The 58,909-nt window shown below is 34.8% G+C and overlaps 1 protein-coding gene and 2 long non-coding RNA genes across 3 annotated transcripts; all 3 read left to right on the forward strand.

The window, feature by feature from the left end:
• The first annotated feature begins 19,144 nt into the window (after nt 1–19,144).
• Nucleotides 19,145–22,883, forward strand: LOC113695810 (uncharacterized). Its single transcript, XR_003449628.2, has 2 exons — nt 19,145–19,490; nt 22,368–22,883. It is a non-coding gene; the product is annotated as an uncharacterized lncRNA (long non-coding RNA).
• Nucleotides 22,884–32,271: 9,388 nt separating this feature from the next.
• Nucleotides 32,272–32,901, forward strand: LOC140009904 (uncharacterized). The gene has a single exon (XM_072056243.1). It carries the CDS (start codon nt 32,272–32,274, stop codon nt 32,899–32,901), a length of 630 nt encoding a protein of 209 aa, XP_071912344.1.
• A 1,514-nt stretch (nt 32,902–34,415) lies between these two features.
• On the forward strand, nt 34,416–39,350 carry LOC140009654 (uncharacterized). Its single transcript, XR_011817132.1, has 2 exons — nt 34,416–35,062; nt 35,864–39,350. It is a non-coding gene; the product is annotated as an uncharacterized lncRNA (long non-coding RNA).
• Nucleotides 39,351–58,909: the final 19,559 nt, after the last annotated feature.

Here is a 58,909-nt window from a genome sequence, read left to right on the forward strand (position 1 = left end):
GAAAGTTACTTTAAAAAGTGAACCGTTGCACTGTCGGACGGCCGAACAAAGTCGTGCGTCCGACAGCTTCGTCCGAACAGGTGTTTTCTGGAAAAATAGCTGAAAAACATTATCGGACGTCCGTTCATCTTCTTTCGGACGTCCGAAGGCTTTGAAAAATTTTAAGATGATTTTTCGATTATCCCTAATTTTGATCTTAGATGAATGAACTGATCTAATGGCAAAGCTTTTGTAAAAATATCAGCAAATTGATCTTTAGAACAAACATAATTTACACATACTTCACCTTTTTGAACAAGATCGCGAATAAAGTGGTGCTTTATATCTATATGCTTTGTCCTAGAATGTTGAATTGGATTTTTGGTCAAATTTATAGCACTAGTATTATCACAGAATATAGGCATGCAGTCATATGACAATCCAAAATCATTCAAGATATGCTTCATCCATAAAAGTTGAGCACAACATGCACTAGCGGCAATATATTCCGCTTCGGTTGTAGACAAAGAGATTGCATTTTGTTTCTTGCTAAACCAAGAGACTAAGCAATTACCAAGAAAGTGACAAGTTCCACTAGTACTCTTTCTTTCCACACGACAACCTCCAAAATCAGCATCCGAATATCCATATAGTGCAAACTCACTAGATCTATCATACCAAAGACCATAGTCTAATGTACCTTTCAAATACCTAAAAATCATTTTAACAGCATTTAAATGTGATTCTTTTGGACAAGATTGAAATCTAGCACACAAGCAAACAGCAAACATAATATCGGGTCTACTTGCGGTTAAATAAAGTAAGCTTCCAATCATACCTCTATAGTGCTTTTCATTCACATGTTTACCTTCTTCATCTTTGTCAAGTTTTGTTGAAGTGCACATTGGAGTTCCAACTTGTTTTGAGTCCTCCATGTCAAATCTTTTCAGCAATTCCTTAGTGTATTTTGCTTGATTTATGAAAATGCCCTCTATGGCTTGATGTATTTGAAGTCCAAGGAAGAAATTTAATTCTCCCATCATACTCATTTCAAATTCACTTTGCATAATGGTGAAAAAATCCTTGCATAGATACTCATTAGTAGCACCAAAAATAATATCATCTACATATATTTGCACGATAAGGAGTTCATTTAGCACTTGCTTAGTAAACAGTGTGGTGTCCACAACTCCTCTTTTGAAATTATTTTCAATCAAGAAACCACTCAATCTTTCATACCAAGCTCTTGGAGCTTGTTTTAGCCCATACAATCTTTTGAGAGTTTAAACACTTGATTTGGAAATTTTGAATTTTCAAAATCGGGGGTTGATCCACATATACTTCTTGATCAATAAAACCGTTTAAGAAGGCACTTTTAACATCCATTTGAAACAGTTTAAAACCTTTGAAGCAAGCAAAAGCAAGAAGCATTCTAATTGATTCTAATCTAGCTACGGGAGCAAATGTTTCATCAAAATCAATACCTTCTTCTTGAGCATACCCTTTTGCAACTAATCTGGCTTTATTTCTTACAACTACACCTTTATCATCCAGTTTATTTCTAAATACCCACTTAGTGCCAATGATAGGGTGATTTTGAGGTCTATCAACTAGTGTCCAAACCTCATTTCTTTCAAATTGATTGAGTTCCTCTTGCATTGCCAAAATCTAGTTTTCATCCTTTAAGGCATCATTGATATTTTTAGGTTCAAAAAGAGAAACTAAAGCAAAATTGTCTATCAATTTCTTAGATGAGGAACGAGTGTTTACCTTCTCGGAGGGATCACCAATTATAAGTTCTTTTGGATGATTTTGGCTAAATTTCCAAGCCTTGGGAAGATCTTTGAATGAATCATCATTTTTGTCCTCATCTTCCCTTTCTTGATCTTCATGAGCTTCATTCTCCATTTCCTTTGCTTCCGGTTTAGAGTTTCCTCCATCTCCAATTTTTAGCTTTTCCATTCCTTCACGAACACCTACATCATCATCCTCACACGAACTTTTGGAATTATCATGATTAGTTTCATCAAATGTTATGTGTATGGCTTCTTCTATCACAAGAGTCCTTCTATTAAAAACTTTATATCCTCTTTTGTTCTCACAATATCCCAAAAATATTCCTTCATCAGATTTTTTCTCAAACTTACCAAGATGTTCCTTTAAATTTAAAATAAAACATTTACAACCAAAGACTTTGAAATATCCAACCGTAGGTTTCTTATTAAAAATCATTTCATAAGATGTTTTATTCAAAATGGGTCTCAAAAGGATTCTATTCATCACATAACATGCAGTGTTTACCGCTTCAGCCCAAAGGTATTTTGGCAAACTACATCCACTTAACATAGTTCTAGCAGCCTCTTGTAGTGTCCTATTTTTCCTTTCTACAACACCATTTTGTTGTGGAGTTCTTGCAATTGAAAACTTATGTGTTATGTCATTATGATCATAAAATTCTGGAAAATCACAGTACTTGAATTCCGTTCCGTTATCACTTCTAATCCTAACAATTTTTAAACCAAGCAGATTTTGCACTTTAGCAAACAATGAAGTGAAATTCTTGAAGGCATCATCCTTCTGAGTAAGAAATATCACCCAAGTATATCTAGAATAATCATCCACAATCACAAAGCAGTATTTCTTACCTCCCAAGCTAGTGATTTGAGTAGGACCAAATAAGTCAAGATGCAAGAGTTCTAAAGGTTTAGAAGTTGATACACACTTTTTTGGTTTAAAAGAAACTTTTGTTTGCTTTCCAAATTGACATGCATCACAAATTTTATCCTTTTCAAAACTGATTTTTGGCAAGCCTCTAACCAGCTCCTTTTTCGAAATTTCCTTTAGTAAATCCATGTTAAAATGACAAAGTCTCCTATGCCACAACCAAGGATCTTCATTTGAAGCTTTAAGACATTTGAAGCTAGATGAATCAATTTTATCAAGAACCACAATATATATGTCGTTAAACCTCTTACCTTTGAACACAACATTATATTTGGAATCAAGCACAATGCTTTCATGCTTTTTAAACAACACATTCAAATCTTTATCACACAATTAACTAACACTAAGCAAGTTATAACATAAGTTATCAACCAAGAGCACATTATGAACAAAAGTTTCACCATCCTTACCAACATCACCTATTCCAATTGTCTTAGCTTTCAAATCATCACCAAATGTCACCTTTCCACTTGATTTTGATTTTAGCTTTATGAACAAGGAAGGATCACCGGTCATATGCCTTGAACAGCCACTGTCAATGAACCATTTTGACTTGTTTGAGCCTTTTCCCTGAAAAGAGAGAGTGTTTGGTACCCTTTAACTTTTGGGTCCTCAAAAGTTAGCATTGTGCCTAACTACCCACATGCATTTCCCTCCTTTGTTCAGATTTCTTTTAACATAACAATCTCCTTTCAAATGCCCTCTTTGACAACAAAAACTACACAAAATAGAAGAGTCTCTAGCATGTAATGGTTTGACATATCTCAATCCACTTCTTCTATATGTTGTGAAACCATGTGCATTTTTGTTGTGTGCTAATGTTCTTTGATGAGCAGTAAGAAAGGTAGATGACATGTTCTTTTTGAGAAAATCTTGCTTTCTTGCTTTCAACGTCTCATCCAAGTTGTCCATTCTTTTCTTCAAATCACCATGTCTTTCCTTCAGCATTTCACAAATACTTGTCTTTCTATCAAGCTCATTTTGAACATCAAATCCGGCTCTTACAAGACATTCATTGTCAGTCTTTAGTTGTTTATTTTGTTAAAGAAGACTTGCATTTTCATGAATGAGAAAAGCAATTTTCTGTTTTAGCTGCTTGTTTTTATCATAAGATTCCTTCAAGGCATTATGCAATTTTTCAACAAAGGATTCAAGATCATCATCTTCTTCATCATCACTTTCAGATTGAGAGTGTATGGAAGTTACCTCATTATCTCCAATAGCCATGAAGGCCATTTGAGCTGATTCTTCCTCTTCTTCAACTTCCCTTTCGGAGTTGCATTCATTCCAAGTAATTTGGAAGTTGTTGAATCTTGGCTTTCGATCAGCTTTCCCATCTTTCATTTTCTTCATGGGGCATTCGTTTGTATAGTGTCCAGGCTGTCCACATTCATAGCATTTGTCCACTTGCTTCTTGTTGAATTCTTGTTTTCCTTTGTTCCTTGCATTTGATGAATAATTCTGAAATTGATTGCTAGGTCCTCCCCTTCTAAACTTTCTTTTATTCAAGATTCTCTTGAAGCCTCTTGTGATGAGAGCAAGATCATTATCATCACCATCCGAGTCTTCATCATCCAAGTGAGCTGGATCATCTTCACCTTGAGTAGTCTTTAGAGCAATGTTTCTCTTTGCTCTAGCATCCTCTTCCTCCTGCACTTTAGATTTCAATTTCAACTCATAAGAGGTTAGTGAGTTAATGAGAGATTCAATAGGCACAGAATTTAAATCCTTAGCCTCCTCTATTGCAGTCACTTTATTTTTCCATTCTTTGCCCAATGCATTGAGAATTTTTCTGTTCTTCTCTCCCAAGGTGTACTCTTTGCCCAACACCTCGAGATCTTTGATCAAGTCATTGAACCTGCAATACATTTTGTAATATCCTCAAGAGGTTCAATTTTAAATGATTCATACTTTGTGACCAAGATAGCCTTTTTCTGTTCTCTCACGTTGTCACCACCCTCATGGATTTCTCTTAGCTTATCCCACATTTCTTTGGCCGATTTACAGCCTTTTACTCTAATTGATTCATTTGAATCTAAGGCACTATAAAGAACATTCATGGCTTTGGCATTCAATGTGAAATTAGTCCTATCTTGAGCATTCATTTCAGCTCTCGTTTTTGGCCGAAGCAAACCTGTATCTGCATCAAGAAAATTAGCTTCATGCGGTCCTTCACTCACAATAAACCATAGCTCAATATCAATAGATTGCAAAAAGATAATCATCCTTTCTTTCCAGCTAACATAATTGGAGCCACTAAACATGGGAGGCCTAGTAACAGATTGCCCCTCAACAAACATAGCATGACTGGTTGTCATCTTTACTCCAAACCACTTGAGTTTAATCTCTAGGAGACCATGCTCTGATACCAATTGTAAGGCCCAAAGACAACATAAGAGGGGGGGTGAATTAGGTTGATTAAAATCTTAATCAAATTTATGCACTTTTTCTTTAATAAAAATTTACCTTCTTTTCTAGTAATGATCAACCAAGTAGATTAGAAGAAGAGAGCAATGTTGATTAGAAAAATAAGTATAGATAAGCAATGAGAATTCTATTAAACAAAAAGAATAAGATAGAATATCAAACCGATTGTCTACCAAGCTTTCCTCAAACTTGAAGACCAATCACTAGGTTGAACAACTTCTCTTTGATGAAAGATGATCAACTAGATGTACAATGGAGGGAGCACTTCCTCCTTGCCCTAAGCCTCACTTAGTCAAGCTAAGAAGTTTTACAATCACTCAGATAACCCTCAACAAAGCTACACTAATGAAACTTTCAACCACAAGAGAAATACTCACAAGAAATTCACACCACTTGGAGAACAAATCTAGTTTTGGAGACTATTTTCTAGCTAAAATATCTCTTGAGATCTTGTAAACCAAGTGTGCAAAAGTCCCTTCTTCGTTCAGAATCGTTTGTATTTGAAGGGGACAAAAAATGGGCTTCATTAATGCTTCCAACGGATAGAAGGCAGATGAAGAGTCAGCTAGCCGTTGGGGCTGTCGGACGTCCGACAGCTTAGTCATCGTCCGATCCCATCATCCGTAAATCAGTCAAGTTGTTGTTCGGACGTCCGATGGGATTTTATCGTCCGAGCTTCTGTGTCCGAACGTCGTCCAGAGAGTTATCAAAGCTTTGTGGAATTTTTAGGACGTCCGATGAGATTGATGTGCGTCCGAAGCATGCGTCCGATCCTTCAGGACGTCCGATGCTTCCTTACGAGCGTCCGACAGAGTTTCCTTCTTGATGTTCTTCATCCTTTCGGACGTCCGACAGATTCCTTCGGACGTCCGACATGAGTGTCCTGTTTTTGCTTCTTCTTTTGGTTGATTTTCATTTCTTGACATATTCGTACCTGATTCTTTGATAGGCAAAAAATACTTATATTTGAAGAGAGTTAGATAAACATTTCAAGATACTTTGTGATCATCAAAACCAAGAATAACAATATTTTTTGTACAATCCCAAGAGATACTGCATAAGGTAAGGTAGGATCTGATCCCTTTTATTATGATGACATTAAAGATTATGGAGTAGCTTATGCGCATTAGAATATGAGTCTCTAATATTCAATTTTTGGCTATTTTGTCAAAGTTAGTAAAATCCCTTGCGTAAGGACACTAAGTTGAAGAAATTCACAAATGATTCCTTGTTGTTGGGATAATAAATGCATTGAGGCCAAATCTTGATTTTAGAAGACTCATAAACTAATGCATTGCAACGAAAATTGTGAAATTTAATACTACAAATAGGCGGGCAGTCCAGTTGATCTTTGAGTAAACCATTAATTCCATCCAATCTATTTGACTAGTTTATTCTCTTTTAGGGTTTCAATCCATGTTTCACTAAAGAAACTAGTTGAAACATTGCAATCCTTTCAAGAGTAGACTCTTTCATACTAAATTGACTTTTAACATCTCTTCATGTGCCAATCAAAGTAGTCAATCAATTCGGACTTTGTCCTCATCCTATTAGGTCAAATGTCTATTGTCATTTCAATTAGCCAAAATTTTAAATTGCTTTTTAGTCGAATTTCAGTAAATTGATCGGATTCATTAGGTAATGTATGGTGCCTATTCTAGAGGATTGCATTTTTTATGTTAGGCCAACCCTTAGCATAACAGGGCTCCCCCATAGGACATATATACGGATTTGTAGTTTTACTTATTAACTCTGGGTATATTTCTTTTTCATTTTTCCCCTCCCCTGCATTCATAAAAGATATTTCAATAAGACAGAAATGATTTTTTTATATTTGACGGTAATTTTGATCTGATAAATTTTGAAAAATTAGAAGTATTATTTGATTTTTGGGTAGATCTTGCAATGTGAAACATGGAGATTTCATCTGGAGCTCTAGTTTAGAGCATCTAAGAGATTTCGTGATATAGTTGTTTATCAAAAAAATTCTTTATTTATTATTTATAATGCGTTGTCCTAAAAGCAAAGAGAAAGAGAGAGAGAGTACATGTGTGTGTGTGAAAGGGAGTTCTTTAGAGATTTTTCTTTTCTCATTTGAATTCTAGTTGAGCAAAATTTTTATTTCAAACATTTGTAATAAAAGAGTTTTTCATTTAGACTATTCTTGTTTTGCAATTTTGTATATATTTATGTGCATTTCATTCTTTCTTCGCTCATACGAAAACTTCATGATGAATCTTAAGAAACAAGACTAAGTTTAGACTCTCAGTTTTGCCTTTTCTTGCATGAAATTCACAAGTGTGCATTAAACTTTCTAAATCTTTGCATACACTAGATTTGTGGCCTAAACAATTCAATGAGAGTGCCTGAAAATTGAAATTTCGAAGGGGCCACTCAAACTTGTTAATTTGTCTTAAGAGACCTAGCACAATACCTTTTCTCTTTCTTTTATGCTATTTATATTTTGCCCAATTTTTTCAAGCCTTTAGAATTAGACACTTTACTAGACATACTTCAAAGTAGGGCAATTTTTACTTCGAAAAGATTCATTGTGTCAAACCAGATTCAATCCATATTTAGTTGAAAGCAAAAATGTTCATTACTCTTATTTGTTTTGAAAATTTGGGATGATGCATTAGCCGTTCGTTTCTCTATCTATATAAATTTTATTATTTATTCTCTTATTTGAGCCATCAAAAGTGCAATTTCATTTCAAATAAAAGTTTTGGCAATCACAACCCTACATTGGAGAAATTTTCAAATGTCAAAAGGGAATAGATTCTCCTAATGAGTTATTCTTTATTTTGTTTGATTCTACCATTGGTATTTAAACTTCAATATTGGTAAAAAAAAATAGAAAAAGGAAAAAACAAAGAGAAAAGGAAGCGAAAAAAAGAAAATTTAATACCAAAATTCCTCCAGTGATGATGATAAAAGTCGAAATGGAGTCAAAGATCTTTTAAACCCAAACCCAAATTTGAGGCAATTTTTGGAAGGAATGTGATCTTAAATGTATTGTCCTTGAAAATCTTATTTCTTTTAGTTATCGTTTTCAAGTCACATTACAAGTTCATAAAATCCATTGTTGACTTATTTTTATATCAACTTGAAATAAGGATCAAGCTTCTAAAGGATCAACCAATCACTCGTAATTGTAAGGTCATGACTTGTTTCATTGTATTTAGCTATCTTTTTACACATATATTACAAGCCCATAGAGTTTAAGTGTTCACCGTGTTTTCATAAGAAATAACGGTGAGAAACTGTTTGTTTTCTCCAAGATGTTGATAGTAAATAGATTAGATGTAATTTAGGTATAAAGTTAAGAGATATATTGGTATACAGTTTTTAGTTATTATTTCTTTTAACCATCTAAAAATTTGAAATAATACCCATTTGTTGGGTCCTAAAGGATAAGTTAACGAGAAAAAGTGATCCTTTTCCCTAAATGCTGATCCTATGTGAGGAAGAGATTTATTGCAATTTAGTCTGGTTTTAAGAAATTCATCATGGAGTCTTCTACATAAATTTAAGCATGACTTTTTTTTTCTTCTTTTTCATCTGAAAAATGCAATTTCTATTGTATTGCATATCCTCAATGATACACCAATGCACATTGCATTTTCGTATGTGATTATTTCCTAAATTTTAGGGAGCATAGTTTTCTTTTTTGTCAAATAAATGGAAAGTTGTTCGAACTAAAATTTTTGCAATTAAAGGGCCCAAATTGAGACAGATTTTTGTAATACATTTGTAGGGTATACCTAAGGGTCAAGTAGTTTTCAAATCTGTTGTTTAAATTTTGATTTTGATAAGTCAACACTTTGCATGAGCAGTAATTGTTCATGAAAAAAAAATCAAGTGCATATTATACATTGGCAAATCCCCTCTGTACAGGTGTTTACGGTTGAAATCGAGAAAGAAGCACAAGTCAAAATCTTGCAAATTCGACAGTCAATCACGAATAAAAAGGGCAATAATGCTACATTGCCACGTGGAGGATTGGTTTATCTATTCAGAAGGAGTACATACTTCAACAACTAGTTTTGAACAAAAAAAGAGAAAAAAAGAAAAAAGAAAAGAGAAAAGAAACAAAAAAGAGAGAGAAAAAGAAAAAAATTTTCCTTCAATTTTGCAAATTTTGCTATTGAACTTTTGGAACATTTCATTTTGGGATTGCGTTTCTATGTCGGGGCAACTCGTTATTCTCTTATATTTGAAATGGAAGTGGTAATACCTGTCAAAGTTGGGATGTTGTCCTCATGCATCTTGATGAAAGCCCAACAAGAAGAAACCAAATAGGTCAAGGAGCACCATGAGTTGTTGTCTCCAATTGATAAAAAAAGGTTGAATGTTGTTTGCCATAGACAATGTTACCAACAAAGAATGGCTTGTGCTTACAGTAAGAAAGTTAAACCTCATCTAGAATGGCTTGGTAACAAAGAATGGCTCGGTAACAAAGAATGGCTCGTCCTTTATTATTTAGACTATCATAAGTGCAAGAAATTAAATCTACTCTATAAACATGAGATTAAAGTAATGCAAATAATAATAGAAAGCTCCTAGAGGTATGAAATTTCTCACTACACTTGCAAATGAAATTACAGATTAAGTGAATGTTATTATCTTGACTAGTTATTACGTAATTTCCTATTGTATGTGAAACCTACTCTCGTAGTGAATCAACTATACTTGTAGCTAAATCATACCTACTCTCGTGGTTATGAAATTGACTACATGTTTATTTCTTCTATGAAATTATATGAAACAAGTTACTAAAACCACATAGGTGCTCCTCTACTCTCGTGAGTGAACTCTCTAGGTTTATTACTTCTTTGAACTAGTGTTAAATCCCAATTCTTATTACAAACGTAACACCTTAATATTATCACAATTAATGGGCGGTTAATTATGATTAGAAAAGCAAAAGTGATAAATAACTTGTTCAAAATAATATCATCAAATAACCAAATAAATATTACTAACAAGATATAAAAAGTTCATTCATAATTTTAGGCATAAACTTTAGCAAAACATGATAAAAATCCAAACTTGTATTATAGATAAACTTAAACTCAACTACAAAAGAAAAAGTGATAGTAGAGAAGTCACCCTTGTCATATGAGATCCATCTCTCTATCTTTGCTCCTCAACTCTTCATCCAAATCTAACTACAAATACAAGAAGGATAAACTACTCTAACTATACTATACTAATGAACTAAAAAAAACTAGTGAATACTACATTTTTGGTAGTGTCTCTAGCCTTCCAAAGTTATCAAAATGTTCTTCAAAGGCCCTATTTATATAGAGATTCAAGCCATAAATGAGTTGTTTCTAGTTGGCAAAGTTGGCTCTTGAAACTCCTAAAAGTTGTTTCTACAAGATTCCACACTTGCTTGCTCATTTCCAGCCAGATTTCTTATAGAAAAATTGGCCAAAAAGTTTGTGTGAACAAACCACAAGTTGCAGCCACAATTGAAGAAATATGTGACCTCGAAAACGCTACTTGAGGTCGCATATTGACCCCACATTTTGCCGTTTTGCAGGTTTGCTCATTACTGGTTAATCTTCATCATTACTCTGTTTTTGTACCAACTTCCACTGATAGCTCTTGAAATAGCTCTTGTATAAAACACAAAATTTGTATCCATTTGAATTAGCTTTCCAATGCATCAAGAATCATCCAATTTGGAGCTCTGTAGACTGAAAAATGACCAACATACCCTCAACTGGTCAAACCCTGTTTCAGTTTTATACAACAAAATTGCACTTTTGTACTTCGACATTTTGACAATGAACACAGCTAAATTGGACTTTGAGGTCTCATAAGAAATGTAGGACTATGTGTTAGCTTCAAAATAGTATAAGAATTACCTCAATCCGATACTTTTAGCTCAAAATATAGCTAAAATACCAACAGGTGTCAAAACTGGAAAACTCCCTTAATTGCATTTCATCTCTTGAACTTCATATTATTTTTAAAACCTTTCAAATAATCAAAAATCATCCAAATATATTATCAATTCACTCTATTTGATGATTGAATCACTAAACCTACAAAAACATGAAATTTTCGCCACTTTAAACCATAGAAATGTAATTTTTACCACTTTAACCATAAAATGCATATTTTTACTAGAATCCTAGTTAATTAACTATGAAAATGGATAAAACACACCAAAAAGGAATAATAAAACACACTAAAAATATATAAATTATACACTTATCACTTTTTATGCCTACTCGAAAGGATGAAAAATGTAGCCCTTGTTTAGTTAAGCATGATTTACGCTAGAGTAAATTTTAAAAGGAGCGAGCTCCGATTTTGACAATGCATTCCAAATTGGTTTTGTGCAAAAAAAAATTTTTGAAAATCGAGAGGATAGTGATATGTGTATACGCTTCTCAAATCCCTTGAATAAAGAGTTTTTACTTGTATTCTTCAAGTTTCAAAACTTGTCATTTTTGACTTTTTCCAAAAAAAAAAATTGTTTCATTCATTCTTCTTCTTCTAAGGTTTGAAAAATTATAAGATTGCAAAATCCATCGAATAAGTTTGTCATTGTATGCATTAAATGTTTAGTATGTTTGAGTAGCATGCATTTCGCTCTTCAAGTTTGGCAACCCAAAACTTGCATTTTCATTTCTCCTGCTAGTTGTCTGAACTCGGGTTTAATTCCACCAGCAATCTAGATTTGAGGTGCATTTTCATTTTTTCCTGCTAGTTGTTTGGATTCGGATCTAATTCCACCAGTGATCTAGATTTGGGGTGTTTTATTTCTTCCGCTAGTTGTTTAAATTCGGGTCTAATCCCACTGGTGATATAGGTTTGGGGTGTTTTATTTCTCTTCTTAGTTGTCTGGATTTGGATCTAATCCCACCAGCGATCTACGCTTGGGGTATTTTATTTCACCCGCTAGTTGTTTGGACTCGAGTGTAATCCCACCAACAAGTTAGGCCTGGGGTTTTCATTTCTCCTACTAGTTGCCTGGATTCAGATCTAATCCTACCAGCAATCTAGATTTGGAGTGCATTTTAATTTCTCTCACTAGTTATTTGGGTTCGGGTCTAATCCAACCAGCAATTTAGGTTTGGGATGTATTTTCATTTCTTCCGCTAGTTGTCTGGGTTTGGTTCTAATCCCACCAGCAATCTAGACTTGAGGTATTTTATTTCAGCTGCTAGTTATTTGGATTCGGGTCTAATTGTGAGAACCTCGAAAAAATATATATATATAGACATATTGCATTTGCATTTTAGACTTTTAATAAATTTTATTTTTATTTTTTATTTGTTCTTAAATAAGTACGTAAAAAAAAATAAATTTTATGTTACAAATAATTTAATTGTGTAAAATATTAAATTATTTGATTTTTGCCAAGTTAAATTAATATTTCTTGATGTAGATTATTTTATTGCCTTAATATTAATTCTTTGAATTCCGATAGCCAATTTTAAGTGTTAATAATGTTAAGTGTCAATGGGAACCCTAGAATTAAGACGAAATCGATTTTAGGTCAAAACCCTTTATAATTACACTTAGGACGTTAAAATCTCGATAATTGAATTTTTGCGAGATTAGTATACTGGTAGGCTGTCAAATTGCATGTGGGGTAAAATTTTGGAATTAGATTACGAATGAGGACTTAAGTAGAAATTCGGACAAGATACCAAAAGACCAAATTAGCCCTTCCTCCATCTCAAATTAAGTATGCAGTCACGGAACTTCATTGGGCAAACTTCAAATCCAAGCACTTCCATTTTTTTTTTTTGCCGGTTCCATTCTCCACTCCAACACTCTATCTTCCATATTGCCGGCTCATCTCCACTACACACACTCCACTACACCAACTCCAATTCACCACAACACTTCCATTTCCACTTCCTTCTTCTGCCGTGAACCGAGAGTGAAGAGAGAGCCGAGCTCTTCATCTTCTTCTGTCCGTAAGCTAGAGAGAAAAGAGAGAGACTTGCCATTCTTCCTCCATTTCATCTGTGAGCTGGTGAAGAGGACCGAGAGTCAACACTTCCTCCATTTTGTTTGTAAGCTTGAGCAAGGGAGAGAGAGAGTTGGTGAGCTGCATTTCTGTACTGTCCGAGAGAGAGAGAGAGAGAGAGAGAGAGAGAGAGAGAGCAAGAGGTAGTTTGTGCGAGCTATTTATCATCATCTCCTTCATCACTGCCGAGAGCTGTCCATTTCCTTCTTCGTCTTCAACCAGTTGTGATCAACTCCAACAACCAACACCACAGCCTACAATAACCGAGCTCAGACCAGACATACCAAGTTCATTAGCAAGCCGAGAGGAGAGAAAAATTTCAGCTTCTTGTCGCATGAGTTGAGCTTCAAGTTGAGGTAAATTCTAGACTTAGACCAGTTAATTATAGGTAGATGAAGTTGTTTATGAGCATGCATGTGATGGTTGTGCATTTGGATGATGAATTAAGACACAGGAAAATCTGGTTATGAAGGAAGTTGGAATTGCCGAGAGATTGAGCTGGGAAATGCAGCTTTAATTTGTTAATTTGAGGTGATCTGAGCCTAGATGTGTGTTTAGCTAACTAAAAACTAGATGATTATGCTTTGCATGAGGTTAATCAGCCTTGATTAAGCAAGAAAATCGAAGTGGTACAGAATCTGCTTGCATGCAAGCCATCCGAGAAGAATTGGATAAAATTGTGGCTGGTTGATGACTTTTTGATGATGTCCGAACCTGGTTTTGGATTAAAACTGATAGTTAATTAGTTAATTAGACATGCATGTTGCTGATTGAGCCATGGATGAAAGGAAAAAAAATCTGAATTTCTAGAGTTGCTGGTGAGTTAAGCTGGCCGTGACTTTCCTTTATGTTTTGGGTTGAATTTCTGGTTGATTTGTTGTAAGAAGTGATTGTTTGATGCCAAGAGCTAATGATTGATGAAGCTCTTGGCCATTTGAGTAATCTTTACAAGAGTTAAATTTTTGGTAGAATTGTTTAAGTGATTTGGCCGAAATGCACTTGAAAAGTCCATGACTTGTGGTTTGGAATTGTTTTGATGTCTTGGACTTCCTTTGTTTAATTTTTGATTAGAATTGAACTTGTTGAGACCTAGGGCTAATGATTGATGAAACCCTAGTGAAATTGATATTTGAATTGTGATTTTGCTATATTGGCAAATTGGAATATAATGTGCAAGTGAATTGGAATCGTGAAGTCCGTTTTGGTCCTTTGAACTCGAGTACTTTTAAACCAAGCTTTGTCGAAACATTTTGCCCTAGTATCAAGCTATAGAAATTGAGTATAGTACGATAATGCTAAAATTCGAGTGCCGGGACTTTTAAAATCTTGCCCACTAGTTAATTCTTTCCTTTGCTTAAACTAGCCTTATTACTTTAAAAAAAATAACTGTACTAACTTCTAAACTCTAGATTTTTTCGTAAAATTGTCCCTGGCTAGTTGTTTTAGAGGAAAATTGTCAAAAACACGAGATTTTAGTAATTTTAAATAAAAGGCGTAGAAAACTTGTTCGGCAAGAAACCTTATTTGAAGTAAGTTGGTTCTGGTTTGCACCTCTAGAAATAAAGTACCTTTAAAGAAACCATACGAAATATTTTATCACTTTTACTAGTTTTAACTCTAAGAGAATTGTTGTTTTATTTTGAGAAGATAAACTAGTTATATACCAGATAATCTTTCATACATAAACCAAGAACTTGTATAGTAAAACTTATAGTTTTAAAACTTGGTCTTTTAGGGTTTAGCGAGGACGTGGACTTCGATTCCCAGCTTGACCTTTGAGCTTCACTTTTGGTGGGTGTCCTTGCTTGTTCTATGTTTATCTTGTTAAAGTGTTTTCTTGACTTGTTATGTGATAATTGGAAAGTGGTTTTCCTGATCCATCGAAGTGGGTAGTGTGTACTTTATCGCACTAGCCCTTTCGAGTGGTGACTTGCTTGAAATGTTTCCTCGAATATCTTGCTTGCATTAGTTAAGTACTGAGTGGGGGAATGTACCACACCTGAGGGTGGGAGGGCCTCTTATCCTAACTCAAGTACCAAAAAAAAAAAACCCTGAAACCCCAGCTAAGTACTGAGTGAGGGAATGTACCACACCTGAGGGTGGGAGGGCCTCTTATCCTGACTTGGTAACCACTGGTTGTGACGTCGTTGGGTGAATCTCTCGACTAGGCTATAAAAAGGTATACTCGAGTAATACCAAACCCTCTCGTGAGAAGAACGGGCCCAGTGGGAGTAAGTTGGTCGGAGCGTGTTAAGGAAAAAGATCTACTTGGACTTTAGATAGTAAAAGTTGACGGAGGGTCAACTGCAGTTAATTGTGATCAAGTTCGTGGAGAATGACTCCTAAGAGCCCTGTATCCTACCCTGTGCTGTTATACGCTTCCCTACTTGTTGAATTTAGTTTGGAGTTATTATTTGCTACTTGTTTTATGTGATTGCATGTTTGGGGCACCACTGAGCTTTAGCTCACCCCATGTTACTTGTTTTCCTGGACAGGTTCTGGCATTCGAGAGACCTGAAGTCTGCCTTTACCTTTTTATGAATGTTGTTTGAATCAGACAATGTATCTTTCGTCTTGGGTTGCCACTTGAAGTTGGAAAAGTGCAAACCCTGAATTGTTATTTGACTTCTATGAATGTACTTGAATTTTATAATTTCACTTTGTGGTTTGTAATGTATAAATGTACCTATGATTTTAGTAATTTGGTCGTTCTAAGGATTGGCTTGTTTTGGGTGATGAAATTTGTAATGGTTTAAGTTATACTTCGGAGGTGTTCAGCCAGTTTCCTTGCGTGAGTCCTGGCGAGAGCTAGGCAGGCGACCCGCCAACCCTCTGGTTCGCCTTAGGGGAAAGTGGGCCGCCACACTAATCCCACCAACAATCTTGATTTGGGGTTCAAGTCTAATCCCATCAGCAATTTAGGTTTGGGATGCATTTTCATTTTCTCCCACGAGTTGTCTGGGTTGGGGTCCAATCCCACCAGCGATCTAAGCGTGGGGTGTTTTATTTCTCCCTCTAGTTGTTTGAATTCGGATCTAATCCCATCAGTAATCTAAATTTAGAGTGTATTTTTATTTCTCCCACTAGTTGTCTGTGTTCGGGTCTAACCTACCAGCAATCTAGGTTTGGGATTAGTTTTCATTTTTTTCCGTCTGTTGTTTCGGCTTGGGTCTAAACCAGAGATTGTTGGTGGGATTAGACAAAAGAGGTCATCAAAGAAGGATTAAATTACTGGTGGGATTAGACCGGAAAGGTCATCGGAGATCGGTTGCCGGCGGCGGCACCTCTTCTGACGTCCGCCATAATCGCGCGGCGAGAAGCTTGGTTTGGCCGAAGGTGAGAAAGAAGAAGGAAGAAGAAGAAGAAGAAAAAAAAAGGGAAAGAAAGAAGGGAAAGAAAAAAAATAAGAAATTGGATTGGAATTTATTTTTGGTTGGGCTTGTGTTTTATTTTTGATTGGGCATGGTGTTGTTTTATTTAGGAATGAAATTAAATGCATGTGTTATTTGTAGTTTACTTGGACTTTTTAACTAAGCCCATTTGTTTTATACAAGACAATTTACATTTTTTTGGGCTAATATGGTGAGGCCCAAATTGTCTTGTTTGTATTTTTCTCAAATCAGAAATATTTTTTTACAACTTGGCTCCTAATCTTTTGTGTAATTTTATTATGGCCCAAAAATATTTGATTATTTTCATTCAGACTCTAATTTAATTGTAGCCCCTAAACTTATCTTTATTAAATTTTGACCCTTAATCTTTCAAAAAATTGTATTTTTTACCCCAAAATTTTAATTTATACAATTTAGTCCCTAATGGCTTTCTGATTTCTCTATTGTGATTGTTTCTTTTATTTAATTACTAATTATGTTAATTCTGAGTCCATTTAACTAGTAATTTTTGGATGCTTTTAAGTTTCTTTGTGTGTTTGACATGAGAATGAGAATTTAGTGCATTTTTTATGTTCTCCTTTTGAATATCTCCAATTAAATTGGTGTCGTGACCCATTCGTTGATTTAAAGTATGAATAGAGCAATCTTCTCTTATTATCGTCCATTCTTTCAAAAGTGAGGTATCCCTATTATTTTTCAAAATTTTGATAATGTGCTCTTTGGTGTTTACATGTATTTATATGTTCTTATTTATTTATTTATTTATTTATTTTAAATTTTTATTCAATTTTTATGTATGTTTAGTTTAAATTTTGTAATTATTTAGAGAGGTATTTAAATACTTGAAGATGTAATAGATAGGTTATATTTTTTCTTCTTTTTACAAAAAATTGTAATTAGATAGACGAATATAATTGATAAGAGTAGATATGTTTATTTTATTATATCTTCCCATTTAAATTGTAATTAGGTTCCTAAGTATAATAGATAGGTTAGACAAATTTATTTTCTTATACTTCCCCTTTAGATTGTGGTCAGGTCCCCCATTGTAATAGATAGGTTTTGTGTGTTTATATATCTTACGTGCTTATGTGATTTGCCCACTTTTCTTAGGATTGCATCTAGATATTATGTTTATATGTTATGTGTTCTATGTACTCTAATGTGTTTACTTGCTTTAATTTATATTTTATTTGTTTTATTATGCGTTATAAACGCACAACGCCACCACATTAGTCCAACGTTAGTTGTGACCCTGACTCACTTCCTTACTCGCTAGTGAGGATTTATAGAAATTGCCTAGTCCAATGTTAGGCCCTTAGGTCATCTACACGTTAGATTCATCTTTTGTGTGTCATTCATTGCATTTTCATGCATTTTTCTTATTTTAGATTTGCTCATTTGTATGATATTTTCCCTTATATTATTTCGTTACCCCTACATATGTAAACCATATACTTAGAATTGCATCTCTTAAAAGATAAGTTAGTTTATCTGCCTGCTTAGATTAGAAGAGCCACTCTTCAAGTATGAGAAATGGGTGATTATAGCTCTTTAGTTTCAACACCTCTTTATAAGAAAGAAAATTGTATTACGAGTTTTCGTTCCCTGTACCCATTGTGTTGCATTCCAGTCTCTTTGGTGATGTATATATTTCTATATATACATTATAAATTTTATTTCTTCAAGTCTCATCTTTGCATGCTCGTGGCCCTTCAAGGGATTATTCCTGACTTTCGCAATTAATGTGATTAGTATCAATTAGACCTTAAATGGATATTTTACCCCTCCCGATATCTTCTTTAAATTTAGTTTTGCATCCATATAGGAATATCCGAATGCAATAAGTTTATGGATTAGATTAGAAAATTTTTTGACTAAATCTCGCAACTAATTTAGACTAGGTTGAAAGAGTGCCATAGGTTTAAGTCAATCAAACCTCTGCCTTTTTTTTATTTCTTTAACCGTGACTCCCGAACTTATTTTCGCTTGTTTTCAAAGACCTGAGTTGTCAAAAAGGGTTTTATTTCATTTTATTTTGTTAAAAATATTTTTGGGTGACTTGGTACACCTGAACTTGATACTAAGTGGTGACTCTCCTTGTAGACACCAAAATTTTGTCAAATTTTAACGTTTTCTTGTATTTTTATTTATTTAATGAGCTATCTGTTTTCCTGTATTTTAATTTTATTTATTCATTTATTTTTTTTTCTCATTTTTGTTTTATTTTTGAGAAAAGGAAAATATAAAAAAAAGTCATAACCAAATTTACACATTTTAATAATTTTTCCCGACCAATACCACTATTAACCCATTTTTACACTCAATTTCCATGCATCTTTCTTTCATTGGGAAGAACCCATCATTTTATCTCATAGGTCTTTCTTGTCATTGGGTGAAGAAACCATCATTTTGACCAGCCTAATCACAAACAAGACTTCAACAACAAATTCCATGCATCTTTCTTTTCATTGGGAAGAACCCATCATTTTATCTCATAGGTCTTTCTTATCATTTGGTGAAGAAACCATCATTTTGACCAACCTAATCACAAACAAGACTTCAACAATACTCCCTCTCGGCTCATTGGCAGATGGCCATGACAAAAAAATAATAAGCACTCTCAACAAAGACCACAACAATTCCAACCAACATGGCTGACTTTTCTGAATTCAATCTTTCGGCCTCTTCCTCAAAAAAGACGAGAAGACAAAAGGAAAAAAGGACTCGGACTCCACTCTGAAAACTCCCTCTCGGCCATTTGGTTTTCTTTCTCTCAACTCACAACATTTCTTCGACACAAATACACACAAAGAGAAAAACACTCTTCCTCCCCCCAAACTCACATTCGGCTCCCTCTCTTTTCTCTCAACACACTCGCACGCAACAAAAAAAGGAGGGGCAGCTATCGGTTAAGGCTTGGAAATTTCATCAAAAACTTCAACAGAAAGATTTCCATATTTATTGAGGTATATTTTTAGTTTTTTTATCATATTAAATCCATGCTTCATTGTTTAATTTTCTTTTGCTTTTGCTGGCTTCCTTTGTTGTTGGGTTGCTGAATTTTAGGATAGGTCATGAACAAAATTAGGAAAAGAAGAATGGTTTTTGTATATGCATGTTAACTGTTTGAAAAAATGCCAAGATGGAAAACCGAATTAAAGGAGCAATTTCATGTATATATTTGGTTAAAAAAGGGGACGTCGACTAGTTTGTGGCCTGGAATTTCTTTTTTAATCAGATTTTTGAGTTTTTCTTTTTAGCTTAGAAAGCAAGAAACGGTTTTTTAAAGTTAGGGAATTTTTTGCTTTAATTCATCATTTTCATTACCATTTCTTGTTAAATTGAACTTGCAGTTGTATTATAGATTTCGTAAGGGTTGTTTTGTTATATTTTTCAAGGATTTTTGTGGTGATTTGGTTGAGTTTTGAAAAATAAGGGACCAGCTGTAAATCGCATATTTGAACATTTTTCTTTCATTTTTTTACAAAAACTAAATCCAGAAATGGATTCTACACAAAAAATCGAGTGGGGATATGTTTTCCGAAAATTTTTGTGTCTGACGATGGCGCCACCATGGCCGGCAGCGGCTAAAACTTCAGCCTGCCAGAGAAGGAGAAGAAGAAAAGGTGAGAAAAAAAAAGAAAAAAAAAAAGAAAAGAAGGAAAAAGGAAAACAAATGATTGGGCTATTTTTTTTTTTTTTTTCAGATGGGCTTTTCATTTTAATTTCGATTGGGCTAGAGTTTTGTTTTTTGGGGCTTTCATCTGAGCTTGTGTTTATTTTTAGGGAAATTCGTTCAAAACGTCCCTCATATTTTGCAAAATAACTTTTTTCGTCCCTCACTTTTAAAAATGTAATTTTACGTCCCTTACAAATTCACATTGATCAAATATGGTCCCTACTTAGGTTTTCGACTAGTTTTTTGTTGGAATTCACCACGTGCCTTACACGTGATCATATTTTAAGGGAAAAATTATCAAATTAAATTTTATATAATTCGATTCATAAATCCTCACATTACATAAAATAAATTTTTTCGTCCCTTATATTTCACAAAATGAATTTTTTCATCCTTCACATTTTTCAAAATGAATTTTTTCATTTTTTATTGATCATGTGTGTGAATAATTTTTTTTAAATCCATGTATATATCTATTTGATTTCACTTGAATAGTACGAATAGCATGTGAAATCAAATAGAGATATATTACATACTATTCGTATTGCTCAAGTGAAATCAAATAGATATATACATGGGTTTAAAAAAATTGTTAGTTTTTCACTTATATTCATTTTCTTTTACTCGAAATTTGAAAATAAAGAAGACATTTAATCCTAAATATTATCGAGTATTTATATCAAATTAAATTTGGATAGAAAAAGTAAACAAAAGAAAAGTATGACAAAAAGAAATAAGTGATTGGCACTTTCAAATTTTAAGACAATCACAAGGCAAGTAATTCAACTATTGGTTTTAAAAATGTCGAGTAGAAATTTCAGATTTAAACTGAAATTTGTTAGCACAATGATAGAATTCGAGTTATGACCCATTAATTAGATGACCTTATTATACAATTCAATAAATAAATTATTACTAAAACAGAAAGGTCACAAATATTGAATAGGTTCAAATGGTGAAATCATATAAATATATACATGGGTTTCAAAAAATAGATGACCTTAGATGACTTTATTATACAACTCAATAAATAAATTATTACTAAAAGAGAAAGGTCACAAATATTGAATAGGTTCAAATGGTGAAATAATATAAATATATACATGGGTTTCAAACAAAATTATTAGTTTTAAACCCCTATATATATCTATTGAATAGCATGTGTATAACTACGATTAGCATGTTTAGATGAAATCTAATAGAGATAAATTAAATGTTATTCATACTGTTCAGATAAAATCAAATTGACATATACGTGGGTTTATAGAAAAAAAGTTATTCGCACACATGATCAATGAGGGATGAAAAAAATCATTTTGAAAAATGTGAGGGATGGAAAAATTCATTTTTTGAAATGTGAGGAACGAAACAATTCATTTTATAAAATGTTAGGGATGAAAAAATTCATTTTGTGAAATGTGAGGGACTATGAATCAGATTATGTAAAAATTTGATTTGACAATTTTGCCCTTCAAAATTTATCACATGCAAGTCACGTGGTGGATTCCGACCAAAAACTAGTGGAAAATCTAGGTAGGGACCAAATTTGGTCAATATAAATTTGTAAGGGACATAAAATTACATTTTTAAAAGTGAGGGACGAAAAAAGTCATCTTGTAAAATATGAGGGATGTTTTGAACGATTTTCCCTTATTTTTATGAAGACATCCCATATTTTTCTTTTGGGCCGGATGGCTTCGGCCCAAGCAAATAAAAAATAAATGGTCCAAAGCCCTTTTCTTACAAAAATCAGAAAAAATGAATTTGCACTTTAGCCCCTAATCTTTGGAGTAGTTTTACTGTGGCCCAAAAATTTTAAATTTCTTTCACTTAGGCCCCTAATTGAATTGCATTTTGGTCCCTAAACTTTATCTTTTATTTAATTTTTACCCCTAAACTTTGAAAAAATATATTTTTGATCACAAAAGTTTTTTCAATTTTTGCAATTTAGTCCCTAGTGAATTTTTTACTCTCTCTATTATAATTGTTTCTTTTCTTTAATAGCTAATTATGTTACTTTTGAATATACTTAACTTGTGATTTTTAGATGTTCTTAAATTTCTTTATGTTTGACATATTAATGTGAATTTAGTATTTTTATCATCATTATTATTTCCAATTAAATTGGTGCCATAATTCTTTTGTTCATTTTGAATATAAATAGGGTAATTTGACTCCATTTAGCCACCACTTCAAAAGGGAGGTACTCCTATTATTATTTAAATATCAATTACGTCCTCTTATGTGTTCCTACGTGCTCCTATGTGTTTATATATTTTTATATACTTTGTTATTTATTTGATTCAAATGTTCATTCAAAATTTCTTATGTTTGTTTAGTTAATTTTATAATTATTTGATAGGTGTTTAAATACTTCAAGATGTAATAGATAGGTAATATTTTTGAAAAATAATAATTAGATAGATCAATGTAATAGATAGGATAAATATGTTTATTTTATCTTTTTTTTTTCATTTTAGATTGTAATTAGGTCCCCTATTGTAATAGATAAAATACATAGGTTTATTTTTTTTTTTATATTTTCCCATTTTAGATTGTAGTTAGATTCTCCGTTGTAATAGGTAAGTTTTGTGTGTTTATGTGGCTTAAGTGTTATATGCTTTACCCGCTTTCCTTAGAATTTTTGCATCTAAATATTATACTTACGTGTTATGTGCTACGGGCTCTTATGTGTTTATTTATTTTAATTTATGTCTTATTTGTTTTACTATTTATTATTAATGTATGGCGTCACCACACTAGTCCAACGCTAGTTGTGAATTTTCCCTCCATCTATTTGCTAGTCCAATGCTAGTAAAGTTCTTTAGAAATGGGTTAGTCCAACGCTAGACCCTTAGATCGTTCATGCGTTAGATTCATCTCTTGCGTGACGTTCATTACATTTTCATGCACATTTTTTAGGATTTTTTCTCATTTGCATGATGTTTCTTATTATATTATCCTCTACCCCCTACCTTATATATGTGTTAATCATATCATTTAAAATTGCATCTCATTTAAACTAGTTCATTTGCTTGTCTATGTTAGGAGAATTATTATTTAAATATGGGAAATGGGTGATTATAACTTTTTAGTTTAAATACCCCATTAATCCCTGTATAAGAAAATTATGTCGCGAGTTTTTGCCTCCCGTACCCATTATATTGCATACCTATTGTTTGGCCACTTATATCTAGATATATAATTTTCTTTTCTTTTCTTTTTTTTTTTAATTTCATTTATGCATGCTCGTGACCCTTTAAGGGATTATTTTGGCTTTTGCAATTAATGCGATTGATATCAATTAAATCTTGAATGGACATTTTGTCCCTTTCGACATTTTTTTTTAAAATTTAAAATCGCATCCATATAGGAAACATCCAAACGTGATAAATCTAAGAGTTAGATTAGAGAAATTTTAATTAAACCACGCAACTAGTTTAGACTAGGTTGAAAGGGTGCCTTAAGTTTGAGTCGATCGAATTTTTGCCTTCCCTTTCTTCAATCGTGACTCACGAACTCATTTTCTCTTGTTCTTCAAAGATTTGGAATTGTCAAAAAAGATTTTATTTTATTTACGTTTTATTTTAATTTTCTCAAAAAAATATTTTTTTTTGGTGATTTGGTACCCCCAAACTCAATACCAAGTGACGACTCCTACTTTTCTTAAAAACCCTTTTAGACTAAATTTTGGACTCAAACTGTCGCATTCGTTGAATTCCTATTTTAGGTCCTTTTTTCACTTATTTTTTAAAAAAAATCACATCTTTTATAAATACGATTTTCATCGCAAAAAATGAGGCGCGACAATTTGGCGACTCCATTAGGGACGCTAGAGAGTCCAAGCACTTGGTTTAGTTGTCTTTTCTCTTTCTAACCATTTCACTTATCATATTTGGATGTTTTAGTTACATTTTTTTTTGAGGATATTTTGCATTTCACACTCGTATTCGTTTCTCGTTTTTCGTGTATGTGATGAATAGTTTGTCTATTTACTTATTCGTATCGCGTTTTGCATTTGGGGATGGGGAGCGATATTACCCTAGAGCCTTCATGCATATTTAATGATATTACTTCCTCCCCTCAAAGGAGCACTTCATATGTGCATACGTTATTCCTTTTAATCCTTTAACTTACTTTTTCTTTTAGTGGTTGTCACACCACTCCTCCCTGTTAGGATTAGGATCGATCCAGTTGGACATGTGGCTGTGACACGACGTGCACATAGCAATGTTTGGGGGATCACTCGAGCTACCGACTAAGAATTTTGGGATTGATAACCCTTCGCCCTTTCGTCTGAAGGTTTGGGAACTTGAAATCTTATCGAGTCTAGATGCATTAGTGAATCCAATCTCATGCATTCATTTAGAAATCACCAAGAATAGAGCCTTTATCTGCCTTATTAAGAGCACTAGACACGAGGGGAGGGATTCTACCCCTCTTTCTCTTTCTTTATATTATATTTTTGTATTATTTTGTTGCTCCAATCTGTTATGTATTGTTTGTTAAACTAACCATTATTTTATTTTCTTATATTGCATTCATAAATTCTATAAATAAAAGTCCTGGTGTGGTACTCACTTAGGGCAGACCGTCTTTTGTAAATAGCACGTTTAAATTTCAGTTTCTCGCATTAATACTATGTATATATATATGCATGTCATTTTAGACTCACCCCGACATCTAAATGGGGCACACTTAGATCATGTTTCAATTACCGTATTGCATATTTATTCATTTAATAAACTGTCATCATGCATTAACCCTAGAGGGAATGCCATTTAGGAAATCCCATTTTAGGAATGTACCAACTTTGTTTGCCCTGGGTAACTAACCCTCCATGGGATATTCATATTTAAATTTTTGTAAAACTGGAGAAGTGAGGCCTATAGGTAAGGTATTTAATCGATGTTACGTGCTTCAGATGGACAGACCTCAATGAATTAGTCAGCTGTTAGCGGTTCCAATGGAGATTCAAAGATGGCCAGGGCTTTTCTTATTTAGTGAGATCAATCAGGTTGTCTCCTACTTCAGGCTAATTGGAGATTTCAAAGACATTGAATCAGATGGGTATTTGGTAGAGGCTTTAATTCAACTGTGGGATCCCAACGATTCAACTTTAGGATAGGAAACAAGGAGCTGATTCTGACAATTGAAAAGGCAGCCGGTCTTCTGAATTTGCCAGTAAAGGGTATAGCAGTGATATTTCTGGTTGTTTCTGGTAAGACCGAGTTTTGCCATTTACTGGGTTAAAAGAGTCTGTAGTGCGAGGATCAGATCAAAACATAGTTATAAAATTTTTGTTTGATAGATTCGCAATGAAAGACGGATTTGATAAGCATTCGAAGGATTTTTCATTTGCATCTAAGGCAACATGGGAACGTAAGAGGCAACTGGTATATGGACTTGTGATGGCAGGGATTTATTTGTTCCCTAGAATCACTAAACTCCTGTCTGACTTGTTTTTTGGAATTAAGGATCAACAAGCCTCTATAGTACCGACTGTATTGGCTGACATTTTTGTTGCGTGTACCAATTGCCAAAAGGGTCAAAGTTCTTTTATGGGTCAAATCGAATCTTACATATATAGTTATGGAACATTTTCGAAAACAGTTGCCTGCTCCTGATAGTCTACCGTTGATTGAGTATAATTGGATAGCTACATATCATAAGAGAGTTGACAGAAGTCATTTGCCAAGAAATGCATCAGAATTGTTGGACTTTTTGAGGGTATTGCCAGATCAAAATATTAGATGGGTGCTAGACTGGACCGACTGTTTCAACCCCGCTTTGCACGCCAAGTCATCAGATTTCATACCGCTATTGGGAACTCAAAGCATCATGACATACACTCCAAAAAGGTTTCTCAGACAGCTAGGATGCATTCAAGGAGTACCACTTACACCTAATTTGACTAGTTTCACCATCAGTTTTGACAAAGGGATTTGTCTGGATAAAATTTTGATGAAAATATCAACTGTCGAAACCTAGGGAACACTGTCCGATGATGAGGATATCGCTTATGTTCCATAACTTAAGCAGATGGCTTTAGTTACCTCTCAATACGAGGAGTGGTTTAGAGAATCTAATGCTAAACGACCATCGATGGAACAGTCCGAGGAAGTCAAGAAATTAATGACTATCATTGAGGTGAATGATAGAAAAAATGCACAATTAAAGCAATCTATGGAAGTGAACAAGGGTCTGGCAGAGAAGAATAAGAGACTGTGTGAAGAAATGCAGGAAAAATACTAGGAGTTAAAAAGAAAGTGTAGCAAGTTGTATGATCAATCTGAACACATGCAGAATCCCTATTCCAGAGAGTTAAAAGACGCTGTGATAGATAGATTGAAAAGTTTAATAACTTGTACAAAATCAACTTCGAGAAATGATGTAGATGATGTATGAGATTTTGAAGTTCATCAATGAAATGATCCTTATCTTTTGCAAAGTTATTTCTGAAACACAGGTTTGGTGAACAGGCCTCATTTTGAAGGTGTTACATCATACTAGGCCGACCCTTGGCAGAAAAGGGCTCCCCATAGGACATGCATCTGGATTATTTAAATATTTCCTAACTCTTTTATTTTTTATTTTTTTGTTCTTTCGAAATAAAAGTTCGACAAATCTAGTCGAGAATAAATTTGTAAATCAGTTTCTCCTTTACTCTCTTAGGTATTTTTAAATAGCTTTACGAAGAAGCCCCATCTTCACTAGGTCCCGAAGTAGAGTCTTGAGACAATCTGTAAACATGAGTTTAGTGCCAGAAACTTCGGAGAGATCAACCCTAGTTGTGTCATCAGATTTGACTGCTTTGAGAGCTCAGTTAATTGAAGTACTTGGCAAGTTTAATGAGTTGAGTGCTGAAATGGCCGCACAAAGGCGCGTAATTGATCAGTTGGTTGCAAGCAACAGTGGTGGTGGTGTCCCGAATGATCAGGAATGTGTCAATAATCACCCACCTGTACAAGACCATCAACCGCCCCACAAATCTAATATCCAAACAAATTTCCTTCCACCTTTCACTAATCGTCTTGAAAATACCTTTATTCGACTGAATTTAAACTTTTCCTATGTACATCCGAATTACATATTGATGAACCCAACCAGTAGTCATATCTCTCAAACTTATCTACAAATCAATCTGAACATTCTCCCCAACCCTCAGGGACCCCACTACCACATTAAAGAGCCTTTTGTGTTGGATACAGCCTCTCAAGGAAAGGCGGCAATGGAAGAACAATCCGCACCTATTGACAAGGATCTATTGAGAAGATTGGATAGATTCGATGAATTTATGAAAAAGAATCAACGATTGAGCAGGCATGGTGGGTTGGACTACGATGAATTGTCTCTTTTCCAGATATTCAATTACCGTTGGGATTCAAAACCCCCAAGTTCAATAAATATGATGGAACTGGAAATCCTAAGACACATCTCAAGATATTTGCCAAGAAATTAGGTAAACCCGTGAATGATGATAATTTACCTATGCGTCTATTTTCGAAAAGTTTTGAGGGAGATGCTCTAGATTGGTATTCAAATTTGAAGTCTGAAGAAGTCAAAACCTGGTTGGATCTATCAACAGCTTTTGTAAAGTAGTATAAATTTACCTGTAAGTTGGCATCGACGCGAACAACACTGGAGGGTACAAAAAGAAAGCTATCAGAAGATCATAAGACCTATGCAAAGCAGTGGAGAAAGTTAGCTGCCAAAGTTGAGCCTCCTATGACTGAGAAAGAGATTTTTCGTACTTTCATCAAGGCTCACGACCCACCATACTTTGAAGAGATCTTTCGCATAATTGGAAGTTCGTTTGCTGCTATCATTAAAAAGTTAGAGGAGTATGATGAATTTGTCAAAACAGGAAAGATTGTTAATGTGTCGGCATTAAATTTACAATTGGATGCTCTGCAAAATCAAAGCAAAAATGAAAAAAAACCCCCGTTCAAGAAGGAAGAAGGAGAAACTACTTTGATATGGGATCAAGACCCGTCTTTTAGACCCATAATCCGAAATCATCTCACTTATTCTGTTCCTTACCGACATTACCCTAACCCTCAACCGGTCCACCACACTACTACCCAATTCTATCATTCTCGGCCAAATCACTTAAATACCTCACCGTTACCTCAAACCTAGCAACCTATCTTTCAAAATCACCCCAGTCCCATTTACCATTCTAGAGCAACCCTGCAAAACAATAACCCCACTCAAAACCTTTTTTCAAACCAATGGAGTCCAAACTCAAAAGCAATTTCGAACTTTCACCAATTTGGACCGATCCATTGATCAATTGTATGAGCAATTTCAAACTCTGGGATAGAGGTCCTCCTGCTAGTTATGATCCGCAAGTAATCTGTGCTTATCATTCTGGAAGTCCAGCTCATACCACTGGAAATTGTTGGACTCTAAAACATAAGATTCAGGATATGATTGACTCTGGAGACATCCTTCTTAGAAGAAAGGGAGGACAGGGACGAATATTAATAATAATCCTTTACCTGAGTATGGAAGTATTGTGATGAAGATTTTATCGATCCCACTCAGTACATTGTAGATGAAACTAAGGTGTTTGGCATAATGGAGGCTGACCACGAGAGAATGAAAAAACTGTTGTTTGTTGAAAAGTCCATGACTAATGATAATATTCAGAAAAAGTTGAAATCTTTTGTGTTTGAAAAAGAGGAGCCATTTATAGTAGAAGGAGGGCCTTCCGAGATTGACAATTCTAAAGCTCCTTTTATTCTGGATCTGTCATCTTTTGAATGGGATATATCAGAGCCTGTTATTCTCAAATTTTCAAAATAAATGCCTGTCAATAGCTTGCAAGAGGTGCCATGGAACTACCAGGAACCTATTCTATTGATTGAAGATAAAAAGTGCTTGAAGGAAGAGATATATACTATTACCAGGTCTGGAAGAATTATGGGAAACCCCGAAATCGATGTTCAATCCAAAGCCAATGTTAATTCTCCGTCGTCCAAACCTCTTGTGGCTGAAAATGAAGCTGTGAATTTTCTAAAGATGCTGAAGGGAAGTGAGTACAAAATAGTAGAGCAGTTGGATAGGATGCCTGCTCAGATTTCTTTTCTAAACCTTCTCTTGGCCTCTGAATTACATAGAGAAGAATTGCTCAAAATTTTGAATGAGGCTCAAGTGCCTAAAGATATCCTTGTGGATAAATTTTTTTCTAACATTATGGGAAATGTACTTACTACCAATCATATCACCTTCTCCGATGACGATCTGACTGCAGAAAGGATTGGGCACAACAGAGCCTTATATATATCAGTACGCTGCCATGGAAAGCTGTTGTCGAGAGTCTTAGTGGATAATGGGTTAGCGTTGAATATTTGTCCATGGAACACTCTCACTAAGTTTGGATTTCTTGGCATCAAACTTCGTCCGTCTGCAACTGTGGTTAGAGGATTCGATGGTTCAAGGAGAGAATCTATGGGTGAAATAGATCTGGTATTGGAAATAAGCCCTCCTCAGTTTCAAATTACTTGCCAAGTCATGGACTTCTCTAGTGTTTACAATGTTTTGCTTGGAAGACCTTGGATACATGTTTCTAATTCAGTGCCATCTTCTCTCCATCAAATGTTAAAGTTTATCATGAATGATCAGCTCGTTACTGTATTTGCTGAGGATGACTGTACCATGATCGTTGCTGAAAAATTTAAAGGTGAAGACAGGAAAACAACTCCAATTTCATCTTATCATATTGCTGATATCGTCTCCGTGGGATGGGTATTCAGAGATAAGTCGCTGACTAAATCAGATTTGCCAGAGGCTAGTATCATGATGGCTAAGGAAATGATCCGAGGTGGATATGAAATAGGAAAAGATCTTGGGCAGGGATTGCAAGGAATTTTGGAGCTAATAGAGATCTCGACGCAAAAAGATATATTTGGACTGGGATTTCATCCAACTGCTAAGGATAGATGAGAAATGCAAGCTCGAAAATAAGCTAAAAAGGAGGGTAAGCAAACTGTCTTATATGTCCCACCGCTATATCACACATTTCCTCACCCGTCAGAGGGATTCTGTTAGAAAAGTATGATCCTGTTGAAGAGGTTGAAGTGGACTTATTTCAATTATTTGTCGGGGCTATTTATGGGGAGGAGCTATAAGAGAATTCAGAATTTTTGCCAATTACCAAAGGAGCCATTCAAAATTGGACTGCGGATTATTTTCCCTCTCGAACGAAATTTTGATAAATTTAAGAGGATTGTCTTTTGGTCTAGTTTCATATCCAGATAGGGTGGTAGTCTGGATCTTTTATTAAAAGAAATTTCTTTTATTTTTTGCAGCTTTATTCTCGTTTCAGTTAATATAACTTGTTTTATTCAAGAAAATTGCTAAAATGGAAATAAAGGTTTGGGTTAGATATGTCTTTAAATGGCAATCATGTCTGTATATTTGTCATTTTATGAAGTTTCGATGCATTTTGAATCCAATGAAATGGAAGACTTCTCCTGCATATTAAACTATTTTCTTTTTATTTATTATATATGTTCTATTCTATTTTCAGATGGCCATAAATAAAATCCTTTGACCCTTTGGATGTCACCATTCTGGAATTCAATGGCTGCAATCTCGATATCTCTCATGAATTTGAAATCATGCAATTTGAAATTCAAAATGAGAATGATACTGAGGAAGAATTTGAGTTCATTTCAAGGGATTTAAAACAATATGAAAAGAAACCCAAACCAAATTTAGAAAAAATAGAAATCATCAATATTGACACTAAGACGGAGGTTAAAGAAGTTAAAGTCAGTATTCATTTGAATAACAAATAGAAGGAGGAAATGATCGAATTCTTAATACTATTTCAAGATGTGTTTGCATGATCATACGATGATGTGCCACGGATCTCTACGGACGTAGTGGTTCATAAGTTGCCAACTGATTCATATTCTTCACCTGTAAAGCAGAAGCCACATAAATTCAAACAAAAAAATGAGTTTCAAGATAAAGGAATAAATTGTGAAACAGCTCAATGGCAAGAAAATCATGATTTCTCATTATTCCATTTGGCTCTCAAATCATGTGCCTGTGCTTAAGAAATTTGGGGAGGTACGAGTATGTGTTGATTACAAAAATTTGAATAAGGCCAGTCCGAAAGATGATTTTTCTTTGTCAAATATTCATATTTTTTTGGAAAACACTGCTAGACACGAGATTGAATTTTTTGGTGATTATTTTGTTGGCTATCATCAAATCTTAATGGCAGAAGAAGACACAAAAAAAACTTATTTTATTACCCCATGAAAAATTTTTTGTTATCGAGTAATACCTTTCGGGTTGAAGAATGCTGGAACTACTTATCAGAGAACCATGACTACCTTGTTCCATGACATGATCCATAAAGAGATAGAAATTTATGTGGATGATATCATAATTAAGTCCAAGAAGGTCAAGGACCATTTGGTTGATTTAAAAAAGTTGTTTGAAAGGTTGCGAAGGTATAATTTGAAGTTGAACCCTGCGAAATGTGTTTTTGGAGCTCCGGCTAGTAAGTTATTGGAATTTATTATCAGCAAAAAGGGTATAAAGATAGATCCTGTGAAAATTAGAGCAATTCGAGATATGCCCATTCCAAAAACTCAGAAAGATGTGAAGAGTTTTCTTGAAAAGATCAATTTCATTGGCCGATTCATCGCACAGTTAATCTCCACCTGTGAATCTTTGTTTAAATTATTGAAAAAGAATGCGCCGATGGATTGGAATGAAAACTGTCAGCAAGCTTTTAATGAGATCAAAAATTACTTGTTAAATTCTTCGAACTTAGTGCCACCGCAGTCAGGAAGACTTTTGATTATGTATTTGTCTGTTCTTAGTAAGGTTGTTGGATGTGTTCTGATGAATCTGGGAGGAAGGAACAAGCCATCTACTATCTGAGTAAAAAATTTATAGCATATGAGGCTAACTATTCTTTTCTTGAGAGAAGTTGTTATGCTTTAGCTTGGGCAACTCAGAAGTTGAAACATTATTTGCTCGATCATACCACACACCTGATTTCTCGTTCTGATCCTCTAAAATACCTGTTAAAAGAGTCGATGGCCACGGGACGTATGGCTGAGTGGCAAATGATCATTTCTGAATTCGACATTGTCTTCACAACACAAAAGGCAATCAAGGGACAAGCCATAGCAGATCATTTGGCAGAAAATTCAAGAGAAGATGATTACCAACCATTGCATACCTACTTCCCTGAAGAAGAAATTCTGTTCATTGGAGCAGTTGAGAACATAAGTGAGCAATATCCTGAATGGAGGTTATTTTTCGATGGTGCATCAAATTCTTTTGGAGCTGAAATTGGAGCAGTTTTGGTGTCGCCTGAGGGGAAACACTATCCTGCTACTACTAAATTACGGTTTCCTTGTACCAACAATATGGTCGAGTATGAAACTTATATTTTTGGATTAAAAATGACATTGAATATGGAGATCCAGGACCTGATAGCGTTCAGTGATTCCGATTTATTTGTACATCAGACGCTTAAACAGTGTGTAACTCGGGATTCAAAAATTATGTTGTATCATTGTACCTTGCTTAACTTGGCTAGTAAATTTAGGAGTTTGGAACTCAGACATATTTCCCACACTCGCAATGTTTTCGCTGATGCTTTATCCACTCTGTCTTCGATGATTCAACATCCAGATGAGCTGGTGATTGAACCTATATAGATTCAATTTCAGGATAGGCCAGTGCATTGGCTGGTTATGGAAACGGTCTCTGATGCTCGGTCCTGATACAATGATATTAAGGAATTCATGAAAACGGGATCCTACCTTCTTGATGCTGATTCTATTACAAAAATTTTTTTATGCAGAATGTCATCAATATTTTTCTTGAATGGAGAAGTGCTATACAAGAAAACATCTGATTTGGGCTTTTTGAGATGCATCAATGAAGAGAAAGTTGATTATATGATGAAGGAAGTGCATAGTGGGGTTTGTGGGCCATACATGAATGGACATCTACTGACTAAGAAGATCATGAGATCAGGGTATTTTTGGCTTATTATGGAGCATGACTGTATAAATTTTGTTAGAAAGTGTGTCAAATGTCAAATGCATGATGATGTTATACGCACTTCTCCTACAGAGTTGCATAGTATGATAGCTTCGTGGCCATGTTCGATGTGGGAAATAAATGTGATTGGAGCTATTGATCCTTCTGCTTCAAATGGGCATCGATTCGTTTTAGTGGCAGTTGAATATTTCACTAAATGGATTGAGGCCGCGTCCTATAAGCATGTGACTAAGAAAGTGGTATCAAATTTTTTGAGAAATAACATCATCTGTCGCTTTGGCGTACCAGAGACATTGATCACTGATAATGCCAAGAACCTCAATAATGACATGGTGGATGTGTTATGTGAACAGTTTAAGGTCAGGCATCGAAATTCTGCCATTTACAAGCCTCAAATGAATAGTGCCGTTGAAGCCGCAAATAAGAATTTGAAAAAGATCATTCGTAAGATGACTGAAGCACACCGAAATTGGCATAAGAAACTGCCTTATGCATTGATGGCGTACAGAACTACGATCAGGACTTCAAACAGTGCAACTCCTTACTCTCTTATGTATGGAATGGAAGCAGTGTTGCCTACAGAAATTGAAATTCCTTCCTTATGCATTTTATGGAAGTTCAGATAGAAGAAGTTGAATGGGTCAAGGAACGCTATAAGTGTAGACATCAAAATTTTAATTTTTATTTAATTCAATTTTAGCTTTATTTTTTATTATTTAGTCTTGTTTTTATTTTATTTTAGTTGATTAAGTTTGCCAAGATGATAGTTAGTCTTTATTTATTTTAGTAAATTAGGTTAATCGTTTTTTTAAAAAAGTTTTTGCATTAAATTTCGGAAAAAGAAAATTCTTTCAAAAATTCCAATCTTTTTTATCTTTTCAATTTTTTTCAAAAATAAAATAAAATGAGTTTTTGCAAGGTAAAATAAAAAAAAGGGGGGAATGTAACATTTGTTATTTATTCTAAACTTGTTTTGGAAAACAAAAAAATTAAAAAGGAAAAATATGTGGAACACATGCATAATAGATAGGTGGAGGTCATGCAAACTAGTTAAGTAGGATAGGTAAGGGTTGGACAAGTGTTCTCATTTTTTGTTGACACCACAACATCTAGAGGATTAGGTGGCAGGACACTTGTTGATTTGGAAAATTTTGGGAGAAAAATCTAAAAACAAAAAAGAAAGAAAACAAAAAAGGGCTACGGGCAACAAAGGAAATAGGGAAGGAAACAAAAACCGAGAATGAAGAAAAAACTGAGAAGAAGAGCTTCGGGGGTAGGAGAAAAATCTGGAACCAAGGGGAAGAACAAAAAAAAAAAGCTTCGGGCATTAGAGAGCAAGAGGAAGAAGAAAAACAAGAGAGGAAAACTAGAAGAAGCTATGGGGAGGAAAAAGAGAAGAGAAAGGAAAGAGGAAAGAGTCTGGAAGGGAGAGAGAGAGACTGCAGCTGAGCAAGAGAAAAACAGGACAGAAATTTTTTTCAGAAAACTTGTAAGACAGGCTGATCATTCAACCACTTTGGGGAGTGATTTTCTTGTTAGTTTCAAGCTGATTTGGGATTCTTTTGGTTTCTACACCTTTTCTGGTTGTAGAGGAGCAAGTCCTTCAAATTCGAGGCTGAAATCCCAGGTTCGCGTTTCTTCATCAGAAATTTGTGGTAAAAACGCCATTAAAGCCTTTAAATTCGAGGCTGAAATCCCAGGTTCGCTTTTCTTCATCAAAATCTGCAGTTTGTCTCTTTCGATTTCTGGTGGAGCACGTTCACTTTCTTGTGGGTTCCTACTGAGGATCCAAGTTCGAAGGCAGTGAAACAAGTAACTCTCCACCTTTTTTCTTGTTCGTTTCCATCTCAAAACGAAACCAAATCTGCTAAACTGAAACCTGGGTTTTGGTTCATTTGCTGGGTCTCTGCTAAACCAATATGCATCAGTGTTGCGTTTGATTTGGTTGAAACTGAATGCGCATGGTTGTTGTTACTTGTTGTTTCTTCCTCTTTTCTTCCCGTTTCCTTCTTTGACCAAGAATCTGCTCCTTCGTCTGTGAGTTGAAAAGCCAAGTTGATGCTTGGCAATATTGTTAACAGACTGTATAGCCTCTCCCCTTTTCTCTCACTTTGGGTTCAGTGCGGAATGTGAGTGAGTTTGTAGTATTGGAGTAATTTTCCTTGCAAAAAGTTTCTTTAAACCAGAATTTCGGAAGGGACTTGAGTGTTTGCAGTTTCCTTGTTCTTTCTCTTGCGTTCTGCCATGCTCTCGTTCTAAGCCTTGTGGCTCAATATCAAAGCTATGTTTTGAATCTTCTTGTTGGGAACTTATGGACAAAAGTCATTAGCTTGCTTTCACTTTGTTACATGAAGATTTGGGTTCTGGTTCATTTTTCTGGTTCTTGTTGGGACTTGCAAGAAGGAGTGTCTGGTTCTTTTTTTGATTTTGGGTCTTAGGTTGTTTTTCTTGAAGATTTGGGTTCGAAGTTGCTGTAAATGTTCATGTCACTTTGTTGCATGTTATGTCCAGTAACCTTGTTGGATCTTTCCCCTCTCCCTTGTCCCAAATTCTTGCATTTGGTTGTTGAATAAGTTAGGATTTATTTGAGTTACTTTGCATGAATGTATCTAGGCTGAATAAAAAAGGAACTGCAGAAGAATTGTTGCGGAGAAAAGAAACCAATGAAGAAGAAAGCTTGCCTCGAAGGCTGCATGAAATAACTTCCAAAAATTACATTTTAACCCCTCAAGTTCCTCATAATGCTACTATGGCCCAGAAAAGTAGAAAATTTAATCAATTTTGTCCTTTTAAAATGTTATTTTTTTTGGTATGTCTTAATGTGATTTTTGGACAGATTTTAGGAGATAAATTGAAGGTTTAATGATTCTTGATTAGATTTATAATTTTGATTTAGATTTTAGTAAAATTTTGGGTAATTTTGTTGATTAATTAAACCTAATGAGTTTTCATTTATTTTTTGTGAATTTTAGCATTTGATTTTGGTAGGCTTCATCTTAAGCCCTTAATTTTATTTTATTTTTAATTTAGGCATCTAATATTTGTAATAATAATAATTTGACCCCTAAAACTTTTTTAATTGTTTCAATTAGGTCCTTGCTTGTTTTAATTTCTTGAATATAGGTTGTTCACTTTCATTTAAATGTTTCACTTGTTCAATTTCATGTTTATTTCCCTCATGATTATTCGATAATTAAAGTTGTTCCTTAATCTTTTTTTTTATGTTGGAGGGTAAATAAGGGAAATTTCATTTCATTAGGTCACCAATTCAAGGGAGGTACACTCTACTCCTTTATTTTGATTTTACTTGATCCTATGTGCTCCTATGTGACTTTATGTGTGTAATTACATGCTCTTTTGAATTTTTTTATCTCATCTATGTATTTATTCACTTTATTTGTTTTAATTTAGTATATTTATTTTAATTTAATTATGTATATTTATTTAAAGGCCATTTAAATGCCAAATTGTAATAGTTAGGTTATTATTTTATTTTATTTCATTCTTTACCCCTTTAGATTGTAGTTAGGGCCCTCCGAATGTAATAGTTAGGTCTCTATTCGCTTTTTATTTGTTTATGTGTTTGTATGCTTGTGTGATTATGTGTTTACACGCTTTTTTAGGATTTTTGCATCTAGATACCATGCTTATGTGCTATGTGCTATGTGTGATTTATGTGTTTATTTGCTTTTAGTATGTTTTATATGATTTATTCGATTATAATAAATGCATGACGTCACCACGCTAGTCCAACGCTAGTTGTAGCCCTTTTTTCGATTTCTCACTAGTCCAGCGCTAGTGAGAACTTATAGACATGTGCTAGTTCAATGTTAGACCCTTAGGGACCGTCCTCGCATTAGATCATATTTGTGTGACAAATCACTACATTTCATGCATATTTTTTCATTTTTTAGGATCCTTATCACTTTTGCATGGTATTTCCCTACGTATATCCTTTATCCCTATGTGTGAGACATGACATTAGACTTGCATTTCATTTAAAAAAATTAGAACTAGGTTACATCATTTTCTTGACTAGATAGGAGAAAAACCTCTCGAATATGGGATATGGCCAAGTATGATTTTCTAACCTTAGTACACTCGTATTCCCTCTATTAAAGGGAAAATTAAAATCATGAGTGTTAGTTTCCCCCGCACCCATTATGATGCATTCCCTTAGGTCATGTATATTTGTATATTATAATTTTTCTAATTTTTTCAAGTCTTATTGTTGCATATTCGTGACCTTTTCTAATAATCGCTTTTGGGCGTCGCAATTAATGCGATTTGCACCAAATCAAGATTTGAAGAGATATTCGACCCCCCGATATCCATTAGGTGTAGGTTTGCATTCATATAGTAACATTCAAATGTGATAAGTTTTTAGGTTAAATTAAGAAAATTTTTGACTAAATCACGCAACTAACTTTGGTTAGGTTGAAAGAGTGTTTTGGATTTTATCCTTGCCTTCCCTTTCTTCAAACGTGACTCCCAAACACTTTTATTTGATTTTCGAAAATTTGGAGTCATTTAAAAAGAATTTTTTCTACTTTTTGTTTAAAAATTCATTTTAGGTGACTTGGTACACCTTAACTTAATACCAAGTGGCGACTTCTATTTTTATTGAAAACCCTTTTTAAACTATTATTTTTGGGTCAAAATCATCACATTTTTTAAGTCCCATTTAGGCCCATTTTCTTTATTTATGTTTTAAAAAATCAAAAACTCATTTTCACTCAAAATAAATCAAAATCCATTTTTATAAACCCGTAATCGTAATTCTTATATTTTTCATCAAAAAATGGGGCACGACAATAAGCGGTTGTTTCTAATTGATGAAAAGATGTTGAATGCCGTCTGTCATGGACAATATTATCAGCCAAGAATGGCCCGTGCTTATAACAAAAGAGTGAAGCCTCGTTTGTTTGAAGTCGGAGATAAGGTTTTAAAACAAATTCTTCCAGTGCAAGAGGAGGCTAAAGGAAAGTTTGCTCCCAATTGGCAAGGACCATTCATTGTTAAGAAAGTGCTACCCGGAGGAGCGCTTATCTTTATGAAAATGGATGGACAAGTTTTTCACAACCAATCAATGTAGATATGTGCAAAAAGTTTTTCATTCGATTAGAAATTTTTCTTTAAAATTACTGCAAGAGACGGATTTAAGGCAGACTTTTTCTCCTTTTTCCATTTCGATATCCTATCCCTAATTTTTCCCTTTTGACTTTTTAGAACAACATTCCTTTTATGCTTGGCAGTTTCTTAAAATCACTAACCCTATACTGGGGCAATTTTATTTCTTAGAAAAAAAAGAAAAGAAAAGAAGAGAATAGGAAAAAGAAAAAAAAAAAAGAAGAAGAGAAAAAAAAGAAAAATAGAGAAGTTTGGTTAGAATTAAATGGGGGCAAAATTTTATCTCTTTCCAACCCTACATCAGAGCAAGTTTTTTGAAAGAATGCTATCGCAAATGATTGCAAACCCATCATATGATCCATTTTCAAGCCTTAACCTTTCCTTTAATATTCCATCCGATCCTAATTACAAGAGTCAAAAGTTACCGACTTTCATCTTTTGCAGTATTTTGAGGAAAATTTTTCTTAATCAATTGGCAAATGATGTAAATATAACTTTTTTGAAACATGTCAGAGAGGATTGTCTCACTGATGCCACTAATTATCAAAACATGACTGAATTGATACAGTTGGGGTTAAAATTGTCTTGTCTATGTCTCAAGGTGAAAACCTAAAAGGGCACCTTAAAAAAAAGAAAAAAATAACAAAAAAAAAGAGTGAGAAAAAAAGAAAAAGAAAAGAAAAAGGGTGGGAGTAACCTTGGTGACAACCTGAAAGGGCGTTAAGGTAGGGTTTTAGAATACAAGAGGATCATGAACGAAGAACAAGATGCTGAGATTTGAAAGCTGGTGACTATATTGATTTGGGTCTCTTTCATACTGTTGTTCTTTTGCCGACAATGAATTCCAAAATGGATGATGTTGAAGGGATCAGATGGAACATTTTTCTTCATCAAAGGCCGTCCTCTAAATATGTATCCAATTTTTGATTCTTGGACCCATATTCATAAATCCAACATTTTTATTTTGCTATTCTATTTACTATTTTATCTATTTATTCTGTATCATTGTTATTTCATGTCAGCATCATTGCATGATGAATAATACATTTTCAATAGTTTATATTTCTCATTTATTGGTCACATTTAAAAGACAATCCCCTATAATTTATCCTCAATGAGTCATGAAATTGAAGGACCTATGATAATAAAGCATGGATAATTGCTATTAGAAAGTTGTAAAGATTTTGAAGTGGTCGTGGACCAAATCTAAGGGAGTGATTTGTCGATATTGAAACTCATGTTTATGCGGTTCTCAAGGCAAAGGGATCACATGGTGGCGGCAGTGTTTTTATCACAGTTGTTTCTTTTCTTTTTTTTTTCTTTCCTTTGGCAGGTAAAATTGTGAGGACTCGTAAAATTCTTATTTCAAACCCCTATTTTTGGCTCATTTAGTTATTTATTTGGATATTTGCCCCGAATAATATTTTCTAACCTTATTAGACCTAAATACATGGAATTATAGTTTCATTATATTTTTAAAGTGACTTGTTTCAAAAAATTAATTTTTGGAAGCTCGTTTAGTGAAAATAGTGAAAACGTGTTTGGAAATTTTAACCGATTGAGAGTACAATAAGTTTGGAAAATTGGAGACTTACACAATGGTCCTAAAATAGGTAATTTTATGTTTAAATACTCAAGTGATAGTTATTAGTACTATCGTTATAAGAAATTCTTGGAGGTTTCGCTTTATCACGTTTAATTTGGAAATACGCGTTTTCACACGCGCGATTTAATTGAGAGACTTTAGACCCTCATTTTGGGACAATTAAAAGTGAATAATATTTATATGAATATAAGTGTATTGGAGGTCTAGTGCACTAGTGAAATAAACTCGAGAGGAATCGAGCACAAAACGCGCGTGCAGGAGGGTTGACTTTTGGGCAACTTTGGACCACACACTAAAGCTTCCTTTGGAAGCTTCATTTCAGATCAGAATTCCCTCTCTCCTAGCTCCATTTCCAGTGTGCAACTCCAAGGAAAAGAACCAAGCTTGCTCCTTCAATTTTCTTCTCCATTTCCCTCACCAAACTTGCACCATTTTGCACCAAAATTTAACTACACTTAGTTTATTACTTGAAGATCGTCTTAAGCTACAAAAAGGGGGAGCTTTTCACGGTTTTCTTGGCCAAAGAGAGGACCGAAAAATTCTGTCTTGCACACCAAGTGAAGTAGATAACGATCTAACCTTCAAAACTTGGTTTATGGAAGTTCTAGTGCCCTTATATACTCATGCATGTTCATGGGTAGCTTGTTTATGGTGAAAAAATGGTTGTGTGGGCTCTATGAACTCCCACCTTGGATATATGGACTGATTTGTGGTATTTTGATGGTAATAATATTTATTTAGTGCTTAAACTAGTGGATTAATGTTGGGTTGTTGATAGAAACTCAAGGATGGTGCAATGACCAAAAGTGATCATTTTGCCCCTGCTTTGTTCGAGCACTTTGGTGTGACATTTTGAGATTCTAATGGCTTGTTTATGTTGTTTACATGTTATATTGAGTGTGTAAAAAGTTTCATTGAAAAATAACTTGATTTGGTCACCGAAATGTTGGAATTTCGGAAGCTTAGAAATCTGGAATTGATTCCCGTCACTGCCCAAGCAGTCATCTTGTTTTGGCTATAACTCATCGTTCCGATATCAGAATCGAGTGCTATTTGCAGCACTAGAAACTAGACATTCCCAGATTTCCGTTGGTATAAAATGCATGTCCTGGTTCCACTTGAGCAAGCCAAACCATTCGTTTGAAATTTGCTGTCCTGTTTCGTTGTTTCCTGGAAGGCAGCACATGAGCTATAACTTGATGCTCACGAACGAGCTAGTTATGGACAGATTTTGAAAATGGTTTCTTCTGAGAAAATATAGCCTTATGAGTCTATTTTCCAACGCCACTAACCATGCTCAATTCTGAGTTGAATTGAGTGATTTATGATCAAAATTCGAATCTGGTCTTGTGAAGGAATACCATGCATTTGGACAGATTTGAAACTAACAATGATTTGGGACTTGTTATCCAAAGTTTCTTAGTGTAAATCACCTATCAAATGTACCTTGGACATATTTTAGACATTACCTACTGGAATGGATCGTGTTTGAGATGTTTCTTGACCAAATGTTTGGAAACGGCAAAACGGAAGTTCAAAGGCAGTTTAGCCTTAGAATTTCTTGTGATTTCAACGGTCTCGTTAACCGATTTCCGTACATATTTTTCTATGAAATTTGGCAAAGGAGTGGCCCTTATATGGTAGTATATTCATACCAAATTTGGTGCCGTTCCGAGTCTGTTTCGATACCTAACTAAAGTCCCAAAGTTTGGAACTTAAATCTGGAAAATTGGCTTAACAGTTTCGATTTTTCACCAACTTTGAGCTATCGTATCTCGGTGCTCAAAACTCCGATTCTTGATCTGCTTGTTCTGTTCTAAACCTTACTTTCAACTCTAATTGATTTACAAATTTCAGAGGCTGGTTGGCAATGTGTGAATTTTACCGAATTTCCAAAGTTAGCGAAAAACTAAACCCGACACAATCCTAAGTACCCTGAAACAGTGACTTTGAGCCCATTTTTGAATACTTTCCATTTAGAATCATGAAAAATATCTTCTAAGAACTTTTAGTACTTTCAAAGAGGATTCCAACGGTACCAAGTTTTCCAATTTTGGACTTGTAAAGAGTGAGATACGATTTTTCAAAAATTCGTATCAAAACTGAAATTTTCAAAACTTAAGGGAAATGGAGTTTTTCGAATTTTCCTTTTTTCCTTGATATTACTTGGACGTTTTATACTTGATTTCAAAGACGGAAACTCGATTGCTCTTGTGTTTTGAAACCCCATCTTTGAACCTCGATTTACGAGTGATTGGGGTTCGTTTTTACGAGATTTTCTTGAAATGTGCACTAGTGCGATCTTTTCATTTATTAGGGTTTATGAGTGATAGATCCTTATTAATTGCCCAGGCTCCCACGAGGACCTTCAAGAGGATCCCACAGTGAACGCCTAAGAGCTCCGAGTGACATTTCTTTCTTGTACTTGTATCGGTGAGTGTCAAGTGCATGTTTACTTGAACTCCTGTGAACTCGTTATATGCTTACCTGTTATCAATGCTTTGGGATTTGAAAATGGAATCGAGTGTGTACTTTATCGCACCCGTTCTCATTCGAAAACAACAACTCGTGCTTCGAATGCTTGATTACTTCAAATGCATTACATGAAATACTATGCTATGGCGGCATACGTCGTTGGAGTGAATCTCCTCGACACACACATGTACATGGGGGACGCCCAAATTCATAGGCTGACCTTGAGACTCGAGACGACATGGGCTTGGTCGGGAACCTTGGTGAGTCATGAGAATCACATGAACATAAATTGCTTGAGTCCTGGCGAGAGTTGGGCAGGCGTCCCGCGGATACCCTTTGGTTCACCTTAGGGAGAAGTGGGGGCGTCACAAAAATTATGTGACACAATACTAGTTTAGTTAAGCACGATTCACACTGGGGTAAATGTAGAAGGATTGAGCTCCAAGATTGACTGTACATTTTCGAAGAAAGAAAAGAAAATTCATTATTCCCTTTCTTTTAAAGTTCGAAAAATCAAGAAAGTTGTAAGTCTACCAAGTAAGTTTGTCTTGATTTATTACCTTTGGAGCAACATGCATTTTTTATCTGCAGTTTGATAGTATAGAACTTGCATTTTCATTTCTTCCACTAGTTATTGGGTTCAAGTTTAATCCCCACCCATTGTCTGGGTTTCGAGCATATTTTCACTCTCTTGATAGGCGTCTGGGTTTGAATGCAGTCCCATTGAACAATCTAGATTCTTGACAAATCAAATTTAATTTTCTGTTGGCGAGTTTCAGCGTCCGCCGCGCACCCTTCTACCCTCCCTTCTTGACAATCAAATTTAATTTTCTATTGGTGAGTCTCAGCGTCCACCGCGCACCCTTCAATCTCCCTTCTTGGAGCGTAATAGCGTCCCTCCGTGCATCTTTTTCTAATTATGACAACCTACTTTTGTTGATTGTTTAGATTAATAATTGTGTTTTCTCACTGATTTTGTATTTCATGTTTAGAAGTTCTGAAAGTTCAGACTTTTTCGACTTTGCAAAGATCACAAATGGTCAATGCACTTGTTTCATTGTGGTTCACTTGTATTCGAACTACGTTTGACCTGATTCCCATGGCGGGATACGTAGGCAACTCTATATGAGTTCGGTCACGTGTTTTGTAATGTCATTGCATCATTTTATCTAACAATTTTAATAAAGTATTGGCTTGCTTATTTTAGCTCAGGTACAGTTAGAAGAGACAGGTAAGCGATTTGGCGTCTACGTCTTTGTCTTGAGTTTTTTTGAAACTCTAGACAAAGAGGGGCAAGCTGTAGACACCAAATTTTGTCAAATTTTAACGTTTTCTTGGATTTTTATTTATTTATGAGCTATTTGTTTTCCTGTATTTTAATTTTATTTATTCATTTATTTTTCTTTTTCTCATTTTTGTTTTATTTTTGAGAAAAGGAAAATATAAAAAAAAGTCATGACCAAATTTACACATTTTAATCATTTTTCCCTGCCAAAACCACTATTAACCCATTTTTACATTCAATTTCCATGCATCTTTCTTTTTCATTGGGAAGAACCCATCATTTTATCTCATAGGTCTTTCTTGTCATTTGGTGAAGAAACCTTCATTTTGACCAACCTAATCACAGACAAGACTTCAACAATACTCCATCTCGGCTCATTGGCAGACGGCCAGGACAAAAAAACAATAAGCACTCTCAACAAAGACCACAACAACTCCAACCAACATGGCTGACTTTTCTGAATTCAATCTTTCGGCCTTTTCCTCAAAAAAGACCAGAAGACAAAAGGAAAAAAGGACTCAGACTCCACTCTGAAGACTCCCTCTCGGCCATTTGGTTTTCTTTCTCTCAACTCACAACATTTCTTCGACACAAACACACACAAAGAGAAAAACACTCTTCCTCCCCCCAAACTCACACTTGGCTCCCTCTCTTTTCTCTCAACACACTCGCAAGTAACAAAAAAAAGAGGGGCAGCTATCGATTAAGGCTTGGAAATTTCATCAAAAACTTCAACCGAAAGATTTCCATATTTATTGAGGTATATTTTTAGTTTTTTATCATATTAAATCCATGCTTCATTGTTTAATTTTCTTTTGCTTTTGCTGGCTTCCTTTGTTGTTGGGTTGCTGAATTTTGGGATAGGTTATGAACAAAATTTGGAAAAGAAGAATGGTTTTTGTATATACATGTTAACTATTTGAAAAAATGCCAAGATGGAAAACCGAATTAAAGGAGCAATTTCATGTATATATTTGGTTAAAAAAGGGGACGTCGACTAGTTTGTGGCCTGGAATTTCTTTTTTAATTAGATTTTTGAGTTTTTCTTTTTAGCTTAGAAAGCAAGAAACAGTTTTTCAAAGTTAGGGACTTTTTTGCTTTAATTCATCATTTTCTTTACCATTTTTGTTAAATTGAACTTGCAGTTGTATTATAGATTTCGTAAGGGTTATTTCGCTATATTTTTCAAGGATGTTTGTGGTGATTTGGTTGAGTTTTGGAAAATAAGGGACCGGCTGTAAATCACATACTTGATCATTTTTCTTTCATTTTTTACAAAAACTAAATCCAGAAATGGATTCTACACGAAAAATCAAGTGGGGGTGTGTTTTCTAAAAATTTTTGTGACTGAAAAATTTGCTGCCGGCCGGTGGCGCCACCATGGCCGGCAATAGCTGAAGCTTTAACCTGCCGGAGAAGGAGAAGGAGAAGAAGAAAAAGGGAGAAAAAGAAAAGAAAGAAAAAAAAAGAAAAGACGAAAAAAGAAAAAACAATGATTGGGCTATTTTTTTTATTTTTCAGATGGGTTTTTCATTTTAATTTCGGTTGGGCTAGAGTTTTGTTTTTTGGGGCTTTCATCTGGACTTGTACTTATTTTTATGAATACAGCCCACATTTTTCTTTTGGGCCGGATGGCTTTGGCCCAAGCAAATAAAAAATAAATGGCCCAAAGCCCTTTTCTTACAAAATAAAAAAATGAATTTGCACTTTCGCCCCTGATCTTTGGAGTAGTTTTGCTATGGCTCAGAATTTTAAATTTCTTTCACTTAGACCCCTAATTTAATTACATTTTGGTCCATGAACTTTATCTTTTATTTAATTTTGACCCCTAAACTTTGGAAAATTATATTTTGACCCCAAAAGTTTGTTCAATTTTTGTAATTCAATCCCTAGTGCATTTTTGACTCTCACTATTATAATTGTTTCTTTTCTTTAATAACTAATTATGTTACTTTTTAATATACTTAACTTGTGATTTTTAGATGTTCTTAAATTTCTTTATGTTTGACATATTAATGTGAATTTAGTATTTTTATCATTATTATTATTATTTCCAATTAAATTGGTGCCGTAATTCTTTTGTTCATTTTGAATATAAATAGGGTAATTTGACTCCATTTAGCCACCATCAAAAGGGAGGTACCCCTATTATTAGTTAAATGTCAATTACGTGCTCTTATGTGCTCCTACGTGCTCCTATATTTTTATATGCTTTGTTATTTATTTGATTCAAATGTTCATTCAAATTTTCTTATGTTTATTTAGTTAATTTTATAATTATTTGAGAGGTGTTTAAATACTTCAAGATGTAATAGATAGGTAATCTTTTTGAAAAATTGTAATTAGATAGATCAATGTAATAGATAGGATAAATATGTTTATTTTATCATATTTTTTCCATTTTAGATTGTAATTAGGTCCCCTATTGTAATAGATAAAATACATAGGTTTACTTTTTTTATATTTCCCCATTTTAGATTGTAGTTAGATTCCCTGTTGTAATAGGTAGGTTTTGTGTGTTTATGTAACTTATGTGTTATATGCTTTACCCGCTTTCCTTAGAAGTTTTGCATACTTACGTGTTATGTGCTACGTGTTCTTATATGTTTATTTGTTTTAATTTGTGTCTTATTTGTTTTACTATTTGTTATTAATGCATGACATCACCGCACTAGTCCAACGCTAGTTGTGGCTTCTCCCTCCGTCTTGCATACCTATTGTTTTCTATTGCAACGCTAGTTTTACATATCTATTCTTTGGCCACTTATATCTAGGTATATAATTAAATTTTCTTTTCTTTTTTTTCATTTTCATTTATGCATGCTCGTGACCTCTTCAAGGGATTATTTTAGCATTCGCAATTAATGCGATTGATATCAATTAAATCTTGAATGGACATTTTGTCCCTTTCGACATTTTTCTTTAAATTTAAAATCGCATCCATATGGGAAACATCCAAACGTGATAAATCTAAGGGTTAGATTAGAGAAATTTTAATTAAACCACGCAACTAGCTTAGATTAGGTTGAAAGGGTGCCTTAGGTTTGAGTCGATCGAATCTTTACCTTCCCTTTCTTCAATCGTGACTCCCGAACTCATTTTCTCTTGTTTTTCAAAAATCTGGAGTTGTCGAAAAGGATTTTGTTTTATTTACGTTTTATTTTAATTTTCTCAGAAAAATATTTTTTTTGGGTGACTTGGTACACCCAAACTCAATACCAAGTAGCGACTCCTATTTTTCTTAAAAACCCTTTTAGACTAAATTTTGGACCCAAACTGTCGCATTCGTTGAAGTCCCATTCTAGGTCCTTTTTTCACTTATTTTTAAATAAAAATTACATCTTTTATAAATACGATTTTCATCGCGAAAAATGGGGCGCAACACTCTTTTTCTAAAACCTTTTTGGGCTAACTTTTGGACTTAGACTGTTGCATTTTTAATGTCTCATTTTAGGCCATTTTCACCTATTTTTTTAATTGAAAAACACATTTTTTCGGTAAAAACCTTTTGTTATGAAAATAGGGCACGACAAGCCCTTGGTGTTGTTCCTTTACTAGGAGGAATCTCCAACTAGCACCGAGCCATTATGATAAAGGTAGATTATGTATATATCATCCGCCTTCCTTCATTGCACCTTGACTCAACACACCTTAGCCATTCCACTTGCCCTGGGTACCATTCCGAGCGCTTCCTTAGCTCCATCTCAAGATCCTTGCCTTTTGACTACTAGTCTTTAGGGTGGCTGGTAGCTAGACCTAGGCTAGGATGCTAGAATGAGAATGGACCCTAAACCATTTTTAGTTTAAGGTTGGGGTGTAAACAAGTCAAATTTAATCGAATAATTTACAAGTTTGCTCAATCAAAACTCAAACTCAAACTCAAACTCGCATTGAATGAGTTTAAGTTCAAATTTGAGCAATTCGATCTGCTTGACGAGTTTGAACTCGAGTCTAATATATGAAATTGGAAAACTCGTCGAGTTTTATCGACTTCAATCGAACTTCACACACACATGCACGCACACGCACACATATTAATTTTTTATTATTAGTATGAAATGTCTATTTTGTTTCTTGTTTAAAATTATATAACTATGAATTTATATTTCTTAAATTCAATTAGACTCGGTTAAGCATGATTGAACTTGAATTAAGGTCGATTGGCCTCAATTTTCACAAGTTGGAGCTCGAACTCATGTAAGGATATGAGGACTTGCAAATTCCTTATATTTTTCTTAAAAATTCCCTTTTATTTGGAAATTATTTGGAAATTATGACTTTGTAATAGCCCTACTATCTAATCATCCCATAATAAGTGCAAATGAACATAGAATTAAGGGTTTTTCCTTTGGTTTTTAAGTTAGCGCGAATTAGGGTTTTTACGCCTATCCGTAGTGTGATTATCCGGTACAGAATGGGGATCAAATTTGGTGATCAAGAGTGAGTTTAGATGATATTAAGTGTGTGAATAGAGGTGATAATAATAAGTTAGTGAATTATAAGTTAAAACTCTAGTATACGCGATTTAAGAAAAAACGAGTTGAACCGACGGGTACCGTTTGTTACCGAGTGAGTGCACCACTTGAACACTACTTTGTTACATTAATCTCCTTGCTATTAAGTGATTAATATCAGCCCCAAAATATCCCTTATGGCAGCCGAAATTATTGACTCAAAAAGGAGAGAAAAGAAAAAAAAAATTGAGATGCAAATTGGTTGTGACAAGTGGCGGTCATCCATGGCTTGATTGACCAACTAATTTCCACCATCTTTATCACTAAAAACTACTCAAAATGTTCTTCATTTTGCACCATACCAGCTGAGAGAGAGAGAGAGAGAAAAGCAAGAGAAATGAACTTCAACTTCATCTTGAATCAAGCCTTGTTTGAGTGAAAACAAGAAACTAAACCGATTGGCTTACAACTTGAGAGCTTGGGAAGCTTAGGGAGCTAAAGTTTGCAAAGGGAAGTGAAGGATAACTCTTGAAAGCTATTGTCTTGAGGTATAATGGCTGACTAACCTTTCCTTTTCCCTTAATCATGTTTGAGTTGTGTAGTAGCTTGTAATTTTACTTGTGATGCCTTATTCAAGTGGTTTTGATGATTGGGGTGATGAATTTTGAGTTAGGGTTTTGATTGATTCACTTATAATTCTTGTTGGTTGAATGGTACTTGGTGTATATAAGTTGGTATATGAGGTGGTAGTGATGGTTTTAAACTAGAAATGGGACTTATACCTTGATTGTAGCAAATTTCCAGAATTGAAGTTAAGGTATACCCTGTTCTGCCTGGTTCTAGTTCACCATGTTAGAGACCGAATTAGGCTTAGCCTAAAACATAAAAGTTGTAGATAATGATGTTTTATAGTTTTCTACAAAATTTCAGCCCAATCCGAGCACTGTAACTCTTGAAAAGACAAAAATACCCCTGAGACTGCCCTAGGTAGAGTCCAGCAGACAGTTTTGACATTTCCTTAGGTTGGCTGCGTTTTTTACCTTTATCCGTACCAAAATACTCTTTTCCCAAAACATGAAACTTTTAACCCTATGTTTCAGCTTTCCAACGCAACTGAAAACATCTCAATCGGATTTCGGTAGCCTGAGTTATTATCGTTTACGCATAATGCGGTTAACTAACCCGAATGTGAGATTTTGATTCTGTAAACCGGACTTTTGACCTAGATACGCTATGAACTGGACTGAGTAGTCTTCATCAAAGTTGTATCACTCTGTCTTAGCTTCGAAACGGTATAAATTTCACCCTACTCCGATAAGCGTAGCTTCGGTTGTGTCCGATACGCTAAGTGACGTCAAATCTGTCTTCGATTTTAGGCCTTCAACTTCATTTCCGGTCAATTTTTCTAGCCTGGTTTGGTAATCATATAACATTGAGCCTATTGAACGGCTATTTATGTTGTGTGTAATGTTGGGACTGATTGAGGAAAATAATGAAGCCATAAATGGTTGGAAAATAGGTAAATACAAAGGGCGTGCTGCCCAAATTTACGCTCGAGGACTAGAAAGAGATACTTACGACTTGAGTAAGGCTTGAGAGCGAATACCACGTGAACCATCTAGGATATTTGCGTCTTGTTTATCGAGATCTATAAGTTAGAATTCGGCCGAACCTTGTACCCTTTGGAAAATGAAAATAATGACTAATTGAAATATATTTTCCTCGTTTTTTCGACTCCAATGAGAGCTTTAAAGTTTTAACCGCTTCCTTACCGAAACTAAATGCGCTAGCATGAATTTTTCGGGATTTGATAAGTATCTTGAATACTAGCTAACGAGTTGCATTTACTTAATTTTCTTGAAACGAAACTCCTATGTTTCAAACTCTAGAAAGGTTTACATTCGTAAATGATATTTTATCGCAGATTTGGATTCCAACCAAGGAGTTGGACCGGAACGTGATTTTCAGAGGCACTAGACTTTTGGTGAGTGCTTCCAAATACCTGATTGAACTGGACACTTATTTTCAATTCTTGACCAATGTGATTTAACGATATGTAATTTGTTGATCGGGCAAGAGTGTATTTTATCGCACTTGCTCTAATATGATATATACTTATTTATTGTTGCAATTGATTTGATATACTTGTACTTGATTTGTAAGTGTGGAGCGGTAGTATGTACCACACTCAATCCGAGTGGGAGGTGCCTCTCATTCCCATCTCCATACTTTTATTTTAATTCAGTCGATTGGAGTGTTACCTCATCGACTTTTTGGGGACCCCAAACCCCATTGACTAGTTAACCGAGTCGAGCCGGCAAGGGTTTGGTCGATTAGATAACGAACTATGGGTATCTAGTGTTGTCGAGTGGAGTGTTATCTCCTCGACTAATCGGTATACTCGAGTATTACCACCAGTGTTTATTGAGAATTTTGGGCCTAGTAAGGGGTGTGAATGGTGGACAGAGAGTAGTGTAAGTGGTGCTCTATTGGATTGGTTACTTATTTGAAGGTTGACGGAGTGTCAACTATTACTTGATCAAGCTCTGGTGATGCAATGGGAATTTGGCTCCTGAGAGCCATCCGTATCCTTATACTTTGGAATGATTATTGCTTATTGGATTATTGTTTCTTTTGAAAAAATTTTACACTCGCTCACTTTGAGATTTGCTACTTGAAGTATTATTGTTCACTTTTATGAACTTTTGATGCTCATTAATTTGTTACGTTGATATTCGTACTTTTAACAATGGTCAATTTGTTATTTGAAGCCTCACTGGGCTTTTAGCTCATTCCGCGCCATTTGTTTTCCTTACAGGGGGTACGAGCGAGGCATGAGACGTGTACAGGCTAGCGTAGTCTAGTTATTTTGAGTTTTGAATTTGTACTCGCGCCATATCTCGACTAGGGTGATTTGTACTCGAATTGTAAACACTTTGAAGACTTTTGGTGTGTAGAAGCTTTGTATCTGGATTTGTGCATCGATGTATATTATAAGTTTGAATTGTGATGTTATTTATTGTATATGGATGTATACGTGAGATGCGAGTGAGTGAGTCCTGGCGAGAGTTGGGCAGGCGACCCGCCGAACCCTTTGGTACGCCTTAGGGGGAGGTGGGGCCGTCACAAAGGAAAACAAAATTGAACTCAAACTCGAGCCCAAATTTTTTTAACCCAAAGTTGAGTTTGAATAGTGCACTACTCAATTTCGATTCGATTCAATTGCACTCCTAGTCTAAGGCGGGTAGTTCATTCCATAGCAGAACTCCTTATATCCATATCATGGTGTAAACTTTACTCCTAGTCCACGTCAATACCAAGATTGGGTTACAATCTTGTCTAGTTTTAGATTGGGCGAGATATCCTAGTCCAAGGCAGGTAGCTCATTCCACAGCAGAACTCCCTATATCCATAACACGGTGTAGGCTCTGCTCCTAGTCCATGTCAAAACCAAGGTTGGGTTACAATCTTGTCTAGTTCTAGATTGGGTTACAATATTGTCTAGTTCTGGATTGGACTAGATATCCAAGTCCAAGGTAGGTAGCTCATTCCACAACGGAACTCCCTATATCCATAACGTGGGGTAGGCTCTGCTCCTAATCCACGTCAAAACCAAGGTTGGGTTACAACTTTGTCTAGTTCTAGATTGGACCAAATATCCTAATGAGTTCCGAATCCATCCACGCATAATGGGGCACCAACATCAAGGTATAAATGATTCCATCCTAACTCTAAAAATGTAAAGCTAGATCATCATTTTTTATCACTTTTTTTTGTACCTTCCCCCACTTCCCTATTCGTTCCCTACTTTAAACCTGGTAGCCAATATTGAACTTTGGTCTATCAGGTAGGAGTTCAATTGCCTCGCCATTTGCCCTCCTAGCTAGTGGTAGGGTTTAGCTAAATATGAAATACTTGGAGTTCAGCTATATGTTTCATTTGAATGAAATCATGAAACTTTCTTTAAAACATGAAATAGTTGGAAGAAAATTATCATGATTTCATTCAAATGAAACATATATTTCAAGTATAGAATAGAGAAAGAAAAAGCTAAAAGAAACTCTTATCCTAAAGTAGGGAGAGAGCTTCTTGTCCTCCTTCTAGGCTAAGTTTACAAGAGCACTTCACAGTTACAAATGCTCCAAAACTAGCTACTAAGAAACTAGGGTTTTACGGCTGAAATATGACCTAAACTAAGCCTCCAAAGTTTTTTTTATCCCATTGTTTGTTACATTTCCATATATATAAGAAGGTTATCAGGCACCAAAATGTTAGATAAAAGGAGGAGGAAATAGAGTTGAGATGGCTAAACCCTAATTGCCATGACTAGCTGTTATTCTTGATTTTGATGATCACAAAGCACTTTGAAATGTTTATCTAATTCTCTTCAAATATAAGTATTTTGCTTTTTAAAGAATCAGGTACAAAGGTGTCAAGGAAAGAAAATCAATCAAAAGAAGAAGCAAAAACAGGGCACTCATGTCGGACGTCCGAAAGGAAACAGTTGGACGTCCAAAAGGATGAAGAACATCAAGAAGGAAACTCCTTCGGATGCTCGTGAGGAAGCATCGGACGTCCGGGAGGATCGGACGCACTCTTCGGACGCATATCGATCGCGTTGGACGTCCGAAAAATTTTGCAAAGTTTTGATAACTCTCTGGACGACGTTCGGACGCAGATGCTTTCGGACGATAAAATCCCATCGAACGTCTGAATGACAACATGGTGATTTTCGGACGATGATTAAGCTGTCGGACGTCCGACAGCCCCAACGGCTAGCTGACTCTTCATCTGCCTTCTATCCGTTGGAAGCATTAATGAAACCCATTTTTGGTCCCCTTCAAATACAAACGATTCTGAATGAGAAAGAGACTTTTGCACACTTTGTTTACAAGATCTCAAGAGATATTTTAGCTAGAAAATAGTCTCCTAAGCAAGATTTGTTCTTCCAAGTAGTGTGAAGTTCGTGTATGCACTTCTCTTGTGTTTGAAATTTTCAATAGTGTAGCTTTTTTGAGGGTTATCTGAGTGATAGTAAAACTTCCTAGCTTGACTAAGTGAGGCTTGGGGCAAGGAGGAAGTGATCCCTCCATTATACATTGAGTTGATTATTTTTCATCAAAGAGAAAGTGCTCATCTTTGTGATTGGTCTTCAAGTTTGAGGAAAACTTGGTAGACAATCGGTTTGATACTCTATCTTATTCCTTTTGTTTAATAAAATTCTCATTGCTTATATATACTTTTATTTCTTATCAACATTGCTCTCTTCTTTAAATTTACTTAGCTGATCACTACTAGAAAAGAAGGTAAATTTTTATTAAAGAAAAAGTGCATAAACTCAATAAAGTATTTTTAATCAACCTAATTCACCCCCCTCTTAGGTTGTCTTTGGGTCTTACAATTGGTATCAGAGTTTGGTCTCCTAGAGATTAAGCTCAAACGGCTTGGAGTAAAGATGACAACCAATCATGCCATGTTTGTTGAGGGGCAATCTGTCACTAGGCCTTCCATGTTTACTGGTTCCAATTATGTTAGTTGGAAAGAAAGAATGATTATCTTTTTGCAATCCATTGATATTGAGATATGATTTATTATGAATGAAGGACCGTATGATGCTAACGTTCTTGATGCAGATACAGGTTTGTTTCGGTCAAAAACAAGAGTTGAGTTGAATGCTCAAGATAGAACCAATCTCACATTGCATGCCAAAGTCATGAATGTTCTTTATAGTGTCTTAGACTCAAATGAATCAATTATACTAAAAGGATGTAAATCTGCCAAAGAAATGTGGGATAAACTAAGAGAAATTCATGAGGGTAGTGACAACGTGAGAGAACAGAAAAAGTCTATCTTGGTCACAAAGTATGAATCATTTAAAATAGAACCTCTTGAGCATATTGACAAAATATTGCAGGTTCAATGACTTGATCAAAGATCTCGAGGTGTTGGGCAAAGAGTACACCTTGGGAGAGAAAAACAGGAAAATTCTCAATGCGTTGGGCAAAGAATGGGAAAGTAAAGTGACTGCAATAGAGGAGGCTAAGGATTTGAATTCTGTGCCTATTGAATCTCTCATTAACTTACTAACCTCCTATGAGTTGAAGTTGAAAACTAAAATGCAGGAGGAAGAGGACGCGAGAGCAAAGAGAAACATAGCTCTAAAGACAGCTCAAGGTGAAGATGATCCAGCTCTGTTGGATGATGAAGACTCGGATGGTGATGACAACGATCTTGCTCTCATCACAAAAAGTTTCAAGAGAATCTTGAATAAAAGGAAGTTTAGAAGGGGAGGACCTAGCAATCAATTCCAGAATCAGTCTCCAATCGCAAGGAACAAAGCAAAACAAGAATTCAACAAGAAACAATTGGACAAATGCTACGAATGTGGACAGCCTGGACACTACGCAAACGAATGCTTCCTGAAGAAAAAGAAAGATGGAAAAGCTGATCGAAAGTCAAGGTTCAACAACTTCCAGATTACATGGAATGAATGTAGCTCCGAAGGCGAAGTTGAAGAAGAAGAAAAATCAGCTCAAATGGCCTTCATGGCTATTGGAGATAATGAGGTAACTTCCATACACTCTCAATCTGAAAGTGATGATGAAGATGATGATGATCTTGAATCCTTTGTTGAAAAATTGCATAATGCCTTGAAGGAATCTTATGATAAAAACAAGCAGTTAAAACAGAAAATTGTCTTTCTCATTCAAAATAATGCAAGTCTTTTTCAATAAAATAAACAATTAAAGGCTGACAATGAGTGCCTTGTAAGAGCCGGATTTGATGTTCAAAATGAACTTGATGGAAAGACAAGTGTTTGTGAAATGCTGAAGAAAAGACTTTATGATCTGAATAAAAGGATGGACAATTTGGATGAGACTTTAAAAGCTAGAAAACAAGATTATTTCAAAAAGAACATGTCAACCACCTTTCTTACTGCTCATGAAAGAACATTAGCACACAATAGAAATGCACATGGTTTTACAACATATAGAAGGAGTGGATTGAGATTTATCAAATCATTACATGTTAAAGACTCTTCCATTATGTGTAGTTTTTGTTGTCAAAGAGGGCATTTGAAAGGAGATTGTTATGTGAAAAGAAATCTGAACAGAGGAATGAGATGCATGTGGTTAGTTAGACACAATTCTAACTTTTGTGGACCCAAAAGTTCACAAAAGTTAAAGGGTACCAAACACTCTCTCTTTTCAGGGAAAAGGCTCAAACAAGTCCAAATGGTTCATTGACAGTGGCTGTTCAAGGCATATGACCGGTGATCCTTCTTTGTTCATAAAGCTAAAATCAAAATCAAGTGGAAAGGTGACATTTGGTGATGACGTGAAAGCTAAAACAATTGGAATAGGTGATGTTGGTAAGGATGGTGAAACTTTTGTTCATAATGTGCTCTTAGTTGATAACTTAGGTTATAACTTGCTTAGTGTTAGTCAATTATGTGATAAAGACTTGAATGTGTTGTTCAAAAAGCATGAATGCATTGTTCTTGACTCTAAATATAATGTTGTGTTCAAAGGTAAGAGGTTTAACGATATTTATATTGTTGTTCTTGATAAACTTGATTCATCTAGCTTCCAATGTCTTAAAGCCTCAAATGAAGATCCTTGGTTGTGGCATAGGAGACTTTGTCATTTTAACATGGAATTACTAAAAAAAATCTCGAAAAAGGAGCTGGTTAGGGGCTTGCCAAAAATCAGTTTTGAAAAGGACAAAATTTGTGATGCATGTCAATTTGGGAAGCAAACAAAGATTTCCTTTAAACCAAAAAGGTGTGTATCTACTTCTAAACCTTTGGAACTCTTGCATCTTGATTTATTTGGTCCTACTCAAATTACTAGTTTGGGAGGTAAGAGATATTATTTTGTGATTGTTGATGATTATTCTAGATATACTTGGGTGATATTCCTTGCTCATAAAGATGATACTTTCAAGAATTTCACTTCATTATTTGCTAAAGTGCAAAATCTGCTTGGTTTAAAAATTGTTAGGATTAGAAGTGATAATGGGACGGAATTCAAGTTTTGTGGTTTTCCAGAATTTTGTGATCATAATGGCATAACACATGAGTTTTCTATTGCAAGGACTCCACAGCAAAATGGTGTTGTAGAAAGGAAAAATAGGACACTCCAAGAGGCTGCTAGAACTATGTTGAGTGAATGTAATTTGCCAAAATATCTTTGGGCTGAAGCGGTAAACACCGCATGTTATGTGATGAATAGAATTCTATTGAGACGTATTTTGAATAAAACATCTTATGAACTGATTTTTGATAAGAAACCTACGGTTGGATACTTTAAACTTTTTGGTTGTAAATATTTTATTTTGAATTTAAAGGAACATCTTGGTAAGTTTGACAAAAAATCTGATGAAGGAATATTTTTGGAGTATTGTGAGAACAAAAGAGGATATAGAATCTTTAATAGAAGAACTCTTGTGATAGAAGAAGCTATACACATAACATTTGATGAAACTAATGATGATAATTCCAAAAGTTCGAGTGAGGATGATGATGTAGATGTTCGTGAAGGAATGAAAAAGCTAACAATTGGAGATGAAGGAACCTCTAAACCGGAAGCAAAGGAAATGGAGGATGAAACTCATGAAGATCAAGAAAAGGAAGATGAAGACAAGAATGATGATTCATTCAATGACCTTCCCAAAGCTTGGAAATTAAGCCAAAATCATCTAAGAGAGCTTATAATTGGTGATCCATCCGAGAAGGTAAAGACTCGTTCCTCATCTAAGAAATTGATAGATAATTTTGCTTTAGTCTCTCTTTTTGAATCTAAAAATATCAATGATACCTTAAAGGATGAAAACTGAATTTTGGCAATGCAAGAGGAACTTAATCAATTTGAGAGAAATAAGGTTTGGACACTTGTTGATAGATCTCAAAATCAACCTATCATTGGCACGAAGTGGATATTTAGAAATAAGTTGGATGATAAAGGTGTAGTTGTAAGAAATAAAGCTAGATTAGTTGCTAAAGGATATGCACAAGAAGGGGGAATTGATTTTGATGAAACATTTGCTCCTGTAACTAGATTAGAATCAATTAGAATGCTTCTTGTTTTTGCTTGCTTCAAAGGTTTCAAATTGTTTCAAATGGATGTTAAAAGTGCCTTCTTAAATGGTTTTATTGATCAAGAAGTATATGTGGATCAACCCCCCGATTTTGAAAATATAAAATTTCCAAGTCATGTGTTTAAACTCTCAAAAGCATTATATGGACTAAAACAAGCTCCAAGAGCTTGATATGAAAGATTGAGTGGTTTCTTGATTGAAAATGATTTCAAAAGAGGTATTGTGGACACCACACTTTTTACTGAGCAAGTGTTAAATGATCTTCTTATTGTGCAAATATATGTAGATGATATTATTTTTGATGCTACTAATGAGTATCTATGCAAGGATTTTTCCACCATTATGCAAAGTGAATTTGAAATGAGTATGATGGGAGAATTAAATTTCTTCCTTGGATTTCAAATACATCAAGCCCTAGAGGGAATTTTTATAAATCAAGCAAAATACACCAAGGAATTGCTGAAAAGATTTGGCATGGAGGACTCAAAGCAAGTTGGAACTCCAATGTGCAATTCTATAAAACTTGACAAAGATGAAGAAGGTAAACATGTGGATGAAAAGCACTATAGAGGTATGATTGGAAGCCTACTCTATTTAACCGCAAGTAGACCCGATATTATATTTGCTGTTTGCTTGTGTGCTAGATTTCAATCTTGTCCAAAAGAATCACATTTGAACGCTGTTAAAAGGATTTTTAGGTATTTGAAAGGTACATTAGATTATGGTCTTTGGTATGCTAGATCTTGTGAATTTGCTCTATATGGATATTCGGATGCGGATTTTGGTGGTTGTCGTGTGGACAGAAAAAGTACTAGTGGAACTTGTCATTTTCTTGGTAATTGTTTAGTTTCTTGGTTTAGCAAAAAATAAAATGCAATCTCTTTGTCTACAACCGAAGCGGAATATATTGCCGCTAGTGCATGTTGTGCTCAACTTTTATGGATGAAGCATACCTTGAATGATTTTGGATTGTTATATGACTGCATGCCTATATTCTGTGATAATACTAGTGCAATCAATTTGACCAAAAATCCAATTCAGCATTCTAGGACAAAACATATAGATATAAAGCACCACTTTATTCGCGATCTTGTTCAAAAAGGTAAAGTTTGTGTGAATTATGTTTGTTCCAAAGATCAAATTGCTGATATTTTTACAAAAGCTTTTCCATTGGATCAATTCATTCATCTAAGATCAAAATTAGGGATTATCGAAAAATCATCTTAAATTTTTCTTTCAAAGCTTTCGGACGTCCGATAGCAGATGAACGGACGTCCGATAATGTTCTTCAGCTGTTTTCCCAGAAAGCACCTGTTCGGACGAAACTGTCGGACGCAAGACTTCGTTCGGCCGTCCGACAGTGCAACGGTACATTTTTTAAAGTAACTTCCCTCCTCATTTGCTTCAGACTCTTCTTCTTCTCTTCTCACTAGGATGAAAACTGTCTTCCCTTTCACTCTCAATTCCTGCTATTCTGAAGCACTTATTCCAAAATTGATTCAACCAAAAACCTTTCCGGATCATTGCGAGTTCATTTTCCTGATTCTTTCACCAAATCTCATCACATTTCGACAGTTCCCAAATTTTCCTCAAAACCCGATTTTCTCCTA

This window comes from Coffea arabica, chromosome 6e, assembly GCF_036785885.1.
Source record: "Coffea arabica cultivar ET-39 chromosome 6e, Coffea Arabica ET-39 HiFi, whole genome shotgun sequence".
Taxonomy (NCBI): domain Eukaryota; kingdom Viridiplantae; phylum Streptophyta; class Magnoliopsida; order Gentianales; family Rubiaceae; genus Coffea; species Coffea arabica.

Bases quoted from the DNA above. Each gene is read 5' to 3' on its own strand.
- LOC140009904 (XM_072056243.1), top strand. From the start codon at position 32,272: ATGGCCACGGGACGTATGGCTGAGTGGCAAATGATCATTTCTGAATTC.